Source organism: Oryzias latipes, chromosome 18 (genome assembly GCF_002234675.1).
Source record: "Oryzias latipes chromosome 18, ASM223467v1".
Lineage (NCBI taxonomy): Eukaryota > Metazoa > Chordata > Actinopteri > Beloniformes > Adrianichthyidae > Oryzias > Oryzias latipes.
In genome coordinates this window covers 1,195,391-1,265,006 of record NC_019876.2, presented here as the reverse complement: position 1 = coordinate 1,265,006, position 69,616 = coordinate 1,195,391, and the positions used below count along the sequence as shown (strand labels likewise).

Sequence of the window (69,616 nt, the reverse complement as noted above, 5' to 3'; positions counted from 1 at the left end):
ACCTGTGTGCGTTTCTGTCAGAGGTTGAGGATTCATATGGAGGAAAGTATCAAAATGAGTAAAAATGCTGCAAAATTTAAGAAAATACACACGGAATATTTTGGAGGCGTGTAGATTAGAAAATTAAGAAGCCTAAATGGGAAATATGCAGACAATCATGAGGTTGTTTTGGTATCTAGATGCTTTTTGGTGTAGTTTAGTTTTTTTCTGTGTCTATGGACTCACTGACACATGGTGGGGCAAAAAGTATTCAGTCAACTATCAGTTGTGCAAGTTGTCCCACTTAAAAAGATGAGAGGCCTGTAATTTCCATCATTGTTAAACCTTAACTATGAGAGACAAAAAATACATCCAGAACAGGTGAATTTCATAATTGGGAGACTTTCATGGAAAGACTATATAATGGGGGGGGGTTGACACAGCTGAAACTCAGCTGATTTCCTGGGAAACGCAGGAAGGGCCGTGTCGCGAGTTTTTCCTCTACACCCACGGCCCGTGAATGACAGACGCCACTGCCGGGGACTCAAACCCTGCAGGGCCAGACGTGTCCCCCTGCTAAAGCCAGTACATGTGCAGAACTGTCTAAGGTCTGCTAGAGAGCATTTGGAGGATCCAGCAGAGGATTGGGAGAATGTCCTACAGTCAGGTCAAACCAAAATAAAACTATGGTAAGAAAGAATGCTGAGATGCATCCAAAGAACCCCATACCTACTGTAAAGCATGGGGGTGGAAGCATCATGCTTTGGGGCTGTTTCAGCAAAGGGACCAGGACAACTGATCTGTGTAAAGGACAGAATGAATGGGGCCAAGTATGGTCAGAATTTGAGAGAGAACCTCCTTCCAGTTTGAACTAACTATACCTTAACTCTGAATTAAACTTTACAAGTAATAAGTAATACTACTTATACAGTTAAGTAACGTACTGCGTACCCCCCAATGACGTAGAGTCATTGGGGGCGGGGCTTGAATAGGGGGAGGGGCATTGCCCAGCATTTCACCCAGGGCATCAAACTAGCCAGGACTGGTCGTGTACGTTTTTTCTGGTTTTTAAAGGATATTTTAACTTGGAAACTGACGATCTTATTTGCAAAATTCTTATTTTGTGTGATCAGGAAAGTCTAATTTCTCAACGTAGCCTTTTTACTGTTGAGCCTTTGATGCTAATGCTAGTGTTAGCTAGAGCAAAGCATGAATGCTAGCTTGCTTTAAGATAAAATATAAAGAGTTTTGTGCAATTTGGGCAAATATATGAGGAAATAACAATAAAAAAGACTTTTGGAATACATTATAAACTAAAAAAGGTCATTATTATTGAATGAAGTCGTCTTTTTGGGTTGAACATTTTTACTCATTTCCTTTCTTTAATTGATCACTTGTTGCTTATAAATCTATGAAGTCAAAATTCTCTGCACAGATTTTGAGTCTGTATTTCTAAAATCACTGCTGACCTTTATAACACTTGTTCTCATGAGCAGACATCCCATAATACAAAGTGTCGAGGAACAAAATCTGAGGCTAAACCTGAGAAGAGCAAAGAAATCTCGTCCCTGGACACACCTCGACTTTTTGTCTGCAGAAGTGTTAACTCAGCAAAGGTGAGTGTTGCCACGGAGACGGAGGAGGAGAAATGAAAGGGTGGAGGACGAGCGCTGCATCCTCCACATGAGTGCCGGCAGCTCCGAGGTCGCTCGGACTCCCACAGCTGACGTCACGGTTTGATCCCGACCCTTGACCTCTGCCCCGGTGTTGTGCCGTCACTCATTCATTTTGCATAAGGCGTCCTGTTCGTCTGCTCCTGACGAGAAAGAGGAGGCAGGAAATGTCAGACGAAGGTTTGGGGGTCACCAGCAGGAACTCGCCGAATTGTTCCACATAAAATATTCTTAGGGGCGCTGAGGTGAATTAAATTTAAAGACGGCGTATCAGAAAGTGCCAGCGCCCCCCCGGCTTCCCCTCTTTAAATCATTTTAGTCTTTTTAATGGTTCTGGAGGTTTATTGGATTCCAATCAGATACCGGCCGTGTTCCTCGTGCTCAGAACTTCCCGATGTGAACGCGATTTACCGGCGCTATTAAAGCGTGATGCGTATCTGCTGACAGCGGAGCTGCTTAAGCAGGTGTGATGGGATCTGCAGCGGCGTCGGGCTTAAAGTTACAGCCTCGAGTTACGACAAAGAGGAGGGACGCTCTCCTCAGATTGACAAGCCTTTATCGCTCCAAAGACAAGGTCTTTGATCTTTGGGCTACGTAAAGTATTTTTATCATCCCGCAGACAATAAATCGAAGATATATTCTCAAATTAATTTAAACTCTAAGAACTTTAGAAAGGACAGACTTTCCAGAGCAGAAACCATCTGCAGGTACGGCGTTTCTCTGCTCCATCGCAGACTAACTTCTCGATTTAACATCCTGGCTGAGAAACCATGCAGAACGCTTCCCGACAGCGCCGCCGCCGTTTCCACGGCGCTGCAGCTTCGTCTGCATTGAAAGATGAAAGCAAATGCGGCGGCAGCTGCGCAGACTGATGGATGTGAGGCTGCTTCACCTCCGAGGTGGGAGTTCAGAGCAGAGCCGAACCCAAAATCAACAAATAAGCTGCACTTTCCGACTGATACGAATGATCGCAGTTTGAAGGCGCCGCAGCAAAGAACAAGCAGATACAAGTCTCCCTCTGCATGGAAGGAACCAGAACGGATGCCATTTATCCCTGATAGCAGCTGTCAAGATAAGGCTGAACGGATGACAGAGCCAGGTAGGATGAGGACGAGGCGATTGTCAGAAATGATGAGGCGCTGAGTCATACCAAAGACTCCAATGAACCGCCTTTTTTATATCCCTTCATCACGAAAGACGTGGACCAAGCAATAGTCAAAGACTCTAAAAACCTTCACGCTCAAGAAGAATCTTCCAAATATTTATGAATGGGCAAGAAGAACAAAAAAAAAGGGAAATTCCTGCACATGTGTATAATCAAAGTATTCAAAAAGTAGCTTGAAGTTGTCTGAGGTTTACGAAGTGACCAGACTGGCTTTGAACAAACGGATCAACAATCAGAGTCACTGTTTATCCTAAAAAAGACACCGAGACAAAAGCTGCTGACTCAGCTCTACATGCTGACGCTGCCCCACTACACACCCAACGTCGCTGTACGGTTTCAGGACCGCACACCATCGCTAAGAGGTCAAGTCTCAAACACGTCATCTTTCAAACGTCTTCAGCCTTACTAGTCACATGTGGGTTTTTGGTCGGTTTGTTGGGTTGTCCGGGTCGTCGTGGGGAGGAGTGGCTGCATCATTTCTGTCATGAAAATGGAGCGTACCATTGTTGGACATGTGGTAAGTGTATCTTAAAGGTATCATACAGATAATGGAAGTTACACGCATGTAAGACATACAGGTAATGCTGACGTACGGTGTCTTCACACCACACTCTAGTCATCAGCGATGCTTTGTCTCATCACGTGAACAGCACTAAGGTCAAATGTAACGTCCTCGATGCTGATGTAAATGTACAGACAGGTTCTACCACCATGACATTTGGTGCAGGTCACCTGCGTGGCCATACAGGTGTATGTATCCACCCGTAGGACGGTTACGATTAAGGCTTAGAGGGAAGTGGTGGCCTTCAGAACCTGCAAGACTGTCTCTACAGGCCTAAAATGATGCAAGGTAATTCCAATAGTTATGCAGAAAACAAATAGAAATCCATCACAGTCTGTTCCTCTCACGTCTTCTGGTATCTACTTGGCTCAACGGCTGACAGTGTTGTACATCACAGCAGCGTCTCCGTGAATCATATTTTATCAGTTTGTGTTGTCAGGGTTGGTTAAATCTGCTTCCAGATTTGATCACACGGGCTTCTAAACAGCAGACAGATACAACAGCCAATCAGGTCTCAGTCTGCGGCATCACATCCTGTCAGAGGGCTTCACACCGTATGTCGGTTTTACATCAGGGGTGCTGGACTCTAATGCAGCTGACGACCTGGATACAGGTGTGTCTTGACAGTAAGAAGCTACGGTAGCAGGTCAGCTGGAGAACATGCTGGACTCTGGTTCTGGAGTTTGACCCCCTTTTAAGTGTGATTGGATCAGAACTATTAACTGGATCTTATTAGTTTGGTGCATCTTGATGGTGCAGCCTGTTCATCAAAGCAAGTGAAACAAACACAGAAATGTCTGCATTCGCCTTGAGTGTCAACAGAGAAGTATAGGAGGAGGAGGACCATGTCCAGTCAGAACCAGAACACGACAGATCCAAACTGTAAATGTGACCTTTTTGTCTTTAATGAATTCCATAAATAAAAGGAATCAGGCATGCCGGGGTAGTTTCAGGCCCCCTCCTCCCAGTCGGGCCTCCGTCGGTCACAGCTTCATTAGGCAAACGCGGTGATAACAGGCCGCCGTATCTGATGGTCTCACCGAGGAGACAGCGACAGTCCCTGCAGGAGCAGAGAGCTTTTCTTCCCGGGAAGCAGAGTCGCTTCTTCTTTCCAAGCCTGCAAAGCAGGTGTGGAGAAGACTCACAGACTCCGCCCCCAAAGGAAGAGAACGAAGAGCAGCTTTAAAAACAAACCAAAGAAACGACAAGGATAAAAAACCCAAAGAAAACATAAAAAACCTGAGATCAAAGCCGTAACGAAGAGTCCCTAAATGCAACATAATCGACCCGCATTCATTTGGAGGATTCCACCTCAAAGGACACGTTTGAATCCCTCCAAAATAAAAGCCAGTGCAGTACTGAAAGGACTAATAAATAAAGGACATGTCTCTTTGGAGAGGGGAGATGAAGATTAAAGAGGCAGTGGTCTCCTCAATCCTAAAGCTTAGATGGTCTCTAAAAGGAACGACACTTGAAAAGATGGGATTTGATGCCCTGTTCAAAGGTCCTGGCCGGCGGTCGGCTCCCAAAGCTCACAGCAAAGGTCAGAGCACTCCCCAGGCCGCCCGATCCAACATTCAACGTTCATGTAGGACTAAGGAGAAACCATTCATCTAGACGAGAATGCTGACGTACATCCGTGTCTACAACTCCAGAAAAAAATGGGGAAAGCTGGAAGGAATCGGATATTTGCGAACAGACGACAGAAATGTGATCTCCAGATAGTTCCGGTCCATTATCTGATTTATTTCCAAGAACTACAGGTAATGACAAACCTCTGAAACCTCTGGCGGTCGTGATGTTAGCTTAGGTGTTGTTGGACGTAACGGGTGGTACACTAGACCGCGTGTTGCTGCCTGGAATGGGACGCACCACTAGGTGTCCTGTGCCCTGAAGGCCCGGGGCTATAAATAGGAAGCTGTCAGCGTGTGTGGGCGATGCCGGTCTCCAGTGAATGTTTTATCCTCCTGATGAATGTTTTCTATGTTTTATGACCGAGTCTAATGAGCCTTGAACCAAACGCTGCAGATGTATGGACTGGATGGGGGTTTTGACAACCTACTCAATGTTTTAACGACAGCTGCAGAATGAACAGACTTCTGTCATCCAATCACGCGTTTTCCAAACGTCTTAATCCCTCTGGTGTCTACCCCGGGTACACACCGGCTACACACCGGGCGGTTCCATCACAGGGAGACAGACAGTCATTTTCACATCTAAGTACAATTTAGAATCACCCAAAAACCCATTACGTGTGTTTCAGGACTGTTGGAGGAGGACAAAGAGAAAACTCACATCTGAAAAGTTGGACCAGGGCCAAGGAGGTCTCGCCAAAAGAAGTATTATATGGAAAGTTTTCCTGCAGTTATTTTTGTTTTCTGTGTTCAGCTGCAGCTTTCTGTCTTTGTAGTTTATCGTTTTTCTTTCTTTTGATAGTCCACAGCATTTGAGACACACTGCAAATAAAGGACTGATTTACGGAAGCGCAGTGACCATCGGTTAGCTTGCTGTGTCTTTTCTTTCTCTTTGAGGTCCTTTCTGGAAGCAATCGATCCTCCGTGTTGTAACTAGGTTCTTGTCAGCCTCTTGTGTCTGTGAATGACTGCTGTTCACTGTTGTTGAGATTTAGCGTTTGCTCTGAAACACGTCTGACGTTTGTGATCCTTCAAGGAAATCCTCCTTCATTCGGGTCTTGGACAGACGGTGAGGCAGAGTCTCTCTGGCCCAAAGCAGAGAAGAACTACTTAAAGGAGACTTCCAGAAGTTTGAAGGAGATGCCTCTTCTTCCTCCTCCTCCCTGTAAACCAAACCTTCTCTGCAGTCTAATCTGCTCACGTCTTTCCTCCGCTCCGCTCGGATAATGACGATGAAGCAGAAAAGTGCTGCACAGACAGAAGCTGCTGCAGGTTTAAACAAACAGAATGATGGAAATCTCAACAGCGAGCATCTCATCTTCAGATTCTTCCGAGTACAAACACGGATTTCAGACCAGTCACTGCTTACGTTTAATCCCTGACACTTCGTGTCAGGAGGAGGCCTTTTAATAATTGATCAGAGGTTTGAATCTGCTCAGCGTTCCACGGTGGAGCTGCTGCAGAGAAAAGCTGAGCAGGAGCGTGAACCGCTCCAAACCAGCCATGGGCTCCTCTCTCTACTCTTCCAGACCTAATTTAAAGAAATCGTCTTCTGAAACACGGAGATCCTTTGACGTTTCATTAGGTCTCCGTCAGAGGAAGTCCAGGATTCTCTCAGCAGCCTTCATTTTGCTCATGAGTTGGGGGGATAAATGACCCTCAAATGAAAGAGTGTGCTCATCAGAACAGGTCAAATGGCGTCTTTGGTTCAAATCCAAATTAGAGTCCCATCAAAGATAAGACATATTGTAATGCCTCTGCTTGATACTCAGCATTAAGGGGTTGAACAACCAAATGTTTCCAGGTGTTTCACTTCCTAGCAAGAATTCAAACACAAACTATGTCTTAGTTTTAAATAAAAAATTAGGCAAAATGTTGTTTTTTATTCTTATGATTTAAGTTTTTTTTTTTAAATTGTAAACAATTAAAATTCCAACGATCATTCTTTCATTTTCTAAAGTAACTCAAATGAAGGTAAAAAGATTTAAACTCGAGTTTCCAGAATCCCTGATTGGACTTTTTCTATATTTAAAACAAAAAGGTGACCTTTAACTTCTGGAACCTCCTGAAGAATGATGGGAGTTTAAAGACCTAATTATCCGCTCTTTGTTGAGGACAAACTGTCTTTAGTGGACCGTGAACTTCCGTCTGGCGGCTCTCTGCCGGTGTTTTGGCTCGCCTGTGCGTCCTCCGCAGGAGGCCTGGTCATTATTTAGTTGTGTTTCTCCGGCTCAGGCTCGGTGTCAGACCTCCCGCTGTTTGGTATTCAGGCAGCCGCCTCTGCACAGCCCCTCAGGGACTGCTGTTGAGCCGTGTCAGGGAGTGTAGCTTTCCAGGAAAATGAGGCAGATAGAGAGAATGTATCCACAGCAGCAGGACGGAGATTCTGATGCTGCAGGAGACCAGACGGCCCGGTCATGTGTCTGTGTTGTGTGTCTGTGCTGTGAGCCAGAACACAAACAGTTCTAAACACTAACCTAACAGATAGATAACTAGTCCTTAAAGGTCTGAACAGGACCTGCTGGCTGATGTCTACGGCTGACTAACACTCACATCTGTTTAACTCTAAGCAGAATTGGAGAGTCCGCTTCACTAATGATGACCTAAACTCTGTAAACCTGGTCCATTTCACTCTGCTGTGATGTTACAAAGTTTGTTGGATCTGGTTGCCATGATCCTCTGAAGCACGAGAATCAAACCGTTCCATGAACACATCTGATCGTTTTAGCAGCACAAACGTCAGGAATCTGCTGGTTCCCTCCTCAGAGGTGATACTGGGTCTGAAGTTCAGTTAGGAAAGCTGTGATGGGGGGGTTGAATCCAGAGTGTTTGGGTCAGTGAGTGGAGAACAGAAGCTAAACAGATATCCTTCCCGTCAGCGTACGAACCCTCCCTCCAGAGTTTGAGCAAAGGCTGCCTGAACACCTGAAGTAATGTTCCGGCGGCTTACAGTGGCTGTCCGTTATAATGATGGAGAGCGTCAGCTTCACCCTGAAGAGGGTGGAGTATTTCTGCCGCAGCAGCTTTTTGGAATAAAACGAGCAGCAGCAGGAATCTGTTTTCGCGGCAGCAGCGGCTATAAAAACCTGAACCTCCATCTCTCACTTCCGGCCGTCTCTTCCAGCCGCGACGGCGGTTTATTGGAGCATCAATCACCAAAACTCTGCTGCATCAAACCACTTTTACTCCAGTTCAGCACTTCTGTCAGACGTGATGGATCATAACGACCTCATCAAGGGGGGGGGTCTGACACTGTAGATGCAAATCTAAGGAGAGATGAAAATCCAGCTGAGACTTGCTGAGGTTTGTTGGACTTTTGAAGATCGCTCACCAGGAACTGAAGAGAAAGTCAATGGAGAAGAAAACTCTAAAGCCAGGAAAAGGTTTTTAGATATTCTGAACCGTAAACCCACAGCCGTTGTGTTATTTTAGAGTGTGGAGCACAACGGTGATGAAAGCCCCACATGACTGACGTTGAATCTCAAAGTCTTTGAGGCCAATAGAGGGGTCATTCAAGCACCAGCTTCAAATGACAAAAGTCTGCCTCTGGTTTTCATTTGTGTATTGTTGGTACTTTCACTTGAAGTTAATGGAGCAAAGGTCAACGAGTCCATCCTAGTTACTGGTTTTAGACGTAACACCTAAACAAGGTCTGCAGCAGGAAAAATATCTGTTATCTTCTTTAGATTAAAGCCCCGTTTAAATGCTGTAACGCTGTTCCCCACATCAGGTTCCAGCAAACCTCCAGCCAGGTGAGACTCTGTGATCATTAAAAAAACAGCCTCCATCACCTGCCTGACCCTGTTGATCCACCTCCTCCTCAAGAAAAAACATGACATGTTTTGTTCAGGCAGTTATGTCTAAATGACAGACAGTCTCCAAATGAACTGGTTCCTCTTTGTTTCAGTGTCTGCAGGAACATCAACCATGTCGTCTCACATTCAGCTCATCTTCCCTTGATATCACTGACCTCAAAGCTTAAGGCTTTTGCCACAACCGCCCTTACAGGAGTATATCAACGTCCTTCGTGGGCTTACGAGTCACATGAGCACCCCCTACGTCTGTAAAGCACCAGTAATCACACCGTACCAACTATAGAGTAAGAACACCGTACGACAGCACGACAACTGCGTTTTACTTCCATTATTCTTAATGATATCCTAACCACACCCATGACAATGGTACATTCCATTTTCATGACATCCCTTGAGTCGACCGTATGATGGTCAAGACAACTGCAGGACACACCAGGGCTCCTGTTGAGATGTAGCCGCTCCTCTCTAGGACCCATCACGGACCCGGCAACCCAAAAACCCCGTATGGGTCAACCCCCTGCATGGGTGCACATGACTAAGGGTCAACACGGGTTCCAAATCTGCCTGGTACAAACACAGGTGTCACATGACCCAAATCAGATGTTATAAGAAGCCATAAACCCATTTTGTTGTAAATTTTACACCATAAGCGATAACTCTTTGCTGTAACTTTAGTCTCTCAGTCGTGGTGCATTCACACTGTCACATTTGATCCATACCAGTCAGCTTCAGTTTTAAAGTTCTGATGCAAATCCGATGTTTAAACCCTGTCCTGCCCTCAGGGTCTTGGTTTACTCACCACTGAACTCTGGTGCAGTCTGCTTCAGTACAAATGCCGAGCCTGAACCAAACAAGGAAAGCAAAGAGCAGTAAGCGGCTGAAGCACTGAGCTGGAAAAGGAGAATGAGATAAACCCTAAAAATCTGACAGGATATCTGCCTGGTAAACAAAATGCACTGATGAGGTGCAGACGGTCAGAGGAAGAATGGGACAGGTCAGTTTACAGCTGTGGTTTTCAGGAGGTCTGGTCCTCTTCGGTTTGTGTACGAAAGCAAAACAAAGTGTTTTAACCTTTAACACTAGAGCTACCACTAAAGCCCAACGCTAGCTGTTTTTCTCTGCCTCCGAATCCACTGGAGTTACATTGTTTGCATGAATGATTGATGAGTTACAGTAATTCAAAGAATGTCCACCCTGGAGCTAAAGCTATGGTGTTAAAAGGTTACATACTGTATTTATGTAATCCTTGTATTTCAACATTTTGGCTCGCACATATTTTTTAAAATGAATACCTAGAATTTCCCAGTGAATGGATTGCAGATCGTCTTTGAAAGAGTAAATGCAGTAGATTATAACTTAATCTTGAAGGATTTAATGTTTTTTTAAGTCAAACGGTTCTAATATTGGGGCTTACTTAAACCTTTAGATAAAGTCGCCGTCTTTAAGTGGGGTCTTGTTAGAGTCAGGCGCTTTTGTGCTTTTATCCTTTCCATCGTCTCGTTTTAAGTCGAATGAAGCAGAATTGTCCATCAGCATGCCGGAGTACTTGGAAGTACGGCGCTGGAAATCAATGACAGTGCAGTCATTACTGTTCAGGTTTATGCTGGGTAGTAAATCCAGGCTGAGCAGCTGTCCTGCTGCAAAGACGGCGTTTTCTGCGGAGTTTACAGAGGCCGTTTAGCAGCTGCCGCGGCGTTTTCATTAAGTGTAATGAGTCTCTGGTTCTGAGAAGGAGCTTTGCTGAGGGGCAGATGAGGATGCCCTAAACAGGGCGGGAGTGCGGAGAAGAGCACATTCCTGACAAACCCTAAGAATTGCAGCTCGTAAAGGAGATTATTCCTGCGATTATGAAGATCATCTAACAGCTCAGTGGTTCATCAGAAGACAACAACATTTGCTTAAGATAAAAAAGACGCTGAAGATGCTACACCTGTCTGTAAACACACAGTACAGTCGTTGACATCAACTGTAAATGTATTTAGGTTTGTCTCGTCTTCCAGGATTTGTTGATAAAAGTCGTCCATCTGTTCAGAAACCATTTCAGGCTAAACCATCAAACAGAAATATTGACAACATGAGTCCAGAGTTTTGGTCACTTGTCTGAGTTGATCTTTCTCCAGTCTGATGTCAGCAGGTAACACCGGTCAACATCTTTGAACAATTAGATTAAATTTTTTGACTTAATTATTAAAGAAATCATGGTGGGAAGATAAGAAAATCCTTCACCCAATAGTTTACAAAGAATAAAGTTCAACAGCGACCTCCTCGTCATATGCTACGGTAAAAAATACAACGACCAAAGCGCAATAAAGAGGTATCGGCAGAATCTTCAAGATTAGCTGCCGCCGCCTGATTTTTTGAAAATCATTGACGTGGTCATGAATGTATGCGGCAGTCGTCAGGCATCGAGAATGACATCATTACGAAATTGGACAACAGTTGGGTGACCGCAGGGCCGTGGCAGCCGGATCGCCGACCGCCAGCAGGTTTGATTGGACGATCTGTACTGGTAAATGTGTCTAGACAGCAATCGTCCATAAAAAGTACCATTGGTCGCCAGCCACCTCGTAGCCTGTGGGTGTGTGAGAAGTGGGCCATTCTGCACCACTGTTCATTTGCAATTTGCCAATTTACAAGTTTTAGACAACATGTCCCAGGACCTAAAGAAACGAAGATTCAAGACGACAGCACGAGTCTTTATAGGATGAAGATCATCAATGACTCCTACACACACGGCGTGCAAAAAAGTGACTGCCGCCTCCCGATTACAAATGCCACCGTGCAACCACCTGCCGAAATACAGAAAAACTCGCTTTTTGGTTGTCGCTCAGCGGAATTTTGAAATATGTGACCTTACTCTTGGTGCAAACTGAAGAACTTCTCAGGTCACAGCACCTTTCACAGACCTCAGATCTTCTGGTTATAGAAAAGAGTCTTCCTGAAAAAACCAGCATGAGGTTGATGAAGGTTGGATAACAGGAAATGAGGATATTTGACCAAGTAAATCATTTATCCTGACTTAGTACTGTCAAACTCAAGTGAGTTAAATGGCACTAAAATGGCTCTGAACTCCCGTTTAACCCTACAGACTTGAGGTGAGTTTGTTTTTATATATGTGGCAGTTTTTCTTATTTAAAGATCTTTATGTTTATGCATCACACGTTACATCTTGAAGTCCCAGGTTGTGGTTTGAATCTTTCCTCTGTGGTTCATATTCAAAACTCTTATTTTCGGTCTTGTTTTCTTTTTCTTTGCTTAGATCCGGTTTGTCATCGTTCTTCCTCGTGCCTTCATGTCCATCTGTTTTTTAATTCACAGTTTTGCTAAATGTCATCGGAGCCGCGTGTCTCCTCAGCACTGAATGAGAAACTGTCTCCAGATGAAGACTGGGGGCTGCAAGGCAGCACCGAGCTGTAATCCTGACAGTTTGATGACCACGTCCATCAAGGGCGCTCGGGTCACTTCAGGCCACTCACTCTGACTTCGGCCAAACGGAGTGGAAACGGCGTCCAGCGGAGTGATAAGATGAGCCCGCCGCCAGCCCGCTGGATCGATGTGAAAGTGTCAGCTTAGATGACATCAGGTGGGGGGCGGAGGTGACGTTTGTCCTGGGAGATAAATGCCTCTGTTTTTCTTTGAAAACCTTGTTTAACCTCAGCGCCTTCTCACTTCAGAGCTTCGTCAGGGCCAACAGTTTTATTATGATGCATGACTGTATGAAAACGAATGAAAAGATGAACACAAAGGAAAATGAACACTGACAGAGTTGGGCTTAGTGTAGGAAGTCAGCACATTCAGAAACAACAAGAATGAAGAAACGAAAAGAAAGAAAGTAAGAGGAGAAAACCAAACATCCTACACAAAACTCAGCCACTGGATATTGGAATGAACAAACATCTCTGAAGCTCATACGAACCCTTGTTTTTGGATGAACTCTACCTGGGAAAGACAGAACAAAATAACTTCTCAGTAACTGAAGGAGTTGTATTTGTGCTTGTGTTCCTATCTGTTGAATGTGCATTGTAACTATATTCCCATTGAATTCATCTGGGTTTTGTTGTGATTTTCATCCTTGAGCCGAACCATCCCGGCTCTACAGTTACAACCCATGCAGTACGTCAGAATTTCTGAAGCCCGATTCATTGGTAAAGTTTGAAAGTTTCCCTGAACTTTGTGAGGATTAAATCAGTAAAGTCGGGTCTACCTGTAAGGAGAGGGTTGGTTCACTTGCAAATGAACCCTGGTGCTTTTCACCAATGGTGTGAATGCAGATAGAACGTAAGACGACCAAAGACGGAAAGAGCCGTTTGAGTTAGATAAAATAAAGATCACCTAATGACGTACAGATAAAAGAAAAGAATAAAAGTACATGAAAGTACATGACAGTCAGGAGTCCAGTGGGAAGATCCAGCTTCCTTCTTTGTGCTTTTGGCCCATTTAGTCAAAGCAAATATTGGACAATACCACCCCAAAGGTGCATTTCCAGGAGGTGTGGTCAACTCAAGTGTAGACAAACACCAAAGCAGAAGCAGTTGTTAACACGTTCATCTATAGTCAGACTAAAGCTGAAAGATTGTCCTTGAGTGAAAAAACCCAAAAGGCTTTGAGAACGGCGCCTCCTGGAACCAGTCAGGTATGAACCACTTCTTCTCTCCTTAAAGGTACTTAGCCTGTAGGGTGACAGCAGATTCTTCTGAGGGGCAGTGAATCATCCACAGTCTCCATGTGAAAAGTGAATAAACAAATGCAGGGGGGGGGGCAGTTTCCCTGTTTTCACTGGGAAAGCCTATAAAATCTCACTGTGTAGTGAATAAACGAGCCTGAATAGACCAGGTTTCAGCAGAATCAATCCATACATGAAGTAGAGTTTCTCTGATCTGACAGATTTGGATGATTTTTACTTCATATAATGTTTACATGCAGTATTTTCAGGAATGAGCCTCGATCATCATCTATTTAGAAACAAGAGGACAGGAGCAAAACCAAAGATGAACCAAAAACTGAAGAAAAACTTGAAATGTGGAGCCAAAGAGAGAAGGAACCAACAGCATAAAGAGTAACTGTTGATGAAACCTGGTGAAGGATGAGCTGAAGAAGCAAAGACAGAAACTTTTAAGGGCAACAAATGCATGTTTGGGTTGAGCCACTGGGTTCTGTCAGTGGGCAACAATTTTCTGTAAAGATGTGCGACTTATTAATTGTCCAAGTTACAACGTTGAGACGTCTCAAACCCGTTTCACACTCATCTCAAAGTCCTCTTGAACTCGACTGAAACATGAATCTAAACTGAGCACAAAGCTTTGCATCAACACCTCTGTGATTTTATACAGAAGGGATTTTCTCTTAGGCATAGAACTTGTTTACACGCACACCATAACTCAACAAATGGTTGTGTTTTAAGTCTAAAGAAAATGTGTCCATTGATTAATCCTTTTTCCCATTTATGTAACTTGGATTGTACAAAATAATTTCTAAAGTCCTCTTATTTCCAAATACATGATAGACTAAAACATAGAGAAGCTATTCAAGTGTTCCAGACTGAAGGTGAAGGTTACAGAGAAAAGGGATTTGAAGACAGAGTAAAGTAAACGTCAGGCAGAGAAGACATAACGCTATGGGGGGGGGTTGGACAGACCACCAGCACAGAAGGGGGGGCTGCTGGTCTGTGGAGCAACGAGCCCGAGGGACAGTCTTCCCAGAGACAGTTGTCAGAATGGGCGACGCTGCTCTGTCGCTCTGCGGAGGACTTCCTGCTCCGATGATGACGAGGGTTGTCAAAGCGCCTGTCAGTCAAAGCGGCAGCCCCTCCCTGCACTGAGACCGTCGTCCTCTCAGCTCTCAAACATGCTTCTAAAGTAAAAAATTAAAGCTCTGCTATTGATCCCATCAGGAGCAGCAGGTCTGTTTGAAAAAATACTTCTGTGAGTCTCACAGACATCCAGTCAGTTAAATACTCGTGATGAATGCTCCTCCTCAGCGCCGGCGGTCAAAACGCGTCCTTCATCCATCTGCTGCCGGCTCGCCTCCATGCGGACTCATTTGTATTTTAGTTTCATCCACACAGATGGAGGAAGAACAAAGAAAATGATGAAGGTGGATCGATGCTTTTTCCATCCAAACACGTCTGTTTGCACTGAAGTGTGAACATTACAAGACTTCCTGTGAGGTGAAGGTAACGTTTTCCTCCAAACACGCAAAGAGAAAAGATCTTTTCAATAAAGGAAAACAAAGTAGAAGAAAGAATGATGACGAAAGGGATGAAGACTTTCAAGACCCGAAGAAACATTTAAAAGTTAAAAAAAAAAAAATCCTCCAAGTGACCAAGTCACTACCTCTCCATTAGGAGTTCCTCAGGGTTAAACACTGGGCTCTCTGTCGTTTGCTGAAGAAAGTTCATTAATTTCTTCAATCTTTTCTCCTTGAGTCATTCATGAAGGAGGTCAGATCATCAGCCTCACTGCAAAAACGGAATCTTAAGTGTAAATAAAGATCTTCGTTTCAAATAAAAAATGTCTTATTTCCCGTCTTATCAAGAAAGTTGATCAGTAGCTAAATAATCTTTTTCATCTTCTTCCATTTATCCCTTTCGGGGCCACAGGGCTGCTGGAGCCTATCCCAGCCACTTATGGGCAAAGGCAGGGGACATCCTGGAAAGGTCGCCAGTCTGTCGCAGGGCCACACATATCACACACCCATTCACACTCACACCTATGGAATTTAGAGTAACCAATCAACCCATGAAGCATGTTTTTGGACGGGGGGAGGAAGCCGGAGACCCCGGAGAAAACCCACGCATGAACAGGGAGAACATGCAAACTCCACACAGAAAGGTCCCCCATTGATGTTCTGGTTCTGGTCCCCCAGTCGGGACTTGAACCAGGGACGTTCTTGCTGTGAGGCAAGAGCGCTAACCACTGCGCCACCGTGCAGCCCTAAATAATCTTAGTTTAATAAAAAAAATGTCTTAGAGATTTACATTTCTTTCCTAAAATAAGAATTCTTGGTGAGAGGACTTTTCTGTCCTTCATTTATTTGATAATTTAAAGAAAATCTGAAGAGTTTTGAGAGTTTTTGACATGATTTGCAGTGAAGCTGCTCAACGTTTCTGCATGAACGACGATGTTGAAGGAATGTTCTTCGTCACGGCTATAAGTAATCAATAAACGTCCAAGTGCAACTATTATTGATTTCTACTGCTTGTGTGACTTTATTTTCATTCCGTCTGGGACAGGAGGACCAGATTCTTCTGTCTTTCTGTGCCTTTGAGCAACATTTGACCCCCTGCCACAAACTCAAAAACTTACCAAAGTTTGAAGGCAGCTAGTATCCAGAATGAATTAGTCCAGAATCTCTTATGTGGCTCCAAAATAAAAATTCTAAATCAACAAACGAAACCAAAACAGAGGCGTCGTAATCAAAGGGAGTTTTGTCATTATTATGGGATGCGCACAGGACCTACAGCATTTGGTGGTAGAGTGTAAACATTTTCTCTCAAAAGAAAACTTTGTTTAAGCGATTTTCATGAAGTTTCACACGAACATTAGGTCAACGACCACAGTTTCACTGACTTCTGACCACAGGGTGATTAAAAAAACACCTTTAGTACCAAATATTTTAACTTAAATATATTAATTTATCTCCTCCTAACTAACTAACTCTTTGACCAACATTGGGCAGCTACTTGGAGAAAATGTTGGCCTAGACTTTCACGGCGTTAGCGTGGCGAGTTTGCAGGAGAGGCATTCCCCCCCCTGTTGCTCGCACACTTTGACCAGACTATTGAGAAAATTGAACACATTAATCGTTGGCTCAGGCTGAATGAAGAAATATGACATATCGCTCATGTGGGTGTGGGTAACAAAAATGATCTGTTGCTAAGGAAATCCAAAAGTTTACTTTTGCAGATTCTTCTAAAACTTACATAGACCTGTTCGTCACCACCCAGCAACCAAAAATGAAATGGTTGCTATGGAGATAAAACCAACAGAAGGCCACCATTTTGAAAAGTTACCCTTTCTCTTAAAGTCTCTCTAAATTCCTTTTTGGTATCAAAAATCATGCATATTTTAGCCTTAAACAAATAAAGTTCTAGTAAAGAAGCACAGAAGAGACAGATCCAGACATAAAATGGGGGCGTGAATGCAGCATTTGATGTAAATGGTTGGATGTTGTAGTAAATGATCAGGTGATCTAGTTGTGAGATCCATCAATGGAAAACACATGAATGCTTTGATCACTTCCTGTCCATTCTCTCTCATCTTCTGTGCATCAAATGTAAAGATGCCCAGATCTGAACAGTGAAACTTTCCTTACTTGTTCCTTTAACGTCATGACCTCCTGGAGGACTGTGGCTGCCGGGTCATTGGATGCAGGACCGGCCTCTGCAGGACGGATACGCTTGGAGGAAGGTCTCACAAACAACAGCTTCTGTGACCTTAGACGACCTTCAGAGAAGCTCTAGAAGGATCCAGGAAGGAGCCAGCAGATCTGAAGACTGTGTGTGGCCTGGTTACTCCGTCGAGTTCTTCATTAGAGACACACGGTGCTTGATTGAGCAACCAGCTCCACTGCAGGAAGTAGATGTTTCTAAAAATAGGTTAAAGGCAGAACTTGATAACAGGCATGGAGGACCGCGAGCATCAGGGAGAAGCAGAGAGAGTTTGGGCTCAGATCTTTGACAGAGAGCCAAAGACGCTCCATGTAAGCTGCACGCAGCTGAGGACGGGGAGAGACGCCAGACAGGGTCCTAGTGCCAACGTGGGTGAACTAGTCAACGTCCTCCAGGTCATGATCCATGACTGGAATGAGGAGGCGACACAGTCAGAACTCGTCCCTGCTTAGGGGTTTCCTAATAGAAAAGCATATCTGCCGTCTTCCTCAGGAGCTTAGAGCAACATCAGTGTGGATCCGTCAGCGGATGCAGAATAGCCAGGAGTTTTTTTCAGCGACCACCAGGACGCTGCCACAGAGCTCGATACACAAAAGCTTAAAAACAACAATTCATCTGTAACAGGAAAGGGGGCGGTTGAAACTTCACTACAGCTAGTAGAAAAACTCACAGAGACTTTATATCTGTTAACAAAGTCAGTACCTGAAAATATTAACTGTAAACATAGAAAACACTAGTTGCTCTTCTAAAGCTTTAGTCACAGTACCTGTCCATGTACTGACACGTTCAGGTGCTGCAGGTTTTTGGGTTTTCCGTGTCCGTAGAGGATCATAGAGAGGAGCCGCTGCATCCTCAGGAGAGGTGTGTCTTACAGGTCCCTTGAAGCACATACGGCCACCTCAGCGGTTGTCATGACAATAGAACGTACCATTATCAGAAGTGTATCGTGAAGTGTTCATAAGGCTAATGGAGGTTACACGCATTTATGACGTTCAGGTGATGCTGTTGTATCGTGTCCGTACGCCACACTCTAGTTGTGCCTACGGGATACGCAGTTCCCGTAGGACGTCCACACTAACTAGTCAGGCTGCACGCAGAGAGCGCACACGTATTGCATGAACAGAAACAACAAACTCCTTTAGGAAGTTGAAAAAGATCAAAAAACTGTACAACAAGCCTGCGTCTCACCTCCTTCCTCCTTCCTAAAGCTTTAGTGCCAGATGTCCCTACAGGTGGATACGGGCTGTGCAGGTAAAAAGTGTTCAAACATGGTCAGGGCCCACGAAATATTAAGGTTGTAGACCGTTCATGCTGCAGGTGACAGGGCGTAGCTAAAACGTATACAACACGTTAAGGGTTAATGTTAGAGTGTGGGATAAGGACGCCATACGGCAGCATCACCTGTACGACATAAGTGCGTGTAACTTCCATTATCCTTACGAACTCTTCACGATGCACTTACCACACGCACGACAATGGTACGTTCCGTTGTCATGACAACCTGTGAGGTGTCCGTATGAGCCTCAAGGTAGCTGCAAGACACACACCAGCACTCCGCTGCGACCCTCCACGGACCCAGACAACCGCACAAACCCACATCATAAGTACGGGTCTACAACCTGTGAACCCGGTACAGGTTTGAGCATTTCTCACTGCAGACAGCCGTCTCCACCCGTAAGGCGGCGGAGACTTAAGTTTCACACAAACGCAGTGGGTCAGTTTTGTTGTTCAGGCCCTCAGAATTTCAGTTTGTCGCACAAAACACACAACAGACAAATAAACAAGACCAACAGACAGATGTTATCTTCATCTGCTGAACATTTAATAATCAACACTTCTTTCCATTGGTTATAGATTTTTGAGCATTTTTTAAATACATATGATCACTTTTACCTAGAATATTTACTTTTTGATTTTTTATCTGCTTCAGTCTTTGGGTTTTTAATAAATACGGCTGATTTTCACAGTTATGATTGGGACGTCAATTTGAAAGTTGGACTAAAATTAAAGCAAAGAAAAGTTGTTTGAGAAAAGAAGAAAACAGTTTTTGAAAGCAGAGAACTTCCAACAAACATGTGAGCGATGGATGAACCAAAGCCTCATGAATCATCAAAAGAACTGAACCATCGATAGAAACGCAGAACTCTCATTTGAACTGCAATACAGCATCAAACTCCTCTGTTCAAAAGCCCCTCCTCCTCTGATGATGATGATGATGAAGATGCATCTTAACATTTATGTCAGTAGTGTCTACAGTCTTCTTCAGAAATGAACTAAACAAATTATTTTCAAAATATACGAAGACTTTTTTTTTTAAAAGATTGAATTTACCTTTAAACTCTACCAATCACATGTAAAAATGGGTGTTTAAATTAAAAAAAATAAAAAAATGTCTATTTTTAAAAGCTTTATTTAAACAACTAATCATCATTATTTTTTTATTTGAAAATAAATATGTTTATGGATTTTTGTTTGTCAAAAATCTGCAGATTTTCCCTGAAAACTGAACCCAAGCGGATTTTCTGAGCTCAGGCGGAGCTGCAGGTGAAACCAAAGGAGGAGGAGCTTGTGGAACGGGAGGAACTTTACTTTCTTTTTGAACACAGACATGAGATGAAGGGATGAAGATGGCGTCGAACTTCGTTCATAACTAACAGGAAGCCCCGCCTTTCTTCTTCCTGCAGGTGAACAGAAAGCAGGAGCTTCACCTGAGAGCCGGAGCGGCTCTGACGGGCGGAGGAGGACAAACTCACCGTCAGTAAAACAGAGACTGGGAGTTCATGAAGAGCCTCTGAGGCTGGGGGGAGGAGGAGAAGGTGGGGAAAGGCGAAGGAGGCGGAGGCGGAGGAGACAGGCAGGAGGGAAAGGGCTGGGCGCCGCAGGTCAGGATGCTGGAGCTGGAGTCGGGCAGGGACAGGGTGGAGGAGGAGGAGGAGCTGGGGGACCTGCAGGAGGCTCTGCTAAAGTAGAGGTCTGGAGAGAAGGAGACAAGACAGGAGACGTCTGGAACAAGCCTCCTCCTTCTGACTGTGGAGCACGGTGGAGAGGAGGCGATGGTTTGGGCCTCAGGCTTTGCAGGTCGTGTGAATCTGCAGATTACTTTCAAAATAAAAGCTCATGGTGTCCAGGTGGGGCAGCACAGATTTATAAATCCTGGATGTTCTTGCCGTCGCTCTCCAGGTGCTGCTTTACTTTTCGCTTATCTCCTTCTGCACAGACCTTCTGGAAGAGGCAGCCAGTAGCAGGCTCCCAGGGAGCTGCAGGTAGCTCAGGTTCCGGCTGCATCAGCTTTTTCAGCAGCTCAGCTGCCAATACTGCAAACGGGTCAGAGCAGTGGCTCCGTGACAACATGGTCCTGCGGCGTTCAGGTGACCTAGAATCTGAAGGAGGGCCGTGGCGCCGCTGCGTTCTGAACTTTGCTAATCAAAGTGAGTCAGCTGGAGATCAAGATGGTTCCTCAAACATCTGCTGGAGTTTGTTTACGAGGTCACAGCTTGTTTATGAAAAAAACATCCATCAACTTTTTCTACCGTTAACCGCACATGAAAACTGGACGAGGGACCCCACGCCCTGTGTGTGTCTGTGTGCATGTGTTTGTTTCTTTGTAGAAGTGCATTTGTGTGCGTGCATGCGTGTGTGTGTACCCAGGTTCCAGAGGGCGTTGTGGGCGGCGACCTCCTTGGCGTCTTCCAGCAGCAGACACAGCTTGTCGGGGATGAAGGTCCCCTGCGCAGACGGCATCACCACCTGCACAGACACACAGACGTCATGCTTTCAGAGTGAAGCTGTTCCGGTGGAGGGGTGGGGGTCTGATCAGGAACCAAGGCGGGGAGGACACTGTGTGTGTGTGTTGCTGAGCAGGAGGCTGGGTGTGTGTGTGTGCACGGTGGAGGGGGTGGGTCTCCAGAAGAAGCTCCGGGAACAGAAGAGGAAAGATCAAGCTGAGGAGTTCATGACGAGCGTCTGCACTGACATTTACAGAGACGCACAAAGGTTGCCGCGTCCGCGCCGAGCCACAAAGCATCAGAACACAAAGGCAATGAGAAATGTCAGCAGAACAGTAGCGGGTTGTGTAACCGATCCGTGTGAACACCTTGTAGAGCAGCAGCAGGTTCCCGTCCTGGTCCGGCGTGGAGTACAGGTGGTATTCGGGCGGGGGCCAGCAGTTCCTGCGGCAGTGGTACTCCAGCAGCGTGACGGCCGAGTTGATCTGACTGGGCTTCAGCGACAGCAGGCTGGTGGGGGCCAGGGGGGTGCATGGGAGCAAAGGCAGCCTGCAGCGCTCCGGCTCTTTTAGGGCCCCGCCAACAAAGATGGAGAACTTCATTAAGCTTGGGGGCGTGCTTTCCTAAACACACAGCTGTGGAGTACCTCAGGGTTTTGTAGTAGGACTCATTAGATTTCTATGAGGGCTGCACGATCATTTGAAAACAAGCAATATGCGATATCAGTGATAAATGCGATGACAATATAACTTGCGATAAATGAACAAATAACATATCTAACAACCAAAAACATCATTTCCATTTCAATGAAAAGGTTTAATACCGGTTAAAACCGTTAATACGGTTTGAAGAAAAGTTAACCCTCGTCTGCATAGGAGGCCAACATCTAACATAAAAGGGCTCCGATTGGTCAACAACGTGTAGGCGTCCATCCGATGCCATAAGATTGTTTTAGCACATTTAACGGAACCATTTATTGCAAGTTTCACCAACTTTGGTGATATGCGTATTACACAGCTTGATATTGCAATATAATAAATTTGAGATTTATTGTGCCGGCCTAATTTTCACATTAAACTTCTATGCAGATGATAAGCCGCTGAACCTTCCTAAGACGCTGTGATGATGAGGAACACAAAGCAACAGAATCTCTGAAACTTTCTACAGTTGGAAACTTAAAAAATGAAGTTTTTAATTCAATCTATTAAAACATGAGTCAGCGTTTTTAAAGAATAAAATGCAGCAGGAAGTGCATGATTTCAAACACGTTATCCATCATTTTCCAGCAAAATATATCAATATAAACTATTGATTCAAATATATGAAAATACCAAAGAAACTATTTTAAAAAACAGTCTTTTGCTTAACTAGTCTCTTATCCTTCGGTGACACTGGATGTATATATTTTAGACTTTATATATTTTAGATTTTTTATTTCTAAAATGTATTTTTATTTCTAATCCTGACTTTTTTTCTTTTTAAACTCCGGTAGCATTATAATTTCTGTGTGCATACAATGAAAATAAATGAAATTCTTAATCTAATAGTATAAACAAAAAATCCTTTTCAAAGTAAAAGCCTACATTTTACAGAAACTATTTAGATTTAAAGGTTTGATTTCTGCAGGTGAAGCTCGTTTCTGTTGAATGAAATTTGATAAACGATCAACCATCAGGAAATCCATCTTGGTCAACGGATGTTTAGAAAATCAATCATAACGGTTGCCGTGGCGATCTGTGCTGTGAAGTGATGCGTCTCCTGGTTGTTAGCTATAATGAACTAACGAGGCTCCTCGTTAACCTGCGTGTTTGGTGTCAGACTCCTGATTGAAGGCAGCAGCGCTTCCTCATTAATTAACTGCCGTCTTCACGCCTCACTTCCTCCTCTCTCTGTTTCCCATCAGCCCCCACCCCACAAACATTTACCCTCATCAGCCTGACATGTTAATCCTGATTCCACCGTCATTTATGCTGCTGGATTTTATTTATGGAAATAACAGAAGAAGTAAAAATCCATCAAACAGAAAAGAACATCAGTTATTTTACAGCATAGACGATTCTAGAAGCATGAGAAGCAACACTGTCGTTTTTTATTATCTAAGGCATTCAAGAGCGTCTTTTAGTGCTGAAAATACAGTAAAAAAAAACAAATATGAATATTTTCCTCCACATTTCACAACAGGCCGGCTTCACCTGCAGACAAATTCAGAAGTTCACACTCACCTCCTCCACCTCCGGGACCACAAAAGGGGTTTCCCATGCGATTGTGCAGGGGCAGGTTTCTGAGTGAAGAGCGTCCGTTCATCATCTCGCCATTGCGCCAAAGAGGAAACGTCTCATCACCTCCTCCTCCTCCTCCTCCCCTGCTGCTGTTCCTCCTCCCCCCCACTGGCTCTTTGTTCCCGGTGGGTTTGGCCAGCGACACCTCCACGGTGGTGCCGTCGATTTGGACGCCGTTCATCACTGCGAGCGTGGCGAGCGCCTCGCTGCGGCTGCGGAAGTGGACGAAGGCGTAGTCGGTCAGCTTCTTGACGCGCTCCACGCTGCCGGGCTTGAAGCGCGAGAACTCCCTGCGGAGGGTCTCCTCCGTGGTGTCCAGCATCAGGTTCCGCACCTTCAGACCAACAGGACAGTCAGCTGAAGGAACCCGCAGAACCCAACGCTGAGATCTCTGAGGAACAGCAGCAGGATCCTGCTTCTTAACGTTAGAATCCACCAGATCTACATCTGAGATCGTTACTTTTTGGACTTAAACCACATGGAAATTAAGAACATTTTAGTATCAACTTCCTGTTTGGAACACAAGGGGGCGGGGTCTCAGACTAGTTTTCATATTTGGTCAGCAGGAAAGACCACAGACATTCTCTGTCCATGATGATCCGTCAGAACATTTACAGAGAATTTAAACTGTTTTTAGGATCAACTGACCAGAAATAGTAAATAATTTTTAATAAAATAAAAAAGTCTAAACTTCAGAGAAGGAAGTGCCAAAAAAAAAACATTTCTAGATAGACATTAATCATTGATCTGACGTCCAAGTCAGACCGAGTTTCTTACGTCTGTAAATCTACGAGATTTTCCTCCATGTCTGAGTCTCTGTGATAAGCAGCTGGACTCGGACCACCAGCATGAGACCCTCCTCAGAACCTGCTGTCCAGCAGGACGGACTTACGTAGAGGACTCTGACGCGCTGCATGGCCTCCTCCTCCATGTCCTTCTCTGGCTCCGCCCAGTCCACCTGGATGGGATGCCCCCACAGCTGGAAGGTTCCTGCGTTCAATCAGGTGAGGCCAGAAGAGGCTGAGAGGCCAGGAGAGCAAACATCTTTACACCAACAACCAAAGCCTGAAGCTGAGAGGAACTGAAGCTCTGTTTGTACCACGACTTTAACTGATGGAACCACAGAAATGAAGCCTCCTGCAGACGAGGAACCTGTTTCACTACAACGACATGTTTTTAAATATTCATCTACAAAAACTGTCATGGAAAAACTACAATGAGAGAAAAAAGTAAAATATTTACAATGAATTTTCTAAAAATAAACATTCATTCTGTCTCAGTTCTTTAGGTTTTCTCTGAAGGACAATCTGAGCGCCTGAAGGCTGCGTTCAATGCTCCAGCGCCCTCCGCTGGACACAGACACAAACTGCACGCAGCCTGAGAAAGGATGGAAACACGTGATCCACAGGAGAACATCTGGACCAGCTGAAAGAACTACATCATCTGGAACACCAAAAAGCATTAGCACACCTGGAACACCGTAAGGACTGTTCAGAACATCTGCTCACCTGGAATGAGCTTCCTCCTGGCCATGGCAGCCGTTTTGTGGGACTCGTACTCCACGAAGGCGAAGCCGCGGTTTCTGTTCCTGTCTGAGGAACTTGGATACACGATGACGTCCACCACGCCGTCTGTCACCTAACACACACACACAAAAGTTCACATCTGTGGCTCCGCGTCTCTTCTGCTGCAGATGGGCTGTAAAACATCTGGCAGAGCTGCGGCGCCACCTGCTGTCGCACACACACATCTGCAGGTTCTGTCCACATCAGAACATTTTGTCAGATTCTGCTGCAGAAAATCTGAACCAGAAAACAAAGCCATCATTTGGTGTTTTGGGTGAACTGGACGTAGTTTGGGATTTGAACTGGACCAAACTGGGTCAGGAAAGCCCGTGTTCTGCTGGTCTGAACAGAGCTGAGTTTTAGGAACAGCAGACAGCATCAGAACCCGCAGGACAGAATGTCTCTAGACCAGAAACATTGAAATGTGCTTTTACAGAGAAAATAAAGAAATCGATCCCATAATTGTATACATTATTTTGCTGTTGTATGTTGGCTTTCAAAGTAAAAGCATGCATTTCAGCGGGCGGTCCTGATGAAGTCACCTCACCTTCCTCATCTCCTCCAGGATCTCCTCCTTCCTCCTGTCTCTGGGGATGGAGCCGATGAAGAGGCGGCAGTTGTCCAGACTCACGCAGACGCCGATGAACCTTCCGGGTCGGACCTCGTAGCCGTCCAGCATCTGGATGGCCCTGACGGCCTCCTCCCTGGAGGAGCACAGCAATCACTGCCTTGTGGTTCTGGGTGAGCGCCGGCCGGCTCGGTTCTGAGCGGGTCACCTGCTGGTGTACATGACGAAGGCGTAGCCGCGGTTCTCGCCGCTGAACTCCATCATGAGTCGGAACTCGTAGATCCTGCCGGCGCTCTCGAACAGCGGCACCAGCTCGTCCTCGTACATGTCTCTGGGAACCTTCCCCACGAAGACCTCGCAGCCCCGCGGCGGCGCCGGCCCCTCCCACCCTGAACGGCTCAGCATTGGTCAGGGAGGCAGCATAGAAGGACAGAACGTGTTTGGACCTGTGGGCGTGTCTCACCGGGTGGCGGGCCGCCGTACTTCCTCTGCCCGTTCTCCTGCACCATGTTGTAGCCCGTCTTCTCCATCAGAGCCAGCAGAGCCATCTCCTTGGCGCACGACGCCTTCAGGTCCTCCCTGCTGCTCAGCAGGTCGGCATCCTCGCTCACTTCAGAGTCGGACGCTCCGTTGTCTGTCCGTCAAACACGGAAGCTGAGCGTTAGCTCTCTGAGACCGTACATGTCACTCGCAACAGCAAACTACACACATTCTTTGAACCACTGCAACTCGACAACCGTTTAAGTATAAACGTGTGTCCGGCAGATTATGACACGTCAGTATCTGCTGGAATCACGCCACCTTCATAAACGATTCAGTGGTGTGAAGTGGTGCACATCAGTGCAAAGCTGCTTTTCCCCTCATCAGAATCTGGTGGCATTACGTTGGAGTTACAGTCACGCTCCAGTGTTAAAGGGTTACGGTACAATATGAAGTCTTTACATCACAGAGAAAATCTGCTGTAGAATTAAAAAATTCAAGTGTTTGATCAGAAGATTATTAAGGTGAAAATACGAGCATTTGCTGAACGCATTTCACCTTACATGTCACCTTATTAGCAGTCTCTAAATACACTGACGTGTTTTCCAAGCGCATAGTCTGTTTACACCAACTGTGTTTCCACTGACTATAAATTATGATCAGTGGATTTGCGACAACAATTTACTCTGAAAACACAACTTTGAAAAAAAACAACAACCTTGCATTTATCGGAATACGATTTTCTGCTTGGAGGAGGTGGTTTTAAGGCGTGTTGAAAATGACACATTTCCCAAATTTGCAATGGAAACGCCCCCCCCCCCCCCCCCCCCCAATCCACAAAAATAAAAATGACCAATAAATTTCAATTTAAAAAAAACGGAAACTAAAATGTGAAAAATACTCCAAAATGTGACTTATAGCATACAAATAAATTAGGCTTCATAAGTGGTACGATAAAAATAGATTTACTATGACTAATAATCAATAATCTAATTTTAATACAAATATTATTTTTTAAATACGATTTTAAATCTTTATTTATATACATTTTAAAGCAAATTGGATTTTTTTGTTAACATTTATTTGGACACGTGAAGTGTCATGTGATCAAATAAGTTAAGTGTAGTCCCTTTATCTTACCGATAACCCTCATTTGAGGAGTTTTAAAACCAAACTAACTAGTTTGGCTGCTCATTTTTACGCTTTTCTTTCAAATTAAGATTTTAAAAAGCGTTTAAGGAGCAAAAACAACTTTTAGGGCTTTTTTTTTTTTACTTGCAAGATGTAAAACAGCGAGGTTGCTAACTTTTAAGCTAGCGGTGCTCTGATGTGAGCGCGCGCCGCAGTGTTTCCTTAAACGGGCGGTTTAACGCCGTTAGCATCGGCTAACTAGCCCGGCTAACCCTTACCGTCTGCCAGCTTCATCTCCTCTCCGTCAAAAATCCACGCCAAAATCCCTTCGTGACGGTTCACACAAGAATCCCTAAAACCGAGCCAAGCCGAGCCGGGAAAAGACCGAGCCGTCACCCGGCAACAGGAGTTTAATTGACAGGAAGCTCACATGATTCTGACCAATCAGCGTGCTCGTAGCTGATGGAGGCGGGAAAAAAACTAACAAAACAATATCAGTTGAAAGGAAACTCAAAAGGAAGAAACCAACAAGAAATAAGAACGTCTTTAATAATATGAAAGATAGATTTGTTAAATAAATTATTTATAAAATAGAATATGAAACAAAAGATACATTAAATTAAGGTAAAGCCCCCTTATTGCCTGGTAAAATTGTTATCCAATTTAATACATTTAAATTAATATAATCAAAAAAGTTTTGTGAATGAATTAAATCGTTTTTTAGAACAAAAAAAGCAATATTTACAAAATTAAAATCTTAGCAGATAATTTATTTACAGTTCCTGAATGAATGAATGATAATAATTGATGAAAATAAAACCAATAATCTGACACCTTTACTCAATCAAAGTGGTGTTTTAGACTCGCTCTACTTTTAAAGAGCCGCTCTCCTTGTTTCGGTGACTGATTTTTCATGGGTTTTTATTCTTGCAGGTGTGAGCTCAGGAGGCCATCCAGATGAGGAACGGCACCAAGACAGCCAGCAGGATGCTCCAGGTGTTCACCGTCTTCAGGTACAGCAGAAGACACGCCCCCAGCACTGCCGTCGCCTTAGCAACACGCCGACTCAGCAGCAGAGACCTGAGAGTTTTACAGAACTGATGGAGAAACAGCAGGAAATAAAACATGTTGATGACTTTAAACATTTCTGTTTGTTACTTTCAGTTTTTTTTTTACATTCATCTGTTTTGTTTATGTATTTGAGATTTATTCTTTTTCCTGTCTGGGCTTTCTGGCTGTTTTTGTTCTGTTGTTGTTTTGTTTCTTCAGATGCAGTTTCTCTGGTTTTCTGGCAGATCTATGTTGCACGTCTTGTTCATTCTGATCCTTTTCCGATGATAAATCACTCGTCCGAGGTTCCCCTTCACTGTGACTGCATGAAAACAGATCAATGTTGAACCCGCTTTTTGTCTTATTTTCTTATTATTTACGCTTCTTTTGTTTAGATGCTTTTGTTTTCTGGATCACAATCACACCTCAGGCAAACAAGTTATTATGAAAAAACTGTTTAATTGCTCCTTTTTCACTGTTAAAGCTTGTTTTTTAGCCTTTTGTTGAGTACTGCTGAGGTAAAATCATGTTGCATTAATCCCATCGTTTCCTCTGAAACCATAAGGTCGATGACGTTTTTTTAGTCCGTCAAGCGCAGCTCCCGTTGCTTCAATCGGCCTGTTCTGCAGAAACAAGGGAGCTTTCATTGGAGGCCTGCAGCTCTGATCTGGATCAGACATTTCTTAAGCTTTGGGAACACGTTCTGCCTGTTCTTCTCTGTTCTGTAATGAGCCTGTGAGAACACTTTCTCCCTGTAATCCCCACTGGATTGTGAAAGCTCATATGTTAGCTAACTTTTGGTTAATTAACCCGTTCCTGTCTCCACCAGAACAGCCTTTAGCCCGAGTCTTTAGTCCTAGTCATGAGTCGAAGTCTTTAGTCTGAATCTATAGTCAGAGTCTATAGTTGTAGTCTATAGTCCGAGTCTATAGCCCGGTATTTAGTCTAAGTCTTTAGCCTGAATCTATATTCAGAGTCTATAGTTGCAGTCTATAGTTGTAGTCTATGGTTATAGTCTATAGTCCGAGTCTATAGTTGTAGTCTATAGTCCGAGTCTATAGCTGTAGTCTATAGTCCGAGTCTATAGCTGTAGTCCATAGTTGTAGTCTATAGTTGTAGTCTATAGTCTGAGTCTATAGTTGTGGTCTATAGTTGTAGCCTATAGTTGTAGTCTATAGTTGTAGTCTATGTTGTTTCTCTTTTGGCTTTTCCCATCCGGGGTCGCCACAGCGAACGAGTCGCACGGTAAACTTGGCAATGTTTTACGCCGGATGCCCTTCCTGACGCAACCCTCTCAAAGCAACCGGGCTTGGGACCGGCACAGAAGTATAGAAGGGAACAGGGAGCAGCCCGGAGTCGAACCCTGGTTTCACGGACAGAAGGCGCCGCAAACCAGCACAAGCTAAACCGGCTCCAGTTGTAGTCTATAGTTGTAGTATATAGTCAGAGTCTATAGTTGTAGTATATAGTCCGAGTCTATAGTTGTAGTATATAGTCAGAGTCTACAGTTGTAGTATATAGTCCGAGTCTATAGTTGTAGTCTATAGTCCGAGTCTATAGTTGTGGTCTTTAGTTGTAGCCTATAGTCAGAGTCTAAAGTTGTAGTCTATAGTTGTAGTCTACAGTTGTAGTATGTAGTCCGAGTCTATAGTTGTAGTCTATAGTCCGAGTCTATAGTTGTGGTCTTTAGTTGTAGCCTATAGTCAGAGTCTAAAGTTGTAGTCTATAGTTGTAGTCTATAGTTGTTGTATATAGTCAGAGTTTATAGTTGTAGTCTATAGTCCGAGTCTATAGTTTTAGTCTAAAGTTGTAGTCTAAAGTTGTAGTATATAGTCAGAGTCTATTATTGTAGTATATAGGCAGAGTCTATAGTTGTGGTCTATAGTTGTAGTCTATAGTTGTTGTATATAGTGACAGTCTATAGTTGTAGTATATAGTCAGAGTCTATAGTAGTATATAGGCCGAGTCTATAGTCGTGGTCTATAGTTGTAGCCTTTAGCCTGACTCTTCATCCTGAGGCTCAGGCTGACAGACGCTCTTCATTCTCTCTGGTTCTTGCAGGACAAACAGATCTTCACCTGGAAGGTTTGGAAGCTCATGACGGTGCCATATCTGCAGTACATGACGTAGTGCTCGCAGTTGTACCACAGCAGGCTGTAAGGAACCTCCCCCTGCAGTTTCTCTGCCCTCTGAGCCACCTCCTCACCCGGCAGCGCCGCCCGGCTGCACATCTGCAACAGAAGAAAATCCTGTCACTGACAAACCCCAGCAGGCAGCGGCGGCGCCACAGCCTGATCTGTAATCCCCGGATTCCCTGAGCTGGGGTTAAGAAGGTTTCAGCGCTCGTGGTTCAAGTCCAAAGTTCGGGTTTCTCTGAAGTGGATGGTGTCGAACGCGAGGCCGCCGCTTCAGAGGATCACCTTGTCCATGGGGTTCACCAGGATCTCTGCTCCATAGGCAAAATCCTCCACAGAGTCCACCCTCACACTGCCACACTGAAAAACACCAAAACGTTTGAGACCAATCAAATCTCTGCTGGAAAAAGCTGCCTCCTACTGGCCAAACATGAAACTCCAACAAGGGATGGATTACCGAGTGAAGGAAGAGATTATTCTAAATTACTCTGTTGTTCTGTTTAACAAAACATGAATGGTCACTAAAACCAGAACCAACCGGATCTTCTTGTTTACCTTCGCCAGAACTCCCAGGATGAGTCTGGTGTTGGTGACCATCTGCTTGATCTGGAAATGGTCGCCGGAGACGACGGGCATGATGTCCGGGATGAAGTGAGCCACTCTGAAGATGAGAGGAGGAATCAGAGGAGATGGAAGCAAAAAGAGGAAAAATGACAGACATGAAAGATGAAAGCAAACAAAACGAGAATAAAAGACCAGACAATGGAAGAAAGAAACTCAAGAAGAAGAAAATAAACAAAACGAAAAGGACAAGAAAAGAGAAAAATCATCTTCCGATTCACCTTCCTCCTCCCAAGTAGATCCCAAAGTGCGTGAAGAGAGTCCGCGGGACCTCCAGCAGGTCTCCTCTCTGGAATGTTAAGTCATGCTTGCTCTTCCTCCCCTCCTCCTCTTCTTCTTTCTTCTCCTTCCTCCTCTGCTGAGGAGCCGTGGAGGAGATGAAAAGCAGTGCCAGGAGCTGCAGAGGAAACATGGCGAGGAGGCGAGGAGCCGCCTCCTCCTGCCGTTCTTATTGACCAGGAGGTGGGAGGAGCCGGGATCAGCTGAGCTGTGAGGAGCGTGTGAGGCTGGACCTGAACCAGAACTTCAGATGGAAGGTGACATCCTGGAAAACTGAGAGAATGACAGCACAGGTGCCGCTCCACAGCAACACAACCACACAAACAACAACACAACACAAAAAGACAACAAAAGTAACCGAAAAAACAAGGAAAATGTTTGGAACTCAAAGCAGAGACGCAAAATAACAGCGTCCAGACACAAAACTACACTGGTTTTAGACGTAGCAAATCATGTTCATTCTGATTACAAAATATTGTGTCCACATTAGTCCAAACGGTGAAACCACATGGAGGATAAAAGTCCCAGAAAATGTTCCTATTTACTATTTTTTTTAAATCTTAGATTGAATCCCGCATGGCTTTTATTTTATTTATCTATTTTAATGGAAGAGTAAAGATTGTAGACATGTTTTATGTGTTGTTCTGTTGTCATTTGAACACAAGGGGGGTATTCCAGGAAGCATGTTTAAACTAGCCTGACTTTAACCCTGAACTCTGGCTGAAATCCGCCTGAACTTGCTTACTCTGCATATGTCGGTTCCAACAGACCAGATATGAGTTAGCGTAATTACGCTGGACTTGGTAACCCTGGGTTAATGCACGTGCACAGCAGGTACATAAAGACATTCTCAATGGATCGCCGATTTCTGAAGTCACCATGGAAACGCGTGGAGAGAAAAAGAGAGCGCTATACTTCAGTGAGACGGAGTCTGTGATTTTCATGACGGCGTATTAAGATTATACATCCATCAATAAAGTAACACGGCTGCATCATCAGCAAAGAAAGAGTTTCTGCTTTGAGAAAAAGAATGGACTATTCTGATCTCATTTCTATTTTTATTGTGACGCATATATATATATATAACTTATCCAACTTAAATTAATTCAATTGGTAACAAGTAATTGAATTAATTGTAATCAACCTAATTTCTTACGTCTATCCAACTCAATATTTTTTTACAACCCAAATTTACGTATTTATCTAACTAAATGTCATTTTACTCCAATTCAATTAAATGTTTTTCCATCTTAATTTATTGTACTTCTTGATCTCTCATATGTCTAAGTTTGAGCCTGCAGATATACTAATTTAAAAAAATTAAAATAAATGATAGCATGGATTCAAAATATTTACTTCATTGAAGTATCATGACTCTGACTGTAACTTCTGTTCTTACACCATAGTGCACTTCTTCTTCTTTCTCTTTCGGCTTGTCCCTTCAGGGGTTGCCACAGTGAATCAGCCTTTTCATTGTGGACGATTTGCATGGTTATCTTGTTAATGTTTTACGCTGGATGCCCTTCCTGACGCAACCCTCTCAAATTAACCGGGCTTGGGACTGGCACAGAAGTAGAGAAGGGAACAGGGAGCAGCCCAGATTCGAACCCTGGTGTCACGGACAGAAGGCGCCGCAAACCAACACGACCTAACGAATACCACAGTGCACCAGTGGTGCTCCTCTTCCTCCCTCTCACTCATGGTGCAGAAAGAATTAAACATAACTGGACAAATAACTAGACAAAACACAGTAAAACAGCTAAACAACTAAACAGATTAGGTCAAAAACCCACACTTAAACCCAAATCCGTCCAGACAGGCAAAGGGAATGATCTCCCACAATCCCTTGCGGTGTTGATCTAACAGCAGGACCAGAGTTACACCTACTTAATTGAATTAATTTGAATGAAAGTAAAATAAATGTCTGAAAACTATGTGTTATTTTTAAGTTGACTTAACTAAAAAAAAGATTTCTCTTAACTGAAGCAAATAATTAATTTAGATCAAAGTAAAAAGTTTATCTTTCCAACATCCATATGTGGTCTTATCATCCTCTCATGGTGGAAAAAGTATTATTTGAGCTTCTTCATCCACTAAATCATCTTCAAATGGACACGCCATGCTGCTTCACCTCTCTGAAAACAAACTAACCTTCAACTAAACCTGCTCCAGACCAGGTTATGTTCAGAGCATGAGTTGCTATGGCAACTTGACATACCCTGAAACATACCTCCATTTCTGGAACCGAAAGCTGAGGTTATCTGCTTCTCCATGTCTTAGATTTCCCACATTTTTTCCCAATAGTGCTCAAAGAGTTTGGAGGCAATCAATGGAAATCCCTAGGAGGAGTTTAAGTTTTCAGATGGTCTCAAAGGTGATTTTTTTTAGGGGGGGAATTAGATTCTGTAGTCAATGAGTTTTGATTTGGCACTGCAGTTTCCACAAGCCCCCAATAGAGGGCGACAAAGCTTCACTACCAATAAATGGATGGTGCAGATTCAGTCCTGAACTCGCCCTGTAGAGGGAGACAAAGTGAAGGAATTCAGTTGTGAGCCTCAACAGAAGAATGTGAGGGGTTTGAGTTTTACAGAGAACAGAACAGAACACATTTCTGTTTATTTATTTACATAAAAACTGAATTTCGCCATGGAAACGGGTTCTGTACACACACAAAAAAAACAGACATTCACAGAGGAGCTTCACCAGGCAGCAGCTCTGAAATAAACACTGAAAAAAGTCTGATGGACATGCATGAGTCAGACTGCGGGAGCTCCAACCGTTCCCCAAGAGCATCCAACTAACACCAACTGTTCTCCTGCAGGAGCATCCAACAAACACCAACTGTTCTCCTGCAGGAGCATCCATCAAACACCAACGGTTCTCCTGCAGGAGCATCCATCAAACACCAACGGTTCTCCTGCAGATAAGGCACATCTTTTCACGCAGACGGGAGCTTCAGGAGAATTCTGCTCCTCATCCGATCCGCTGTGATGGATTTAGAACCTCTGCAGATCAGGTAGAACAATTGGACACAAATCCCTTCCAACAGGATCCTTTACTTCTTGTTCTTCTGCATCTTATTTTGAAATTCCTCTGGCTCCTCCAGGTTCCTTCAGAATAAGATTGTTTGAACTCCTGACTCCTTAAGCCCCTCCTCCCTGAAACACTCTCTCCTTATTGGTCACTTTCAGGACTTCCACAAACCTGGAGAACCCAGAGCAGGAGCAGGGTCACCTTTACAGCTCTGGATTGGACCAAGAACTGGACCTTCTGGTGAACCTTAGGGTTTAGGGGATACTGTTCTGTGTTCTTAGGACAGGAAATGTTATAACTTCTGGATAAAACACGTCAAAATTTCCCAGACTAAAAGGAGGTGTGGCTAAACACAAACCAAAATGATTTCTGGCGTGGGTTGAAGGAGACCCCTGACCCGGATGGACCAGCCTGGACCTGGATCTTTGGTCCGTCGGTTAGCAGTCGTGGGATAAATGGAGCGTCAGTCTGTGGAGAAGATGGTCAGTTCTCCGTCAGGAACCTACAGAGGTCCAAATGTTTGCCGGTCCTCGTGGACTGAGGAGCCTCAGCCCACTCTTAGCTGGCCATCCACAGGGTGAAGGGGATCAGGAGGGTGGGCAGGGCGGTGCTGGAGGACACCCCCAAACACGCCATGGAGAGCAGGCCCAGCAGCGCCGTCACCGCCACGTTTCTCCGGTCCCGGATCAGAGACTTCAGCCAGGCGCAGAACTAAAGAGAGCAGGAGACGGGAGTCAGACGGATTCTGTTCACCCCATAGGTCTTGGGTCTTCCCCTAAAGTTTGGACCACCCCTCCCTCTGTGTCTCCTCTAAAGGCAGCGCTAAGTCCAACAATAAACCCTAAAGAGCCCCTCCCCCATTGTGAGTGAGGAACCGCCCACAGTAATGATGGCAAACATTGGGGGGGTTAACAGTTTTGGACCTTTAGGACTGAAGGGAAGTTACTTCAGAAGGAGATGGTCATCTCCTTGATTGGAGATGTGGGCGGGGCCATTGGGTCGGACACCCTTTACCAGGTTTAAGCAGCTGACTGGTTAAGGAGACCAAAAACTGGACTCATATGAGAGTAGCCATACTTCAAAATACTAAAGTAAAGTAGTAAATGGTAAAAGAACTACTCAATAGTTTTAAAAAGTGATTTGTACTTTAATTCTGTTGTTTCTAAATATTAGAATAAAGTTTTTCACTTACTGATTTGTTTTGCAACAATTAAACTTTCACTAATGTTTAGAAAAAAATGTAGGAGAAATTACAAAGAAAACTACAGAAACTAGAGAGATTGGCCAAAAGTAGCGGAAGTACTTGATAGTGAGATACGGTCAAGTACAACTACTCTCAAAAGTGCAATTAAAGTAATACTTTAGTAAATGTAACTGTAACTTGGAGTGAGTGGATCCCTGCTTCAGGGGTAAATCCGTCCTGCTGTTTGCCCTCAGTCACCCTTTAATGAGCCTGGGGGAGGCAGACGGGACCCCCAGCTGCAGGAGGAGAAGGAGGTGAGCCCCCATCTGCTCCTCATTACTGCCCCATTTAGCAGTTGAACTATGTGGCAGAACGTTTGATCACAAAGAGACAAAAAAAACTACATTTAGATTATTTCTACAAAGTAGAAAATATGTTTAAATAGAAGAAAACATTTAACTCTGTTTACAATATCCTGTGTGCGCTAATAGTACTTCCTGTTCATCAAAGTAAAAGCTCAGAGGACTCAAAAATCCTCTACTGACCCCTCAAAGTCTGCTAAAGAAGAGAAGCATGTCGTCTGTAAAGATGATGAGCTTTAGGGAGGAGTCACAGAACCAAACCTTTAAAAACATTTAAGAACATCAAAGTAAACGTTTCATAATCTGACTTTATGCTGAGATGAACCAACTCCTTATTAGAAAATGTTTGGATTGACATCATTTCTGAATTCTGCTGATATTACAACGTCAAAACTTTATTAGCAAATGCTAGCAGGGAAGCTAACAAACCAAGAATGTAGTCTTTCAACGTTATGAGCAAACAAACAATGGGAGGTGAAACCGAAGACAAAAATCAATAATTAAATATCAGATTTAAACTTTTTCCCAGATTTTTATTACCGTAACTAAAATGATAATGGTCTTAGTCTTTGTACGGTGAGGCCACTGACTGTATAAGAGACCTGGACCGAGCACGTGTGACATCAAATCAGCTTTTTACCGATGCGGACGCCGTCCTGTTGGAACCAGACGTCGCCAATAATCAGTGATTGGTCTGAGTCGTCCACACCCCTACCACTTGAAAGAGGGCTACATTAACGCCAAACAGTGTGATGGGGGGGGGGGGGGGGGGGGGGCTTCCAACAAGGTCACTCCTGATTGGCGAGTGTGGTTGCCATAGAAACGATAACTCATGCTGACTCTGACCAATCACTGCTTGCTGACGTCGTCCGGCTCCAACATGGTGGCGTCTGTATCGCGCAAAACTGGCGAATGAATTAACTTGATTTGATTGGAGGCGGTTCTTATATACAGCCAAAGAGAGACAAGTTAATATAGTAGGAACATCCCGGACAATCCCCCAATCCGGCAGAAACAGAGGCCTTTCTCATGAATGTGAGGTTCATTAAAGATGAAAGTCACTTTTCTGGACGCCACGCGGCTAAAGCATGTGGACCTGGAGGCCCCGCCCCTCTGCCTGTGTGTCGCTTTAACACAAACACCAAAGCAAATTAAGGAGCAACTCTGTGGTGTAGAAAAGCCAGGACTGCCCTGCTGCTTCATCCTCCTCCTCCTCCTCCTCCCTGTGCACTAACTGCTGCTGTCTGCTTCCTGGCAGGCGTCTGGGGTCTCAATGCTTCTCTTGTTCTCAGCACTTCTCTAGGACTGACCCAGATTTTTTGGGGTAAAAAGCAGGCGGTCAGACTAAACGCAGAGCCGTGTCGTCAGAGAGGAGAGCTCTGCGCTTTTCTGCTCCTCCTCATCTGCATCCAGATGTTTGCAGGAGCATGAATGAGGCTGCAGCTGCAGAGGACGTTTCTGCTCTGTGAACGTTTAGCAACAAGCAGAGAATCCAATGACTCAGCAAAAGAGCTGCATCCTGATCTGTGGCTTGCCGAGTCATACCTGATGCCTTTTGCTTTGCCCTTCAGACCTGCTTCACCTCCAGAACCAGATTCTGGAGGATTTGGAAAATCTTGAAAATCCAGATTCAGATTTTCATAGAAACTATGATTAAGGTTTTTTTTTTTGGAGATGTTTCGACCTTCAGTGAAAACAAAAGAACTGAAGGTTTGTGGGGTTCAGGTGAAGCTCTGAGCCCATACGGGACGGACCCCGCTGACCCCAGGGGGACAGACCCCCGACCCACCCTGCGGGAAGGACCCCGCTCCCCCTGCAGGAGCTCATGTCTCCACAAACAGTGGGTGTTGGTGTGGAGCTCCTCAGCAGGATCTTCTGATGTTTATCACAAATCTTCACGTTTTTAAAGAACTTCGTGAAAGAATTTCCTTAAATTATTCACATTTTTAGTTTCCATGAACGTTTCTCGTTGTAGAAAATGAGAAGATCCAGGTTTTTTGCTTCTTTAGCTGAATCTTCTCATCTCCCTGGACTTCCCTCCTCAGCTTTTGGATCAGATTCGCGCCTTCAAGGTGCGCGCTCCTCCGGGCATCACCTGTGCGCGCGCGCCGCTCACCTGGTCCGTCTGCAGGCTCTGCGCGCTCCCGTAGCGGCAGAAGGTGACAAAGTGCTCGCAGTTGTTCCACAGCAGGCTGTAGGCCACGCCGCCCAGCAGCCGCTCCGCGCGCCGCGCCACCTCCTCCGCGGGCAGCGGGGCGCGGCGCACGGCGCCGTCCATGGCGTTCAGCAGGATGCGCGCGCCGTACGCGAAGTCCTCCACGGAGTCCACGCGCACGCTCGCGCGCTTGGAGAGCACGCCGAGCAGCAGGCGCGTGTTGGTCACCATCTCCTGGATCTGGCGGCTGTCGGCGGTGAGCGCGGGAAGGATGTCCGGGATCAGGTGCGCCACCCGGTTCTCCCCCAGGTAGATGCCGAAGTGGGTGAAGAGGGTCCGCGGGACCTCCAGCAGGTCCCCCCGCTGGAACCTCTGCGCGCCCCCGGGGGGGTCCTCGCGCTCGCAGCGCGTGCTGTCCTTGGCATGGGGGGGCAGCAGGCTGGAGAGCTTGATGTGCGCGAGGAGGAAGAGCCTCTCCAGGAGGAAGATGAGCGTGTCCAGCATGATGGAGGAGAGTGGAGGTCTGAGGCGCGCGCGCGCTCTCTGAGGGGTTTTGCTCCTGCGGGGAGGGGGGCAAGGCCTGAGCGGGGTGGGGGACTGGGGGCAGTTTAAAATCCAAACAGGAACTTTTAGGAAATAAATAAATAAAAAGAAAAAACAGAAAAAAGTTCAAAATAAAAAAGGAAATTATGGAAATACAAAAGATACTGAAACGCAAAAAAAGTCAAAAACTAGTATTATGGCAGGAAAAGGTTACAAAACTTTAAGAACATTTTTTTTAAAATACCTAATTTTTAATTTTCTGCTTCCATTAACTTTGACTGAGAATAAAAAACTTTAACAAACTCTTGGATTTTTTCTTTCCAGTCTTCTGCTTCTTTAACTAGTTTCATCATTTGGAGAAATCTGGTTTTCCAGCGGGACAGTCAACCACCCGGCTGACCAGGACTGGTAAACGGTCATGTGACCCTGTCACTGATCTGGGTTCTGGTGTTCTGAGTCTGGACTCAAACGGGTCCTCAGAGTGACCCCCCCTCATCCAACCGAAGCGGAGAGGACCCCAAAAGAGACCCAGACTCAAACAGGAAGGGACATGTCTGTAGAGGTAGATGGTTCTTTAAGGACCCACTCTGAGGAAAACCTTTAAAAGGTTTAGGTTAGATCACATTTCTTTAGTCAGATGACGTACGGGGGGGCCACAAGCTCCCTGCTCAGAGCTCCTATAAAGGCGGAGCCACTATACTTTGGTGATCCATGCCTGATTACGTCATTTTTGATCGTTTTTTGCGTCTGTCGATGTGCTCAGATGTCAGTCGAGGGTTTTGAGTGACGGGTCTGTTCCACATTTATGGTTGGTTGACAATCACACATATTCTATGTAGTTTATACACAATTATTCAGTAAATTTGCGCATTTGTGTGTGATTTTTCGGGATCCAAACACAAATGTATGTCTTTCCAGGACCGTTCCACGTTTGTCTAACAGACTTTTCATGCATGAACCACCAATGTTTAACTTTTAGATCACGTAAACGGCGCACACATCACGTTCAAATGACGTGATTGACCCACGAATTTTGTTTTGGCTTTTGTGTTGGTTTGCGTGTTCTTTGCGTGTTCTTTGCGTGGTTTAGTGGAACTTCTTCCGTGGTTTGAACGTGGTTCATTCTTCTAAAGACCACGTCGTCTCTCACTTTTTCATGTTTATTCAGGTACGACCCATTTTCATTGGTGCCATATAAATGTACGTAGCGGGTGTGACACGGGGAGGGGAAGAGGGCGGGGTCACCCCCCCACAACTCACAGGTGAATTTCTGCTGGACGCCTGCCGCTCTGCAGAAACTATGTCCTAGAAAACGTTTCATCGTAATGAAAAAAAACACCGGGAACGCTTTGAAAACAGCTCAGAAGATGATGGGAGCGGGACTTTGAGAAGGTTAAAACTTTATTTAAACGGTTGAGGGGTGACAATCGTGAGTGCTGCACATGAGGAGAGCGTGTGACGTCGCCGTGGACCTTCATGGAGGCCGCTTTTAGTTTAAGGCTAAACCAGACAAATGAACCATCTACTGTTGATCCACCACCCTGTTTGAAGTCTGGTTCCCCAAATCGTCTTTCTTCGTTATTCTTCAACGTTTTCCAAAAACCTCCAACAAAGATGAAAGGACGATGAAAAGGGGAGATGTGGAGAACTTCTGATGACTCACAGGGTCTGGATCAGGGTCTGCATGCTGGCACACTGGAACCGTTTCTCTCATTGCAAAGTTTCAGTCTGTGCTGATGGCTGAATTTACGTTTAATAAACAAAGAAATGTTCTGTTTGTGCTTTTATTTTGGTAAGTATGAGTCACTGTTCCCTCCTGCCAGTACCAGCATAAACTGAAAGGCTTTTCTCAAATAAAACCTGAAGAATTCCTGATCAAGTCCTCTGGTTCCAGTTTTGGTGAAATGTTTGGTGCGTTTGGCGGCTCAGGACTTTGACTTTCAGTGGAAACTTTTCCCTCAGGGCAGAAACCGCACTCTCCCCGTTACCGGCTCAGCAAATGCTGCTGCACCCATTCATCATCATCATCATCATCATCACCACCAGGGTGGCAGCCGCGCTCCCAAATGGCCTCCCGCACACACACGGGCCCGTGTCCAGACGGCGTGGAGTCGCCGCGTTCGCCGTCTGCATGTTTAAGACGTTTTATGACAAACGACTGAAGCGGCAGACAAAGGTTCCTCTGTTCCTGCAGGAGCTGCAGGAGAGAAGCCCAGGAGCTGGAGAGCACTTTTCCAAGGATTAGAAAGCAGATTTAAGACCTTCATTCACTCTGGAGGAGGGTTTGGGTTCATGCTGCAGCAAAAACACGCTTTACATTCTTTAAACACAAACGTCTCACCGTCCAGATTTGAACATTTGGTCTGTTTGTTTAGAGAAAAACAACTTTATAACAGAAATTCTAAACTTTCCGGACTCATTTCTGATGCCAGAGGATGCTGGGAAGTTGGAGGCAGACACCTCAGCTCAGGTGTGAGACTTGACCTGCTGCACCCCGTTACCATGGAGACCATTTTCTCACTGGCAGAAACAGAGAGACGCAAAGACAACGCCTTGCTTTGAGACGTAAAATAATGACATTTCCTGGTCTCTGTGTTTGTTTTTGTGTAACTTTGCATCTTCTCATTGTGTTTTTTCAGCACAGTTCTGATTGGCGGTTGACTTTGTCCATGGATCTCCTTGGCGGCGTTTCTGAATGTGTTTGTTTCACTAAACCCACATGGATCTTTGATTGTTTTATCCTGGACTCATTTGACTTTTGGGAGTTTAAAGAAGAAATGTGTGAAAATGTTGAGTCTGTCTGACAAACAGACAGAGAGGAGTGTACAGCCTGAAAACATCCAGAACTCTCCTTCACAGATCTCACCTGTGTCAGCTTGTTTTGGTAGCTCCCAGGATAAACGCCTGAACAGCCGATTGTGACGCTTTGCACCGACACACAACACACATGCTGCGTGTCGGTGCAAAGCCGCCTTCCTCCAGAATCCGTTGGAACTCTTGAGCCGCGTCAGTGGTGGAGGAGTCGGGAGGATTCGAACGCTGAAGCTCCAGCCTCGACATCAAGACAAACGATGAGTGGATGTTCTGCCGTTTCAGCCGTGAAGTTTTCCTTAGCAACACTGTTTTAGGCTGAAGCAGGTGTGAATAAGCTCCTCCCCTTAGGTTTCAAACCTGCGGTGATTTGTCACACGGCGTCACACGTCCAGGCGAAGCGACGAAGACGATGAAAGGCCAGAAAGAGGCCGTGAAGGCGGGAACAAAGGAGAAGACAAATGAGCAACGAGATGTGATTTATCTCCTTTTCTGGGCCGTGACAGCATGACGGACACGATTCAACGCCGGAGAAAGGAGTCCTTCCCTGGAGTCAGTCATTCTTCTGTGCTTGGAAACACATTCTTCCCACAGACAAAGTTTCTTCTTAAGCTTTAAATATTAAAATAAACCCCTAAATGTCAAAATGCAACACACTCTGTTGTCACTTTTTCCCCGACAGCTCAACAGTCGTCCACGATCCTCATTTTTCTGCAGATGTGAAAGATTAACGCACAGATGTGTTTACTTCATCTCCCGTTTCCACAAAATGCTTCAAAAGCAGGAAAATGGAAACAGAAACGGACAGAAATCCTAGTTTTTGATCAACGCCAAAGATTCCTTCATGGATGAAGATTCAAGCCTCAAGTCAATGTCTGTTGTTATTGATTCAAAATAAATGTCGTTTATTTGACTTAAAAATCTCTGGACTGTTAAACTAAATGAGCAGAAATTTAGTTTCTTCATTTCAAACATTTGACTAAACATCCTTTGTCTTTATCTGAATATCAGGAGGAAACCGGTTAACTCTTTGTGTTTTATGTCTGGATTCATGTGAAACGTTGAGCTGATCTGTAAAGGAAGCTCGTTAACCTTTAAAGTCCCACTGCAATAGAAATGCTGTTTCCAACACGTTCTTGAGGCATTTCTATGGACACAAGAGAAGGAAAATGAGGCTTTCAACTGCATTTATGATTTTCCTTTTATTCAAATCGTTGTGAATCAGGAGCAGATGAAAAAATGTTGTTTGATCGTATTTGTGATGTCATAAGTAGGCTGGACTCCATTCTGATCATCCACTGTCAGACCAACAGATCCATGACCGTCTCTGTTTTCCTGGTGAATTTCTGATAAACACCTGCCGCTCTGCAGGAACTAAGTCCTAGAAAACGACGCCGGTTTTTGGATTTTGGCTGAAAACGGCATCGTTAGAATGAAGACGACTCTGAAAGCAGATCAGAAGATGGTGAGGGGGACGTGAACTCTGGACTTTCAGTTCCAGAGTTCACGTTGTCTGAACTATCGTAACTGTTTATGCAATGAGTGCGAGGAAAGCAGCTTCACGTCGAGATGCGGTGCTTAGTCGTAGTAAATACTCACGAAATACAGAGAGAAGCTGAGAAAGCAGCCACAGAGTGTGTGATTCTGTGTGTTAAAGAGTTAAAAATAAAAAGGGAAGATTTAAAAACTTGGCCTCACATGTAAATGTGTTCCTGCTTTTTACTTCAGCAGACATTCAACTGATGAAGCTTTGACCCACATAAACCTGAGAAGCTGGAGTTTCTTTCTTTGCTGAAGATTAATCGATGTGTACAAAAGTGCTGGCAGTCCCCAGACTGACAGCAATACAAGAACACACACACACACCTTTCAGCTCCATTCATCATCTGCCACCAAGCCGTTCTTTCAGCGGTTCCATCTCTGTCTGCAGGCTTTCAGGTCCAGTCTGGTTCCATCTGGTGGGGGTGGTGGTGGGGGGTCTCTCTGTGTTTCTGTAACCAAAGTTCTCTGCATCGGTTTTCTTTTGTTCTTGGAAAACAGAGAGGGAAACCAGTGCCAGCTCTGAGTTTGATTAAAATGTCCCATCATGCTCGGCGCCTCCATGCATGTAAATAAATGCCTCTCAGGTCACATCAAAGGCTTTTATTTTTTTCTTCAGACATTTTCTTTTCTCAAATCTGACAGAATGATTCACAAATGAAGTAAATGATCAAAACCAGGATGACAAACGTCAACAGGAAGTCGTCATGAAGGCGCCGTGAACGTTTGAAATGAACTTTCACTGAAACCAGAAACCAACCAAAGGAAAAGTGAGTTTCAGGTTCAAGAGGTCAAACGTTTTCCTGCATCTGTCCGTGACGACAAATACGATGAAATCAGATCATTTAATCCTTCAGAAAAGAACTTTATTTATTCAAAAAAATGATTAGGAAAATGAACAAAAAACATCATTTTGTTATGAAAGAAAGTTTGAGTAAAAAGTAAATATATTCTGTTCCATGACTAGTTTTCATTAGTATTTAAAAATATAATCTAGTGATTTACTTTTGTCATGATGTTTTTATTTGAAATTATAAATGATTTGTAAACGTTTTGATTGATGTTTTCACGTAAAAACTGTTTACAAATATTTATCTGAAAGTGAAAAGAATTAAAAACAATTTGATGATTAAAAAAATTAGCTTGAAGTTGTACGTTTTCACAATCGCTGTTTAAAAAATAAAAATATTTGGCAAGTATTCATTAAAAAGAATTCCCTACATATTCCCCACAAAACAAACATTTTGATAAGCTTGTGGTGTTCCACACGGCTCTATTCTAGGACTCCTGTCTGCTTTTTTTTCCAGAGGTTAGCACCAAAACGTTTATTCCAAATCCTGTATTTGTGAGTTTCTGCTGGCTGTGATCAAAGGTGAAGAGCTGAACGTGACGTCTGAGCCGGTTTCCTTCAGCCTCCATTTGAGCCTAAACTAAACTGCATTTCGTGTTTTTAACAGATCAGATCAGTTTTCTGTTCTGGAACCGTAACAAAGGAATTCCTTATAGATGACAATAAAGCCCAAACCAAAGGAACGGCAGTCATTAGTCTGAATCTACCTGTGTGAGAACGTCCATCATAAACGCCAAACAGGCTGCCAGGAACAGAGCTGCAGCCTGGAATGCTGTTGTGGAGGCGGGATGTTGGACAGATGTGAACCCACAGCTCATTATTCTGCCTTTTTCATGTAAAGTGGCAACATTTGTGTTTCATTTGTGTTTGGTGGGGAAACAGCACACCGGGCTCCCCCTTTACAGTGGATGACGATTTATTCTCTGCTTCAGTTTGTCTTTCTGACGTTTCTTATGGTTTTAATACAGACTGGGCTTTCTGGTCATTCGTCTCCAGCAGACGGCTGACAGCAGCTCCACCGGTTCAGGGGAAAGTTTGACACGCGGAGGTCAGCGGTGATTCTGCTGGAACATGAGGGGTCAGGCCTGGAGCTCCCGGAGAACAGACATGAAAGAGGAGCCAGAGGGGAACCCGAGACGCCCCGGCAGGTTTGGACGGGGGATCGCGCTGAAAAAGGCCGGAAGCTGCGGCGGCTCCGGCTTCAGGTCCGGTCTGGATGCAATTAGGACTCAGTGGCTTTGAGAGCCGCCGCACATTCCTGCCAGCATCAGCGCGGGTCACCGGGAGGTGAAAGACGCAGCCAGCGTCTCCTCCAATATCTGGAGACGGGGCAGATCCTCTGCAGAGGGAAGCCTGAGGACCGGTCGGCAGGCCTGGGGGGTCAAAGGTCTCCACTCAGGTCCACACTGTCTAAACGTTTGCTGCTGCCGTGAGGACCTGCGGCCGCTTTGATCAGCTCCTGGTGGCGACAGATCTGGTCACTCCACAGCTTTCAAAGAAGGTTTTCCTGCTTCCCAAACAAACACCGACCCCCCCGGTAACCCTGGAGCGGCCCCCACAGGTACATGTGACAGTTCTGAGCAAACACACTGATCTACGTCTGAAAAGAGAAGCTTCAGTCAGAGGAAGAACCACACCTCCAGGATGTCGCCGGTCCTCAGTCCACCAGGGACTTCAGGTCCGGCAGGCCGCTGAGCCTCAGGTCCAGCAGCATCTGTCCGTAGGCTTTACCCTGAAACACCAAAAGGCGCCACGTTTTTTACGGCTCTGTAAAGTCCGACTCTCTGATGTTTGCCTCCAATCCACCACTTTCTTCACACCTGGAGGTCGTTTCATTGCTCAGAACCCCCCCCCACACACAGTTTTAAGAGTTCAGGCGGCGGGGATTACCTGGGGGTCGCTGCGCAGAGACGCCACCCCTCCCCCGCCCAGCGATCGCCGCAGGACAAAGTTGAGTGCGTGGATTCCAGGCAGAGTGTACCTGAAAACACAAAACGCCAGGAAGCTGAAGAAAACAGATCTTGACCAACACTGATTCAACCACAAAACCATTCAAAGTAACTGAAAGAAAGTTTCAGTAAAAGGTAAATATATTATTATTCTGTTCTATGAGTAGTTTTCATTAGTTTAAAAAATATATAATCTAGTGATTAAATCTTTATGTTTTTATATTAAATTATAAATGATTCTTGAACGTTTTGTTTGATGTTTTCAAATCTGTAGCGAACATAAACCTGTTGTTAAAGTCAAAACCTATTTAACGATTTTTACAATTGCTGTTAAAAAAATAACTATGTTTAGCCAGTATTTTTTGAAAATAATTCTCCAAATTGACCCCACAAAACAAAAGGTTTGATACAAAGATCAGCAGGTGGTGTTCCACATGGCTCTATTCTAGGACTCCTTTCTGTCGTCAAAACTTAGTTTAGTAAAACTTTAAAGCATACGGGAATTTTCAAAGGTTAGCAATGAAAACGTTCCCTCGTTTATTCCGACCAGGTGATTTTCTGCTTGCTGTGATCAAAGCAAAAGAGCTAAACGTGACGTTTGAGCCGGTTTTCTTCAGATAACGTCCATATTTTCTTTAGGTTACATTTGTGCTTAAACTGAAACAAACGCAGCGCAGAGACTCCACCCCTCCCCCGCACAGCGATTGCCGCAGGACAAAGTGGAACGCCTCAATTCCAAAACCCTTCCAGTTTGGAAAACGTCCAGGAAGCTGAAGAAAACTGCTAGCGCTAGCAGGTCGATAGGGTTAACTGTGTTTGTGAGACCGTCTTTCTTCCTCAGCAGAGGTGAAAACCCCCATAAGGCTAAATGAAGCCTCCCCCACACGGACAAAGAACAAACGTGTCTCCGTCAGGTTCCTGCGCAGGGCTGGAAGCCGTCTGGAAGTATTTAAGGTGTGGGTGTGCAAGCGCGGACCTCCTGCAGGGTTAACGAGAGGAGGAGGTGCTCCACCAAGGTGTCTGAGGCAGCAGGAGGCCAATCAGGGCGAGAGAGGAGGTCCAGGTGGGCGAGATTCACGAGCTCCAGCTCCTCGCTACGCTGAGCTCTGAGCCACGGCTCGCCGCCGTCCTCAGCTTCCTGTAGACGGAACCGCTTTGGTTCCCCGTGTTGCTAACAGTAGATTGAAAGCAGTCGCCACATCAGAAGGGGGCGTTCAAACGGTCACTTCCAGTAAACTGGGGTGTTAGATTACAGTGAATGTGACTTCTCAAAGCCAAGTCATGTTTTACACTGATTCAACATTTGGACTCTGGATGTGATGAGTCACATGACAGGGACATTCCTGCGACTGCGGTCATGCGTGTCACCCATGCATCACCAAAACATGAGAAGTTCTTGTTGATAGTGGCTGTAACTTGTCCAACCACAGCGGCCGACGCTGACACGTTTATGAGGCTCCGCCTTTGTTCCGACTGGATTTCCTCCAAACACACGGATGCGGTTCAACACTTTACAGCTGGATTTGGTTTCATGACAGACACTGGTTGGCTCACCGTGTGACCGCCGCGCTGTGGTGTCCCGGTTCGATGAGGTGGGAGAAGTACTCGTGAACAACGGCGGGGGTCAGGTGTTGCTTCAGGTAAGGGAAGAACAGGGGATGACGGGCCACAACCCCTACAGACAGGAAGACAGAGACCCATCAGTCAAGACCGGAGATGGACCCAGTGACAGGAAATAACGTTCTGTGAACTACTTAAACCCTTTGACGGTTTGTGCAATTACGGTACTTCCAACGGACTCTGCAACAAAGGAAAACAGATCAGCTCCAAGCTTTCAGAGCAGCTGTTTCAGAATCCGTTGGAACTACGGTAACTGTGCAAACGGTCCAAAAAAATCGTAGTTTAAAGAACAGGAGTAACGCCGGCTTTGTGTCCTCCGGTGTCTGAAGGCAAAGAACCTTAAATAAAGGGTATATTTATGAGGCTTTAGCAGAAACATCAATGTGTCGTAGTTTATTCCCTTTTAACTATTAAATAATCAAACAGAAAAACACAAGATCAAAAGCAGAGAAAAGGTTTTAGCTGAAAAATGCTTTAAAGGTTTGTGAGACGTCCAAAGTCCTCTAGAACTTCAGCTGCAGCGTCTCAGTCTGGTACTGACGGAGTTAAGTCTGAATTCGTGCTGCTGGTCTCCTCCTCACCGATGTTAGCCGAGTCTCCTTTGTCTCCGCTCCTGGTGAACGCCAGCTCCTCCAGCCTGTAGCTGTGTGGTCCGCTGGGCAGCTCTGAACAGAAAAAAAAAACACTCATTTGGCTCAAACAGGCCCGTTAAAGTCCTGGTTTCTGTTCCCTGGTCCGGTTGTTTGAATGCAGGCTTTCAGTTTGGGTTTCAGACCCTCAAAGGAAGTTTGGGTCCCAACAAACTCTGAAAAGACTTTGAATCCCAGCAAACAACGTTTGTTTTCTTTCAGTGCTCAAAGGGTACAGCGGGTGTCTTTAGAGACTCTGAGGGTGAGGAACTGGGCTCAGTAACAATCTTCTTCTCAAACACCCGCCGTGGACACCGTGTTCAACTCCTCCTCCTGAACATCTTCAGACAATAGTCAGAGCTCGGTCACTCCTGAAGAAAGCCTCGTCGAAAAAGCCTCTAATTCCTTTCAGTCTTTTCAGTTCCAGATTGTCCAGAGTCCAGAGCTGAGCCATCGGTTGGTACCGCTGGTCCTCTGAGGACTACAGGAAAACCAAACCCCCACTGGACCTTCTCTGAGTCTGAGGGGGAATATTGTCAGGTGTTTTTTTAGTCACCTTAGTCCTGCTTTCTGTTTGTGAACCGGATAGAAAATGATAGGACGTCTGTTTGAGGTCAGCCCCCCCAATGACTATGGTTCACAGCAATCATGTGGTCCAGGACCAGACACTGATGCTGCTCTTCACACGTGAAGACACCAGAGCAGCCAGAGGTAGAGCAGTCTGATCCGAAGGTTAGGTTCCCGCCCTGACCGCCCATGTGTCGCAGTGTCCTTGGGCAAGACACTGAACCCCACATTGGTTATCGGTCAGCGACCGGGTGTTTGGCAGCAGAGCCACCATCGGTACGTGAATGGGACTGGGACTGTAAAGCGCCTTAGGTCTTCTAACAAGGTAGAAAAGTGCTTTACAAATATCTGTTGGGTTTCTCATATTGGGGGCCGAGTACAGCCGTGTCTGTAGGGGCCACATTGGTGGACCATGACCATAGTGTAGTATGTCTGTTAAGGTGGTCAACAACAAAAAAAGATCAAACCCTTACAAAAACCCATCCAGTCTCCACTAGAACTCCTCTACTGACTTTTGCAGAACTCTGCTTTTATCCAGACACCCTGTAAGACCGCCACGTTCACACAAGACCTGGTTACCGCCTTTCAGAGTCAACCAGGATCTAAATGAAACACTAGAACCACTTCAATGACCCTGAAACGACTTCATAAAACACCTTCATTTATCACAGTTATACAAAGAACACGGTAGTCTGGCTGAGGATCAAAACCCACATGTATCGATGATCGAAGCGTGTCAATAGGAAACTGATCATCCGGGTGTCATTGATCACCTGTGTCAGGTGTGTCTTCTGCTGAGGTGGGAGGGGCTTCATCTCTCACAGGTGTGTCAGGTTCAGCCTCTGTGAGGGACTCCACCAGCTTTCCACCCAGGTGGATGTCCACCTGGAACGACATCAGGGGTTTTAGCTTGAACTGAACTGGAAGGTGTTTGGGTTCTTTTCTAAAGTGTTGGTTATTTTGGACACATTGAAAGGACAAAATGAGACATGTGGGAGTGGTTTGGACCAAACTGACCGTTAGCTGAGATTTGGGCTGCAAGAAGAAAAACGGCTTCAGAACAGGAGACCTGTGGGACATAAAACGTGACATGGAGGTTTATGGAGGTTTTTACAGGCCTTTTTATGGTTCTGGGTTTTTACTACTAACTCACACTTTGGGTCGTCCTCCAACAATGCCAGTGAGCCCAGGAGCTAAACCACAGAGAGAAGAGGACAGCTTTAGCCCTGACGTTCTGTCCCGTCTGGTTCTACACAGTGACCGTATGAATCTGCAGGAGTCACACAGAGTTCACTACCAGATAAAGCCTGAGGTCGCTAACACCAAACCGTGGTTCAGGAGGTCAAAGCCCCAGCTATCTGCTGCCGGTGAGGAGAGACTCCCACTGCAGCAGGAATCCAGAGCCGCAAACATCAGAGGAACAGAGCTCAGCTTTGTGTGTCTGCGTATCCCCACCAAAACCAACACCAAGGATAATCCATTCATTCCTCCACTTCAACACCAGAACAAGAACTTTTGAACTGCAGTTAATCTTCTGGAATAACCTCCAACTGATTGGATGCAGTGACCGTCCTCATGAAGACATTTACCACCGATAGCTAGAAGGACAGTCCTAAAGCCTCACGCTGCCTTCACGTCGGCCCCAGAGAAAACTCCATTGAAAACTTCTGATGAAAAGTCTGTAAATGAGCCGAGATCTTTCAAAAATCGGAGGAGAAAGCCTGGAGTCAGCAGACATTGAACATTAGTACTGGTGCTGGTACCGGTTAGCGACAGTCCAGTGTGAGCAGCATATGCTACAGGCGCGTTCATTAATGCTGGCTGTGTCTGTAGCATCAGGGACACGGACCTGTATGGGTCGACCGCTGAACGGGCCATGTGACTAAGGCTAAAGGTGAACTGGCAAACCAGAGACGGAGGAATTCAAACCATCGATGGAACGAACCATGGAATGAGGAGAAAATGCTTATGGAATATCAGAGGAAAACGAGCTTCTGAGGAATCATCTGACTTAGCAGAAAACGTCTTTGATGAGGATGAAATCAATTTCAGATAAAGACTAGAACTCTTTCAAATCAAAGGTCTTCACATTCATGCAGTCGCTGACAGGAATCTACAGTTATTAACTGACAGACGACGGGGAATCGATGCTAAAACATCCCAAACACCAGAACTCAGACAGCGAACTGGTTTCTGATCCTCGGCTCGTCATAAAGGCGCCTCTGTGCAGAGACGGGTCACGGCGCCCAGAGCCCACGGCGCCCAGGGCCCACGCGCCCAGAGCCCACGGCCCACGGCGTGCGTCGTACCCATGCCGGTTCCCGCTGAGGCGATTTCCCGGGAGAAGACTTCCAGGGCTTTCTTCTGCTTGTGGTGGACGGACATCCAGATGACGGCCTCCCTGGATTCCTGCAAACACAGGAAGCTTCTTCAGGAGGCTGGGAATCCCGGCGCTCCTCCCTCTTCTTCTTTCCGACTCCTATTGTTCATACTTTGTTTTATTTTGAAACATCTCCCCTGCGGACAATGAACTAAAAATATTCTGTTTGCTTTTCATTTCAATGGAGCTGAAAAACAACATTTGGATTACTCAACAGTCACATCTTTAATCCCCTAAAATATATTTTACACAGAAACATATGATCACAAAATACATGTTAAATATTTAAAATGTGTTGTAAAGCCGTGAAGCGTTGATGTTATAATGATAAGGACTGTTTTCTATGAAACTGTCATTTTCATTTTAGAAATATTAACAGAAAAGCCGTTTTTGCATGAAAAGATGCAAGAAGGGATTTCAAAATAAAACTAATTTGTTTATTTGATAACTTGCTTTCATATTTCAGATCTACTCCGATTGAAATAAATGAATTTCCGAGAAAAAAAACAGTAAATATAAGTCAGCATCTTAACTCTCCAGTCACCCACACCTGAGAGCTCTCTGTTTACATTCTCTCCTGCTAGCTTACACCCCAACCTAACATTAGCATTGCAACGAAGATGGATCTGCGTACTGTGCTAGAAAATAAAAGCGTTTAGCCGATCATGCTAGCTCTACAGAGAAAGTGGGTGTGTCTGTTAGCCTGGGGGCGGAGCTGCCAGTGCAGTCTCTTCCTGGAAGGGGCGGTTCCTCACTTTGTGATGTCACAATGTGAGGAACCGCCCGTTTCCGTGGATTTGGAGGGCCTGGTGGTGGTTTTAAGATGTGTGAATGGATCAAAATACTACTTTAGCGTTGTTTTTTGTGAGGAATGAGTATTTATAATACGCTAAAAAGCTAAAACAAAGTGGATTTTTTTATGATATAGGCTCTTAAAAACAAAAAGAAAATAAGAATCTGGAAAAGGTTTGTTCACCTTTTCATCAGAAAGTTCTTTGTCAATATCTTTAAACTGAAAATATTTCATAAAGCTTGTGGCCACGCCCTCTTTACCAAAGTTCAGGTAAAAAGTCTCATGTTTTTCCTCTTCTTTAAAACTCAAACACCATCATCCAACCATGGTATCCCATAATTACTACCTTTTCCTGTTTCCTTTCATTTATCAAACATTTCATTTTGATTTTTGAAAATGACTTTGCTTTTCCAAAATGTTTCCTTTTGATTTGGTTTCCTAGTTTTAGAACTATGTGAATGTGAAGCTATTTTTCTGGTTTGTTTTGCTTTTTTCAAATTTCATTGTGATTTTTGTGATTTGTTTTTGGGATTTGGACTTCAGGGCCTCCGTAAGGAACCGACCTGTCAGCGTTGGGTCTGGTTTTGGAAAGAAGTCCATCCAAATCCATCTTCACTCAAAAATAGATCATGGCTATAAATCTACACATTTCTGGTATTTTTAGGGCGGAATCGTCTTCTTGAATCAGAAACAAAGTTGTCCAAATCACCGCTGAAGTGAAAACACAGAGCAGATTTCCTTCAGGGTGGAAATGTGACACGTTAACCTGAAGGACCCGGCTGGTGGTTGTGAGGCTGCAGGATGCTGGCGGCGCGGCGCCGGCGAGCCTTACCTTGTTGCGAGCGTTGTGGCCGTACGTGTCCTCAGCTCCCAGGATCTGGACGTTGACGGCGCTGAAGTCGTCCAGATTCAGCAGCTGGAACAGACGCCGCGTCCTGCAGTGGAGAGGCGGACCTTCATCGCTGAGGAGCCTTGATCCGGTAAACGGAGCTCCCAGAAACCCCCCTTCTTCTCACCGTTTGATGAGGCTGTCCGCCGTCCGCCTGGCCTTCTCCGCCGCCCTCGGACCTCCGACCGGACAGACCGCCGTGGCTCTGAAGCCATCCAGGTAAGTGGCGCACACCTGCTCACCAGGACGGAAACATCAGCGACGCGCCAGAAAGAGAGGAACCCGTGACGGGAGACGCCCACCTTGTAGTCGTTTGGAGGAGGGAATCCTCTGGCTCCACGGACGCTGACGGCTCCTCCTTCTGTTCCTGGACAAACAACCGGACCATCAACCTGACTGTCAACCGGACCATTAAACTGACCATCAACCTGACCATCAACCAGACCATCAGCCGTACCATCAGCCGGACCATCAGCCGGACAGTCAACCGGACCATCAGCCGGACCATCAGCCGGACCATCAGCCGGACCATCAACCGGACCATCAACCGGACCATCAGCCGGACCATCAACCAGACCATCAGCCGGACCATCAGCCGGACCATCAGCCGGACCATCAACCTGACCATCAGCCGGACCATCAGCCGGACCATCAACCGGACCATCAGCCGGACCATCAGCCGGACCATCAGCCGGACCATCAACCGGACCATCAGCCGGACCATCAGCCGGACCATCAACCGGACCATCAACCGGACCATCAACCGGATCATCAGCCAGACCATCAACTGGATCATCAGACTGACCATCAACCGGATCATCAAATGGACCATCGACCGGATCATCAGCCAGACCATCGACCGGACCATAAAACAGATCCGACACAAAACCATGTTTCACTTTGATGAATTCATCATCATTTCCTTCTTTTTAGCCGCTAATGTGCAGCACGGAGAGCAGTTCAAGGTTGACCTTAACCAGAACCATCCAGAACCTTAACCAAAACCGTGCAGAACCTTAACCAGAGTCCAAGTCTTCTTCAGCTCACAAACCAACAGATTCATCAGGACTTCCTGTGAGAACTTTCAGTCGTCCTGGTTCTGAAACTGCAAAGCAGCCCTCACCATCACACCACCACCACCATGCCGAGCCACGATGCTGTTTTTCCTGAGGTGCCGTTGGTTCGAGTCCAGGCCGGAGGTCTTCAGCGTTCTAGTCCAGACGTTCCTCTGAGTTCTAGTTGCTCTTCAGACACTCTGAACTCTCCTATGGATCCAGGTTTGTCCAAAAGTCTGACTGACTGTTGGATCCTGAACTCGGACCTGAACTGAGTCCACAAAGACCTGCAGGTCTTCCCATCTCCTGCTTCTGTCACGACCTCCTGGAGGAGAATGTTGTTCTACTTTCTAGTGAAGTTAGTGTTCTTTATCTATTTTCAGAATGACTCTTATTGCAGTCAAAGAGTTTCATGACTTGTAATGTATGTTCATTTAGGATTTATGTCCGGCACTTTGCATTCATGTTGATGGAAGGGGATTTACTAGTTTAGTGATTGATGGAAAGAATCATTCAGGAGTCCGTTTGTTTTGTCCTAAAACGGATCCCTGAGGGACGCCACTGCTCTTCCTGTTTGGACCTCGTTTATTTTTACTACGATTGTAAATAAATGTCAGAGAAATCATGAGAAAGAAAAAAATAAAATAAAATAAAACAGCATTAAGGAAACTTCAGTTTTACTGGTTTTATTTTAATCAAACCTTAAAAATAAACAGACTTTTATTTTCCCATAATCTTTTTGGAGGGGAAACGTTTTGTTTTGAGGTAAACAGTCTTGAATCTTTCTCCGTTTGCTCTTTCAGCCTCCGGACTCTCAGAGCAGAGAAAGGGGGGAGCGGCTTTGGCCCCCGTCCCCCCCTCGCACCACCCGTTACCTCGCCGTACGTGCAGCGGACGCCGCGCTGGGCTCCGTCACCCCTGCGTGAACCGAGCCCAGAACTCGCCTTTGGCCGGGTTTCCCGCCCGGCTGCGTTTAAAGATAAACTGCCGAGTGCAGAGTCGGGTCGGGCGGCGGTCAGACCGGACTCCAGAGTTCAACCGGGCTCAATTAGAAGAAATATTTACATTTTTAGTAACAACTTGCAGAGTTCACATTCAGTGGGTGTCGTCACATTTCTGCGCTCATCTCTGAGTCAGAACGGTTCTGGCACGGCGCCGTTCCCCGAGCTCCATAAACGGTTTGCTGTTGTGGTTTCTCAAGGATATTGTGGCCTGAAAGTTGACAGCAGCGCATAGTTTACGACTAAACCATCTAAACACAACCTGAAACACACAACAGCAAACCAGGCGGGATTGTTCGGGGTCAAAGGTGAAGCTGCGAGTCCATCAGAACCGCTGCGAGTCCATCAGAACCGCCGCCACAGCAGGAGGTGACAACAGTAGATCTCTGTCAGGTGTTGTCATCTGATGGAAGGGTTAGAATCCCTGCAGCTCTGGAGGTTCTGGAGGGATCAGACGTGCGTTCACACAGCAACACCAGAACCAGTTGATTCTGCAGATCGGTCTGAGGCTTCATCGGGGCTTCTTCTTCATCTTTATCTACTGTCCTCCACCGTGTCAAAGCCGTGTAAATCTGGTCAGTCAGTTTTCAAAAAGGACGCCATCCATACATTAGGATCAAGTTCGACCTGCTGTAACTTCTAACACGTGTTCAGTAGCCGCGTGTTTTGTACGCACAGCCCCAAAAACGGCTGCAGGAACTCGGACACTGACGCGTGACGGTGAGAGATTTTGAACACGGATGCCCTAAAATGCGTGGCGTGGTCGCCTGAACGCGCGTTTACGAGGGCGGTGTGAACGGAGCGTACGGGTGAAGCAGGGGACACGCAGGCGTGTCGTCTAGACTTTTCCTTTTTTAACCCCCTGCGATCCTGCGACCCTATACGGGTCCAGACGACCCGGAAAACCTGCTGCACCTGTACGGGTCGACCCCCCCTATGGGTGCATGTGACCACGGCTTCAGACGTCGCCTACGATTGAAGCTCAATGTGGTAAATGTTTGTCCATCCCTGACAGCAGCGGTCGTCCTCTCCACTCAGTCTCCTCCCATCAGAACGGTTCTGTCCGTCGGTTCTGTCGGGTCTTTATTTTCATTTTAAACGGGTTTTGATGGCAGAACATGAAGATCCAGATGTTCGGTCTGGTTCCTAAAGGTTTGAGGACACGTCTCATTAGAGAAATGTTCTGTGTGGTTCTAAAACCTGGTCCGGTTTTTGGAAAACGGCTCCTAAATGTGATGAAAACCACGTTTGTTTTGGGTCAAAGTGAGTTCAGCTGCAGATGAACAGAGAAGACCTCGAATGGAATCCAGTCCAGCATCATGACCTGCCTCTTTGGCTCTCTGAACCAATGGGAAAGCAGCAGGAGGCGTCGCCGGGCGGATCTGCACCCGGGTGAGCAGCAGGTTTGTAGAGTGGTGTGAAATATTGGGGATGTTTCCAGAGTTTATATACAACTAAAGTGATTTGTGATGTTATTGACTCTAAGCGCCGTGGGAGGACAGAACCCGCCTCGTCTCCACAGATCCAGAAGAGGGGAATTAATTACCGGCAGGAGCAGAAACGAGGCGTCTTATCAGAGAGCGGCGGTTCAGCGGCGGGTCACAGGACGCGTTCAGGGGTTCGCCTGGAGGTTAGGAGCTCTCCACGGGTTCAGGCCGGGACACATGTTTGGTTTCTGAAGCAGCGGCTGATAAGGAGCTTCATGGAGGCTCAGAGGAGGGTGGCGGGTTCAGTCGGGGGCCAGAGTCAAGCCCCAGATGAGTTTGTTTAAGGTCACTCTGACAGAGCTATGAAAGCCTTTGGTGTGTGTGTGGGGGGCGGTACCGGATACTTCCTGGAGGACCACCTGGCTGAAGTCGCAGGTGACGTCGGGCAGCAGGTATCGCCGCGGGTCGCCGATCTCGTACACCAGCTGCTCGGCCACCGTTCCAAAGGAGACCAGGCCGCCGGTGTTGGGAGGCTTGGAGAGAACGAAGGAGCCGTCGGGCGAACACTCCACCACCGGGAAGCCCATCACGTCCCTGGGGGAGGGGCACAGCTCACCTCAGACCTAAGGTTAAGCTCACGTCAAGCTCTGACTGAATTTTCTTAGCGTAAAAGGAAAAAACAGGAAATGAACTTGATTTGTTCTCAGATAAAACGGTGGCAGCAGCATCATGGTATGGGCTACTATACCATGATGCTGGTATAGAGGAGTCCAGACAGGTGAGAGCTGGGACAACCCGGAGATAACATGGTCTGGCCTGACTTCTAGGGTTTGAACCCCTCTTTCCTCTCTCCCTTTGGGGGGGGTCTTTCGTTTAGTAGAACATCTACGTTTAGAACCGGACCCCCGCCCAGCTGATACCCACCAGTCAGGAACTCTGTGCCAGTCGGTGAAGATGCCGCCTGTGCTCTGGGCGCCACACTCGATCAGGTGACCTGCGAGACTGAAACAACAGCAACAGCTACAACGACTGCCGTTAGCTTTTCATCATCACATGCTGTTCAGAACAACCAGACAGGAAAAAACGACACCTGTAGTGCAGAAGCCTTCCATGAGGAAAGTTCTTCCCAAACTGACAATAAGGTACTGAGGGGCGTACCACAGGGCTCTGTGCTTGTGCCCATAATGTTTAGTCAACATATTTACTTATATGAAGAACACTTGTAACAGTTTGTAGCAGTTTGTACACTACGGGTTAAAAGTTTCAGAAAACTTTAATTGGTGGAAACGGCCAATGAAGAGCTGGAAATGTTACAAAAGTAAACAGAGAAATGACAAAATGTTAAAAAAAAATGTTAGTTTATCCAAAACTGAACATTGTCCACACATTGAAATTATGTAAAAAAGTAATTTCAAGAGAAAAGGAAGGATTTGAACAATTTAAAGCTGTCTGTGCCCCAGAGGCTGACACAGATGTTCCAACCCAAACGGTGAGGGTTCAAACCCTCCTGAGCTCCACATGAGCACCGCTGTACAGCCGAAAGTTGTGTTTTATAAGAAACTAAAGATGGAGTTCAGACGGAGCATCATTAAACGCAGAAATGTGGGTCTATCCTCCAGAGAAAGTTTAAAGGACTCTGAGCTGCATCCGGGTCAAAGTCTCCGTTTGAACGGTGACGATCTGGACGCGGACCGGACGAGTCGCACCAAGAAAGTCCGTGTGAAGACGTCAGAATAATAAGAAGAAGCTCATCTGGACCAGAAAATACTAGTTACTGAGTAAAACCCATGAACCAACATCTGAAACGTTCGGCTCCTCGAGCAGAATCCCCGTTCAAATAAAGTGGAAAGCTCCAGAGTCAAACACAGAGGAGGAAGTGTGATGGTATGGGTCTGATGCTCCGGTTTCATCAAGCTTGGACCAGGAGGTTCATCCAACAAGAATCGACCCAAAACAGACGGTTCTGCTAGAACCACTAGAAAACAAGAACCAGGCTAGAACAGAGTTCAGATGTTTTGTCTGTAAAAAATGTTGATGGATTTAAAGTTCAAGAACAGAATCCAGACTAAAGTTTGATTCCAGGATTTATGTTTTAACCTCCAGTTATTAGTACGACTCATGTTTTACAGTGAAATAGGTCTTAAAATCTCCGTAAACTTTGGGCCTCTAGAGTCCATTTTAGACACACAGCTGATGATGTGAAGAGATTCTGAAACGAAACGGCTTCATGCAGACGGATCCTGGATCAGTGAAACGTTTGATGCTCAGCCTGAACCCCATGAGTGACGGAGCTCTGATGCAAACATGGAGGCGTCTGGATGTCAGGAAAGTGGAGCAAAGCTTCAGGAAGAGCTGTTTCTACCTTCCTGCTGCCAGAAGGTCGTAGTCGCTTCTGCTCCATCCGAACTGCAGGAAAACACAGAAAGGTCTTTAAGCTCCTCGTCTGACGGACGTGTGCTGTGCATCAGCAGGACATGCGGAGGACATGTTTGCAGCTGCTGCAGGTCCTGCACGGATGGAAGCCGCCTGACCTACGGTTCCGCTGACAAACCTACAGCGTGCATGAGCGGCCCCAGCGCCACGGCGCTGTCCACGCAGCGTCCCGTCACCACCACGTCGGCGCCCAGGTCCAGGCAGCGGCGGATGGGCTGGGCCCTGCACACACACAGAGGCGCGTCAGCGGCGGCCCGGGCCGCAGAGCGACTCGGCCGGCGTACCCCAGGTAGGCGTTCATGCTGTGCAGCGTCCGCGGCAGCGGCTGCATGCCCTCGCCGTCCGCCATCTGGACTTCCGCCATGCGGCCCCTCTGAGGAAGGAGACATGAGACCACCGGGAAAAACCACACGTTTAAACTTCCACGCAGACGATGTCACACCCGCGGCATGAGGTCGTCGCCCGTCACCACGGCGACCTTGAGGTTAAGCCCCGCCTTCTTGACGACCTCCCGTATGGCCTCGGCGCACGCCAAAGGGTTCACCCCGCCTGCGTTGCTGACGATACGGATCCCTGCCGGGGAGAAGGGGCCGGCGTGTTCAACCGTTGCCATGGAGACAGGACGCCCAACAACAACTCTGCAGGCGTGCGCTCACCTTTCCTGTGGATGTCGTTGATGAACGGCGCCAGAGCGGCGTGCACAAAGTCTGGAGCGTAACCCAGGTTCTGCAGGAGGAGAGTTCAGAGACAGGCTGCTTACGCCCCCTGCTGGCAGAGACCAGCTCTGCAGCACAGAGTTCAGTGAAACCTGCAACGCTGGCGTTTCCTTCATGACGGAAGCTCACCAAAATAAACGCTTCAATAAACAATCAGGACGAAATGTTCTCCTTTATCTGCTCTAAGGGTCGTTTTAAAGTCGCCCTCTGGTGGGAATAATGATCTGTCAGGTTCTAGTGGAGGAAAAATATTAAAAACAAATAGGATTAAAATGCCTTTCTCCACCCTTTCTTCATTCAAATCACTGTGAATCGGAGGGAAAAAATCCTGTATGACAAAGATGATCCTATGTGTGACGGGGGCCTTAAGCTCCAAGCTCCGCCCCTTTCTGATGCAGACAAATAGATCCGTGATCGCCTTTGTTTTCCTGGTCTGAGCTGGAATCTGGATCTACACTGGTCATCTGGATGGATCTGATATCTCTAATGTTAGGAAGGGGCTGCAGCTAGCAGGAGACGGTGTGAACAGAGAGCTCTCAGTTATGGGTGATGGGAATAGGGGGCGGGGTTGTTTGTGCCCACAACTCAATCGTTATTGTATAACGTTTTGCAGAAACCAGTTCCTGTTTTTTTTATTTGGCCTAAAACAAACGTCATAATCCAAATGAAAAGAGGAGGGGGGAGAAAAACAGATTTTGAACAGAAGCCCCGCCCCCTCCCAGAGTGGACTCACAGGCGCCTTGGTTCTGGCGGCGGTGAGCAGCGACATGGTGATCTCACTGAGGTAGTCGAAGACCAGGAAGTCCAGCCTCCCGCCGAAGATCAGCTGAGGCACTGAAACACACACACACACGTGCACACACACGTGCACACCTCTGAGCAGCGACAGACTGATTTCTGTTCTCACTGAGCCGATCTGAGATCAGGTTTGAATCCAGATTCAACAAACTAAATCTCTGATTGGTTGAAAAAGGTCTCATAGAAACAAACATGGATGGAATAAAAACAAACAATAAACAACAGCAAATGTAAAGTGAAAATGAATATAAAGGCTGTCAAGAAGAAAAAATAAAATAAAAAAATATTTAAAATTTAGGACCATGAAAAAACAAAACAAAAAATAGAAATATTTTATTAAAAAATGATCATTAAATAAAATATTTAAGATGTAAGGTCAATTAAACAATTATTAAAAAAAATGTCTAAAATAAAAAGTAAAATTTTTTAGATCAGGCGCGCATGCGCACGAATCTTTGTTTGTTTGAAAGTGTGTAAACAAAAATATTATGAATTATTGTTCCGCAGCTGATGGGTGTCGAACCGAACCGAACTCCCGGAACCACAAACCAACGCCGGTACCTGAAGTGGCCGTGTCCCCCCAGAACCCGGAGGCGCAGCCGATCCGGACCGTCCCGGCAGAACCGGAACAGGCTCTGTGAGAGTCGGTCTGACTTGGGGGCGGAACCGAAGCCGAACTCCGCCGTAAAAAGTTCGTTATCGGACCAAAAATGAGGCGGTTTTCTGCGCGTGCGCCGCGTGACCCCCATCCGCCGGCGGGGCGGGCGGCCCGGAGCAGCCGCGCGAGGCTAGACATCCTTCATGAGGGGAGAAAAGAGAGGAAAAGACGGGAAAGTTCAAGGTGCGTCTGTGCGCCTACAAATACAGTCCGACGGGAAACGCTGCGTCAGCGTTCCGGGGTCTGACGTCATCCCGTCGAATAGACCACATAAAAATAATGATATAGAGGAAAAAAAAACATAAAACACCATTGTCCTTGGAATGGGTCTGAATGAAATAAAAACAACTGGTTTAGATTTTAAGTGAAAAAAATCCCTCTGTGTTAAAAATGTCCGTCCTTCCCTCCCTCCCTCTCTGTCTGTCTCTCTGTCTATTTATCTATCTATCTATTTTTCAAACCCGCTCAATTCCTTTTGGGGTGACAGGGATGCTATAAAACAGTTGTTTTACTGTAACGTTCTTTTGAATAATAAGAATTTAAAAAAATTGTTTTCTACATCCTTCATTATTGCAAATGTAACAACAATTGAATAACAACGTGTTGAAGTAACTCAACCCCTCCCACACAAACCAAAATTAAAATATGGTTAAAAACAAAACAGAGAACAGAGCATTTCCTCCAGTCCAAGATTAAAACATGTGAAGTGGTCTCGTGTCATCATGTATGTTTATATTTATACTTTAATTTATAGTCATAAGTCATAAAAACCACTTAAACAGTTTCCTTTACTAAGTCATGTTTGTTTTACAAAGAATATTATAACAAGTTATAACCATCTTTAGGCTTTTTTTTGCTTTTCATTTTCTGTGACAGTAAAACAAAAACAGTCAAGAAAAGTGATTTATGGGTAAAGTATTTCCATAGACGCGCACCTGTCAAAAAAAACACACACTCACAAATGAAAACCAACCCAACAATAACAGTGGATTTGCATGATGCAGATAGCCGGCTCCATCTGGCTCTTCCACACGTCTGTTTACTCAGAAAAAGGTTGTCCTAAAAGACGAGCCGCCGAATGCCAAAATAAACGCAAGCACAACACGTAAGTTCAGTTTATTCAAAGAAAAAAGTGTAAACGGTTTTTAAAGCAGAAGTTTTTATTATTATGTTTTCATTATTGAGTTTGATTTTTCCATTTGAATGATTCTGTGTTTGTACGCGTTTGTTTGAACATCACTGCCTGCCTGTAATAGAAAATCAATGTTCAGTATTTGCATCAGTTAAACTGACAACCAGGAATGAGTCTCACTGTTTTTCATGGTAATTATTGTATAAAGTCAAATATTTGCTTTTGGGAAAATCCTTTTTTGTTTAAAAAAAATGTTTTAAATATTTGTCTTCCGAAGATGGGTTCGGGCGCAGACAGAAAAAACACAAACACAGATAACAAAGTTATAAATATTTCTAGATAAACGTGCAAAAATGACTTAATTTTAATTTTTTTAATTTTAAACTCCCGTTAGTTTTCACACACCTGGATGTTGGACATTTGTTCTCTGCATTTGCCCACTGGGGGAGTGGCGAGCTGTAGACACAAGAACCATTTGGTGGTTTAACCCCCCAGTCCAACCACTTTATGCTGAGGGCAAAGCAGGAAAGAAGTGGGTCACATTTCTAAGGGTCTTTAGTTATCACTCAGGCATGGATTTGAACCCATGACCTTCCAGGGTGGATACCCTACACTAGGTCATAGCTCAGCTTAGAAGGGTAGCCATGTTTTTTTCCAGTCTGTGAGACTTTCTGATTAAAATTCAAATGTTCTCATTATATGCTGATGATACCTGTTTGTATCTTTTAGATCGTAAAACCACAAATGAAAGTCTTTGTCTTTTTTTTTCAGGCTTGAAACCGTGAAAAATGCAGGTCAACTCTTCCTCCACCATCTTCCACATGTCTCCGCCCATTTGTTCACTGAACTCCTCCCTCTATCCCGTCCTTTTTTCATGCTTCAATGAAAAAACCTCCATCATTTTGGTCACCTCCCTCACATTCACCTACTTCTTCCTCAGCTTTCCTGTCTGCATCCTCATCTTCTGGTATGGTTTCAGACGGTGGAGAGAGAAGAGGTCGGCTCCAGAACCGAGCAGCCACACCGACGTGTTCACCTACTGCATGGCCGCGGTGGACAACAGCCACGCTTTGGGACTTCTGTCTTACTTCTACGCCATGCAGATCTGTCATGTGACCTTGATAACTTTTGCTTATTACTGTATCCTCTTTACTAACTGTGGCCAGACGTTCTTTCACTTCCTGACGTGTATAGAGCGCTACCTGGCTGTAGTTCACCCCATCACCTACATGAGGCTGAAACAGGCCCAGGGGGTCCGGGTCAGAGACGCGGCCATCGCTTGTGTTTTCCTGTCATGCTGTGGACTGGCGGGTGTCGGAGCGCTGCTCTTCCCCGTCTTTCCCACACAACTGTTGTTGTTTGCGTTGGCCTTCATTGTGGTCGTCGTCTGTTTCTGCACGGCGGCCGTTTTCTGCGTGCTAAGACGCCCGGGTTTGGGGAATGACGAATCAAAGAGGAGGGCCTTCCACACCGTCGCGGCCATCTCCGTGGCGCTGCTGTTGAGGTTTTTTGGCCAGTGCTTCACCATCACTGTGTTGGGTTCCGAGGAAAACTATGAATTCAATTTCTGCGTGACTTTCTTTTCTGGCTGCTGGCTGTGTGTGCCGAGCAGTCTGGTCCTGCCGGTGCTGTTCCTGCAGAGGAAAGGCGTGCTAAAGCTGCCGGGCTGCAGCTCCAACAGGAAGGAAAACTCGAGCCAAGCTCAAAAATGTCAGTCAGGAAAAGAGAAGACAGAAAATAACAAATGAAATGCAGAGCAAACGGCCTGAAGTAACTAAATAAAATGTACAGGGTTGTTATAGTTTAACCAGTAAAGTCATGATTATGAATTAATCATTGACATCACTCTTCTTCTACCATCTTCTCTGGTGCCAGCCTGCATCGAGCCTCAAGCCTACCTGTTGTGGTTTCTGTCCTGTTTGGGTGTTTTACCTGTTTTTCTGTCCTGATCTGAGTTAGTTTTGACCCGGTTCAACCTAAACATCTCATCTGTATGGGATGGCTGGTCCCTGACCAACTGTGGATCATCTGTTTTCTTTCTCTGGACCCGGTTGTTCCTGCCGTTTGGAGCCTCTAAGGTCCCTCATCTTCATTGCTGAGACTGCCCTCTACTGATTGGAGGACCATCCTGCCTCTCATCTTGTGTTTATCTTTCAATCCTTCTATCTTATTAGGTGTTTATTGTAATCTGGGGTTTCAGACAAACTTTGCATTTCTGCTCAATAATTAAGTTCTGGATAAAAACTATTCTTTTTAGCTCAGCAAAAGGTCTTTTATCTGCATTCTTCTATCCTGACCTCTTTTAAAGGATTCATGATTTTTATTCTTGATAATGATTTCAGTGATTTACATTGTTGTTTTTGTCTCTGTGTCTTTAATTTCTCTTTATTTCTGTGTAGAAATGTGATTTTTTTCTTTGTATAAATCGAGTCCTACAGTAAACCTGCCCTCCTTGAATGTTGATCATATCTAAGTATTAAATAGATTTTTATTTTTATCAACTTGGTTTGAGCATTTTTGAATATTTTTTCAACAAGTAAATTCACTTTCCAGTTTGATTCTTAAGCAGAGATTAAACCACAGTAGTTTGGACAAATATTTAAAGATTTTCAGATTTTCCTTTTCAGTTTAAAATGTTGGGTTTAACACTAACAGCCACTGCAGGTTCTGAGAATTCATCTTTACGATTATCTTAGATTTGTTCCACTGTTTCTTTTTTTTCATGGACAGGTTCTTCTTCATCCGTTTTTCTCTTCGGAGAAAGCAGCTCCAAGTGTCTGTATTCATGAATCGGCCTGTAATAAATAATAATATCAGCTTCCATTCTAAACATTGCTGCTGTGATGACATCACTGCTGGGCTGAAATGGTCAAACACTCCACTTTCTCCAATGAACGTCCACTAAAGACTGAAACCTGGATGATGATGGTATTTTTGAAAGTTACAAAGCCTCTTTTTCTCACAGTTGTCATTTACTTTTTAATTATATTTATTTAATCATAAATACATAACATGTAATACACCCCCAACCCCACCACCTCGGTGGTCTTGAATTGAAACCTTTTGTTTCTCTTTGATAATAAAAACTGAGCACCTTTAGATTTAGCTTTTTGTTCACCATAGAGGAGATTCAGTTGAAAATATGCCAATAAAGCTTCAAAACTACACAAATCATTTCATTTACGACCTGATTTCAATAAGGAGCGATATTTGAAATGCAAAAAGAATTAAGATTTATATGTGTTCCAGAAAACTGCTCATGAAATAAGTCCATAGCTGGTGGCGGTTCGGCTCTGGGTGGATGGCGTCCTGTTTGCTGGTGGGACAAAGTCGGACTATAGATGAACAAACCGCAGAGCCTTGACTGATGGTGGTTAGGAACCAGTCCATGACCAATAATTGTGGAGGAGGTGGGGGGCGTGGTGAAACCGTCTGGAATGCAGAAATAGGATTGTGATTGGCTGAGAAGGAAAGGTAGGGAATGTAGCTGTTGGTTTAGAGCGATGGCTTCATCGGCAAATGGCCTGCAGATTGAGTGACGTTACGCCAAAGTTTCACCTCCCTTTTGGACATTTGAAGATAATCAACTCAAACTTAAATAATTTTTTTAAGTTCAATGTTTCCTAGTTATTTCTGTGCAGACACATTAAATGTATCAGGGGTACATAAGTGGTTTTACATAATGCAAAACGCCTGCAGCTCTTTAGCCATTAGGCAAAATTGATGGGCAGAGCGGTAGTTTCTGTGACAGGACCTGTCTGTCACAGAGCAGCTGATCCTGGACAGACTAAAGTCCTGCTCAGTAAGTGGTCTCACTTTTTTAAAAAGTTTATGCTTTTCAGTGAATCTACCGTTATTTAGCCAGGATTATTTAAGCAAGCCAAAAGGTATCGTTTACTTTTTATGTAAGTTAAATCAAGCATAAAAAAATGTATATTTGGGCTTTAAACGCTGCCTTTCCATTGGTAGGTCAATTTTAGGATTGATGTCAGGTCAACATGATGTAATCTGTAAATTACTACCTCAGGTGTAAGATAAAATCGCCTACAGTGCCGTTGTACCATCTCTCTGTAGGTTGTTTTGTTTGTTTCTCAAAAACCATTTTTCCTTTTTGGTTTCTGAATCTTTTTAGACAGAGTGCCACAAAGTTTTATGGGGGTCTGTAAAGTTGAGGACAAATAAAAACAATGACTCACAATATGCTGATGACACCTGTGTTTCTCGAGCGATCACGGTTTTAACCGTTGGCACTTCTTTGAATCAAAAAGGATGCTATCTACGCTTCACTACCAAATCCGAGTGAGTGATCAAAGTTTATTGGCTGCACATTTGTACATAAAGCCTGAAAATGGGCTTAAAAACTTGCGTAGCGATGTGTGAACAAAAGAGTTTCAACGAGAAAGCCCGTACCGTGCATTTACGCGCAGTTACATAGACTTTTGATTGGAAGTGGCCGCTCGAACGCACGTTTCCGAGCCCGGTGTGAAAGCAGCATTAGATGGCAAACCAGCAACCACAGGGATTTTTAGTAAAAAACAAACAAACATGTTTTCTCTCTTTTTCCAGGATTGAAGTCCTAAAAATGGCTGTCAACCCCCCCCTCAACACATCCTTGGCATTGCCGACGTTTTGTGCCGACAACTCCTCCCTCTACCCTGTCATTTTTAAATGCACTGACGAACAGCAGATCTCCATGATCCTGATCATGCCTCTCATGGTCATCGGTGTTCTCCTCATCTTTCCTGTGAGCATCTTCATCCTCTGGACGGGTTTCAGGCAGTGGACCGGCCCTGCAGCAGAACCAACGACCCACACCGATGTGTTCACCTACTGCATGGCAGCTGTGGACGTGGGCTGCGTGTTAGGACTGGTTTTGTACATCCTGAACTTCTACGTCTGTAAACTGATCATAATATTGCTTGCATATCACAGTTTGATATTTTCTTATACTGGACAGACACTTTTCCACGTCCTGACTTGTGTGGAGCGCTACCTGGCTGTAGTTCACCCCATCACCTACATGAGTCTGAAACAGCCGCAGTGGGTCCGGGTCAGAAACGCGGGCATCGCTTGTGTTTTCCTGTTTTGCTTTGCAACGGTGGGTTATGCGGGGCTAATGCTCCCCATGTTTCCAAGTGAGGTGATGTTTTGTACCATGGCCTTGGTTGTGGTTGTCGTCTGGTACTGCACAGTCGCCGTATTCTGCGTGCTGAGACGTCCGGGTTTGGGGAGTGACGAATCAAAGAGGAGGGCCTTCCACACCGTCGTGGCCATCACCGTAGTGCTGCTGATTAGGTTTGCGGGGCAATGCTTTAGCCTGACCTTATTCCGCTCCGTAGAAATCGGCAATTTCAACCACTGCATCAGTTTCCTTTCTGGATGCTGGTTGTGTTTGCCGAGTAATCTGGTTCTGCCTGTGCTGTTCCTGCAAAAAAGGGGCATCCTGAAGCAGTTTAGTTGATCATGACTGGAAAAAAGATTAAAAGATTTAATTAAGAAATTGTTTTTATTTATTAATCTATCTTTACCGTCAGTCTACTCAGCTGTGCTTCCTTCTGCCTTATAAAATGATGTATCTGTAAAAGACGTCAAAAATGCTGGTAACTGTTGAAAGGATCCTTAAGTGTTTCTGAGACAGATTGTGTTACCTTAAATACAGAAACACATTTTTTGGTAATGAACTGAGTATAATAGCGTCTTCTTTTCTTTCATTTTTTTAAAAATGGAAATGGATTTTTGTGAGAATTGAAAGACCACTAGGGGATCACTTCCATAGCAGTGCTTTAAAAAAATAATACATAAATAGATTTGGTTCTTTATCCCAGGTAATGTGGGAACATGGACTCTGTTGGATGTGAAACATCCCTGAATCGTCTGCTTTGACCGTGGTTCTGAATTTCCAATCATGGTTCCTTTTTGGCTGTTTGCCTTAAGGTTATCACTGATGTTAAGGGTTGATAAATAACTTAGAGGGCAGGTAGACGGTAAGGTAATAAACACAACACTAAGAAAACACAATTTTTAAAGTCTTTATTGATGAACAATTTAAAATGTAGTTCAATGATTTAAATGATTCTTCAAAAGTCGAGCACATTTCTTCTTTACGTGTTAAAATTTGCATTTCACTGAATGAATCGTCTTGTTCTACTTATTAAAAGAAACAAACATGATTAAATATTAAATATTTTTCATTACGTCTCATTTTTTAACTGTTTGGCTTTATTTCTATTATGATTTATGTTTCATTTATTAACCTTTAACCAGAGAAGTTGGTTTTCATTCACAATGATGACTTGGACAGTTCTATTAACTGATACAAACCCTGTTTTTCTCTGTGATCGTTGGTGACGGACATCGTCCTGTTCAATAAACTATCAATGAACCCGCAGTCAACCATGTGTTGTTTGATAAAAGACCACAGCCACGTCAAATGCGTTTGCTAGTTATTGCTGTCTTGTGGACAGAATAATTCAACTCCACCCACCTTATTTATTTAAATGTTTGTTGGTTCACTGCTCACTTGTTCATTTGTTGTGATTTATATACTTCTCTATTTATTACTGTAAACTTGTCCTGTCCAGCAGCTGATCAAACAGATGAGAGCTGAGGCCCTCTAGTGGTGGACAGATGTTACTGGTACCACAGGGGTTTATGTAGCTCTGGACATGGGAGGTATATATTCATGCAAACCCCCTTGTATTTATATTATATTTTTGTGCTGACGTCTACCCAGCTTTAGTCCTTTACCTGAAGGGGTTTCTAGTTGACTTCTTCACACAAACCTCCTCAAACCTGAGAGTAGAACTCTTCTGGTTCCTTGATGGACCAAACTGAGACTAACGTTTGGGACATTGACGCAGAACAAATTCAACAAGGTTTTGTTTAAATACCCACAGAGTTGGTAGAGTCCAGTTAAAATCCAAAAGTCCTGTAACTGTTCTGAGTGAGGGAGAACCCGAAGAAGACCGGGTTCTAAGACCAAGACCAACTTCCAACGCATTGGAGGTAAACATAAAAAAGAAAATACTTGATGTGGATTTTTCTTTGTCTTGCTTTATGTGGATGATCTGGGGTTTTAGATTTCTGTCACAAACACGTTTATGTGTACTTAAGTCAGCTCTCATCTGTCTTAACTGTCAGGTTAGATTTAAATATTTGCTCAGTGGTGGTTTCATGATATGCAAAGCCTCTTTTTTCTGTTTATTGCAGTCAGAATTTTGGTATAAATGCATGTGTCTTGTTGGAGTGGGAGTCTGCAGAAGGATTCACCTTCATCTGCCTGCTGACGAGGTCGGACTCACCCGTGTTCTGCCGCTCCGCCGGCTTTCTCTTGAAAAGTCATTTTTGTGTCTGTGTTGGATTTAAACAATTCTATAGAAGGAGATCAAAAATATGTTTCAAATGACAGAAAAAGCAAATAATTTTATAAGTTTATCTGAGAAAACCCATCGTTTTATCACCCAGACATTTGGTCCTTTCATTTTGATTCTAATCAACTATAAGTCAAGGAGGCTTCCAATCTTTCTGTAGATTGAGTTTCATATCTATTTTTCTTTACAGACTCAGAATGTCTGAATTCGTCCTGCGTGGTAATGTATTGCTCTGATGTCTTCATGATATCTATTTTCTTTGTAACAGCATTACAGGAGCGCCGGTCCACCACACACCCCGCTCAAACTGACTTGGACTCCTGAAGGAACCACAGCTGGAACCTTCAAAGCGGTTCCTCAACCGTCAGTGGAACCAATGAAAAATCCAACAGTCTAAGCATCGGCTGGTCAATCTCTGGATGTTTCCTGAATGTTCCTGTTGACCAGAGTCAAACTATTTCAATGTCAACAAACACATTTTAGACATTAGAAAATGGACCGGTGATATTTGTTTTGAAAGTTTTGGAAGAGGCGTTTATCAAGAACAGAAACCATCTCAACCCAAACTGGAAGGGCGGTTCTGGTTTACGGTCTCTGGACTGAAGTTGCTTAGTTTCCAGTCTTGGTGATTTTGGTTCAGTGTAACTCCTCTTTCTGTCGCTAGCAAGAATGT

The 69,616-nt window shown here is 45.1% G+C and overlaps 5 protein-coding genes across 8 annotated transcripts in view; 1 reads left to right on the top strand and 4 right to left on the bottom strand.

Annotated features, from left to right (window-relative positions):
• Positions 1-19,017: 19,017 nt before the first annotated feature.
• rbm46 (RNA binding motif protein 46) lies at positions 19,018-27,369 on the bottom strand. Of its 2 annotated transcripts, XM_011487179.3 has the most exons (11): positions 27,244-27,367; positions 25,818-25,988; positions 25,563-25,743; positions 25,334-25,490; positions 24,730-24,859; positions 24,114-24,211; positions 23,165-23,555; positions 21,311-21,507; positions 20,862-20,964; positions 19,971-20,190; positions 19,018-19,895 (listed from the first exon to the last, which is right to left on the bottom strand). In XM_011487179.3, exons 1-10 carry the CDS (start codon positions 27,257-27,259, stop codon positions 19,973-19,975), a joined length of 1,662 nt encoding a protein of 553 aa, XP_011485481.1. In that variant the 5' UTR covers positions 27,260-27,367; the 3' UTR covers positions 19,018-19,895; positions 19,971-19,972. The 2 variants fall into 2 exon arrangements, with proteins under 2 accessions (XP_011485481.1, XP_020567189.1); XM_020711530.2 differs by lacking the exon at positions 19,018-19,895 and having other exon boundaries at positions 20,076-20,190; positions 21,311-21,577; positions 27,244-27,369.
• Positions 27,370-27,503: 134 nt separating this feature from the next.
• Positions 27,504-31,345, bottom strand: LOC101172026 (lecithin retinol acyltransferase-like). The gene is made up of 5 exons (XM_004079548.4): positions 30,993-31,345; positions 30,706-30,811; positions 30,436-30,510; positions 30,094-30,246; positions 27,504-28,062 (listed from the first exon to the last, which is right to left on the bottom strand). Exons 1-5 carry the CDS (start codon positions 31,181-31,183, stop codon positions 27,907-27,909), a joined length of 681 nt encoding a protein of 226 aa, XP_004079596.1. The 5' UTR covers positions 31,184-31,345; the 3' UTR covers positions 27,504-27,906.
• A 2,309-nt stretch (positions 31,346-33,654) lies between these two features.
• LOC105356312 (lecithin retinol acyltransferase-like) lies at positions 33,655-38,339 on the bottom strand. The gene is made up of 2 exons (XM_023948879.1): positions 37,745-38,339; positions 33,655-34,794 (listed from the first exon to the last, which is right to left on the bottom strand). The coding sequence occupies exons 1-2, from the start codon at positions 38,285-38,287 to the stop codon at positions 34,642-34,644; spliced, it is 696 nt and encodes a 231-aa protein (XP_023804647.1). The 5' UTR covers positions 38,288-38,339; the 3' UTR covers positions 33,655-34,641.
• Positions 38,340-43,264: 4,925 nt separating this feature from the next.
• Positions 43,265-60,655, bottom strand: LOC101171779. Of its 3 annotated transcripts, none has more exons than XM_023966015.1 (21): positions 60,345-60,655; positions 59,719-59,819; positions 58,926-58,995; positions 58,712-58,842; positions 58,554-58,642; positions 58,392-58,491; positions 58,199-58,242; positions 56,761-56,838; positions 56,234-56,430; positions 52,656-52,720; positions 52,481-52,587; positions 52,297-52,399; positions 50,601-50,700; positions 49,445-49,484; positions 49,309-49,360; positions 49,065-49,176; positions 47,677-47,760; positions 47,030-47,150; positions 45,417-45,507; positions 45,164-45,258; positions 43,265-45,036 (listed from the first exon to the last, which is right to left on the bottom strand). In XM_023966015.1, the coding sequence occupies exons 1-20, from the start codon at positions 60,577-60,579 to the stop codon at positions 45,184-45,186; spliced, it is 1,995 nt and encodes a 664-aa protein (XP_023821783.1). In that variant the 5' UTR covers positions 60,580-60,655; the 3' UTR covers positions 43,265-45,036; positions 45,164-45,183. The 3 variants fall into 3 exon arrangements, with proteins under 3 accessions (XP_023821783.1, XP_023821782.1, XP_023821781.1); XM_023966014.1 differs by having other exon boundaries at positions 43,265-45,033; XM_023966013.1 differs by having other exon boundaries at positions 43,265-44,985.
• Positions 60,656-69,612: 8,957 nt separating this feature from the next.
• The window catches only part of LOC105356323 (lysophosphatidic acid receptor 6-like), a 909-nt gene continuing 905 nt past the window's right edge, over positions 69,613-69,616 (top strand). The window contains exon 1 of the mRNA XM_011487215.1: positions 69,613-69,616. This exon is cut by the window's right edge and continues 905 nt beyond it. Coding sequence (XP_011485517.1) covers positions 69,613-69,616 — 4 coding nt within the window.

Bases quoted from the DNA above. Each gene is read 5' to 3' on its own strand.
- rbm46 (XM_011487179.3), bottom strand. The intron at 23,556-24,113 runs GTAAGTCCGTCC...GTTGGTCTGAAG, and splicing joins AGCGCGTCAGAGTCCTCTAC to GTGCGGAACCTGATGCTGGA. The intron at 21,508-23,164 runs GTGAGTGTGAAC...GGGCCCTAAAAG, and splicing joins TGGTCCCGGAGGTGGAGGAG to AGCCGGAGCGCTGCAGGCTG.
- LOC101172026 (XM_004079548.4), bottom strand. From the start codon at position 31,183: ATGTTTCCTCTGCAGCTCCTGGCACTGCTTTTCATCTCCTCCACGGCT. The intron at 30,812-30,992 runs GTGAATCGGAAG...TCTCATCTTCAG, and splicing joins ATCTACTTGGGAGGAGGAAG to AGTGGCTCACTTCATCCCGG. The intron at 30,247-30,435 runs GTGATCCTCTGA...CTTCTGTTGCAG, and splicing joins TGGTGAACCCCATGGACAAG to ATGTGCAGCCGGGCGGCGCT.
- LOC105356312 (XM_023948879.1), bottom strand. From the start codon at position 38,287: ATGCTGGACACGCTCATCTTCCTCCTGGAGAGGCTCTTCCTCCTCGCG. The intron at 34,795-37,744 runs GTGAGCGGCGCG...TGCTCTCTTTAG, and splicing joins AGAGCCTGCAGACGGACCAG to TTCTGCGCCTGGCTGAAGTC.
- LOC101171779 (XM_023966015.1), bottom strand. From the start codon at position 60,579: ATGTCTAGCCTCGCGCGGCTGCTCCGGGCCGCCCGCCCCGCCGGCGGA. The intron at 49,361-49,444 runs GTGAGTTAGTAG...TATGTCCCACAG, and splicing joins GTTGGAGGACGACCCAAAGT to GTCTCCTGTTCTGAAGCCGT. The intron at 45,508-47,029 runs GTGAGCCAACCA...TTGTGTTTTCAG, and splicing joins CACAGCGCGGCGGTCACACG to GTACACTCTGCCTGGAATCC.